Below are 72089 nucleotides of genomic sequence, written 5' to 3' on the forward strand. Positions count from 1 at the left end.
TTGAAATCCTAATGGACTTCAATCAAATCCTAGACAAATTCTACATCCTAAATCAAACGTTAAGGTAGTTTAGAACCATAATACCTTTTGATTAAACTGCTGATTTTGTTTAAAATTTTATACACCTACCAATCTTTTAGTTATAAATAAGTACAACAAATTTGAAGCCAGTCACACTTACCAAATGGAAGAAAAATCTTAAAATTTTCTTGGATGTTGGTCAGCCTCCTTCTCCAATCTTAATATTGGTCTTCTAGTGCTAACATCTCTCTTTTGAATTGTTTAATTGACCTAAAAATTCTTTTATACATAAGAAAATAAGTCTACTATCTATATATAAATTTCACTTCAATCCAACTAGTAGATTATAAGAAATCTTAGAAACCCTCATTAGACCTAAAATTCTATTTTTTGAGACCTTGATCCATTTAAACCTCAATAATCTTGAATTCAACTATTAGATCAAGCTAAAATTTATAATACATATTAAATACGATTATAACCATTAACTTAAAAAATTTCACTTATAGATCTACTACAAAACTCTTGAAATTGTCTAAAATATCAATCCTATTTTATTTGACAAAAATCCGAGTCATCTAAAATAATCTTGAATTTGTAAAGCTCTTATAAAGTCATTACTAATTCAAATCAAACAAAACCAATGCTTATAGAAACCTTATCTAGTCTGCTTTCAAATCTCTCCTTTGATTTACAAAAGAACCCTAAAATCACTGTAGGTGTACAATTTTGTGCCTCGAGGTCTGATTATGATCCTAGTTAACAACTAGTCTTCTTTAGGTATTAATGCTTGGCTTCTTGAGGTAAATTTTGCTGAAATCTACTCTTAACTCTCTCTTATACATATTTGTATCATTTAATTTTTGAATTTATTTATTTTTGTTTTATTTAAGGTCCTACAAAAATAAATAGAAGTCCATTTTATAAAAGGTAATATTAGTACTTTTTAATTTTACTACTCTTTTAACTAATATTTATATTTCTAAGATAATTTGCTATAATATTTTGAACTAAAATATTCTATAATATAATAATTTTTACATTCTTTCACCTATTAATCATATTGTATCACAACAGCATAAAAAAATATCCATAGACTTTTGTACGGATTTTCTTAAATTCTTGATCTATCCAACCTACTTATCACTTTAATGTACTTAAATACTCTCCAAAATCTTTCTATTCATCTATATATAAATCTCTTAAAACTATTTCTAATAATATATTCAAACATATACCTTCTTCTTTTGATAATACATTAATATGAAATTTTGTATCCATATCATCTTCCAAATCAATCATCTCTTCTTCATCATAATACCTTCCTCTTCATAACATATCTCCAACCAAATTTTTATTCTCTGCAATGTATTTAAATTCTGAATTCATAGATTTGATATATGCTATCTATCTTAATATAGCAATATCAGGAGTTGAACAACTTGTAATCATACCTAATAAAGATAAATAATATATTTCTATAACTACTGATATTCTAATCAAATACTCTTTTTCATTTTTCATAGCTATTACTACACTTCATAATTCTCTTTTGATTTGTGGATATGCTCTTTGCCTAGTATTCAAAACCTTTGTTCTAAAACTTACTACATATCTATTTTCTTATTCATCATCTTATCCAACTACTCAACTTATTCTAATTGGAGCTGCATTAATTATTAATACTATTGACCTTCCACCTTCATAATTTACTTTCTTCAAAGTTGGAGGTGAAAAAAGAAGTTCTTTTAATTTTTTTATAGCTTTCCTTTGTTCTTCTTTTCATTGGAATTTTTATTCTTTCTTAATAATTCATACAATGGATCTGCTATATGTGCAAAATGAGATATCCATATATGATAGAAAATACATGCTCCTAAAAATCTTCTTACTTCTATTGTATTTGCTCATTCTTTCATCCCATCTTGATTTCTTATTCTTGCATAGGCTGAGCCATCATCTATTACCTTTGTTTGCATTTGTATGGGAGTAGTATATAATTGTTCCGATATTATAGGATATATAGACATATCTTGTACAAAGAAATTTTGTTTAAGAATAACATCTTCTAACGTCACTTTGATATTTGGACAAGTTCCATACAAATCTCCATTTGAATTGTTTGCTATTCTTATCATCTACCCATGTTCAGTATTAGTAGGCCATTTTCTTTTGTAATACAATTCTTTTGATATCAAATTGATTTTAAAACCATGATCAATTAATGCTACAATTAGTTCTTTTAAATCTCCCAATTTTATCAAATTTTTTATAGTAGCCCTTGTCTAATGACTTCTAGAATAATAATTAAAAGCTTGAATGATATTATCATTTTTTGTAAATCTTACTTACAAGACATCTCCAAAATTTTACATTTCATCTTCTTCATCTTTATTGCTTTCTATTGTTCTTGTTTCTTATGCATTTGTTATAATAGTAACTCTTAGAAATTTTTATTTTCTCTTTATTGTATCAATAATAATTTCATGAAATTCACACTTTGCAATTCTTAGAATTTCACCATTTGTGAATTCAATCTTTCTACTTAAAATCTGCTCCTCCAATACCTTCTTTAAATCTGTAGCAACTTCAATATCTTATTGTAATTTATAAGAATGAGTTTTTTTTTTTTTTTTTTTTTTTTTTTTTTCTAATTTTTCTTTCTTTTGTAGAAATATTCTCTATTATCTCTTCATATATAGGATTCTTTTGTTGTCATGATTTTTCTCCCCTTATAATTTTTTTTGAAGATCCTTCATTATTTTCATCTCTCTTTCATTTTTCTTCTATTAATGTTTTATGTTGACTCCTTGCAATGTGAGTATGCACAAATAATCCATCTACTAGATCATCCTACCGAGTAATTTGTTGAATGTTACTACCAACATGTTTTAAATCATCTCTAGTAAATTTTTTTCTTTCAACATAAGTCATTGCACTTGTCTACAAAAAACTAGATTCTTCTGAAAACTCAAGATTTATACTTAAACATTTACTAGGATTTGCTTCCACCTAATATATTGATGCTTCACTGCTTGAGATTGTATGCACTTTAAAATCATCTTCCACAAATACCTTCATTCTTCATTTACCAAAATTTTTCTTCAATTTTTTTTCATTTTTTTTAAGTGTATCATACCATCTTTAAAAAAAAAAAAAAAAAAAAAAAAAAAAAAAACTCCTTTACATAGCACCTCTGTAAAATCCTCACATTCCTTTCTTGAATGATTTGTGTTATCACACCACATGCACTTATGTACTACATCTTCTATTAGTGCTAATCTTTGTCTTGTTGATACTCTTGATGATTGACCCTTTTCTTCAAGTTTTCCAAATTTTATTTGCAAATCTCTCATCTCCCATATGATTTCATTGATGCCCATTTCTTCTTTCTTTGATGTAGCCATTGAAGGTTGTGTCAAAGATGTAGAATGGATAGTAGACATTTTTACTTTAGACACTTATAATGGTCTTTGAATTTCCACCCTATCTTTTCTCTTTTCCCTTTTTGCCAACAATCCTATTGCTTCTTCTTCTTTTCAAATTTGGTGTCAATCCTTCATCTTCTTTTTCATCTTCAAGAAAGATTTCTAACTTCTCTTGCAACTCTCCATCAACCGCTTGAAGAAAGAGCTCCACTTTAGTTGGATCCAATAATTGCCTTTCCTTCTTTGATAAAGAAGAATATTACTTTTCAAACTCTCTTAATAATTCTATTGCTAGAAGATCCTTCTCTAGTCTTTCAACCCATTCAAAAAATGATTTCTTTGTAACTTGATTACTATCTTCCAAAAAAATTCATCCTTCAATACTTGAGATAATTTTTCCTATGAACCTTTAGAATGTCCTATAATAGACCTTACATGATTTCTTATTTCTATTGCAGTAGCTAGTTCAAATAATTGAACCATCTTTCTTTTTGGAACATGCTTTAATTCTATTTCTTTTACATAGTACATTAAATACTTTGTAATGTCCTTCTCTATACATTGATCAATCTTATCTACAACTGCTTGTAATGCTTTATTTGCCATATCTTGTTTGCGCTCTTTAACTTGTTGTCCTTGCATGAATAAGGCAAAAGCCTCAAATATGTTTGTAGAATTGGGATCAAAGTACATACCTTGTCCTCTACTAATACTTCCACTTGTAGCTCTAGTCAAAACACTATCTATAGCCTTTCCTTCAACTCTCTTCTCTTTCTTTTCTATAATTGAAATAATCCAAGAAATATTTCCAAATACCTTCTATCTCAAGCTTTTCAAGTCAAGTTCACCAAATATGTCATATTACATGAAGTTTTGCTGGAGAGTGCATCAGGCACTTGGCTATGGAAGGTAGGATGGAAATTGCAATAACAAAATCTTAATTCTAATAGAATATTAAATAAATTATAATTAAACCTTAAAATAAATATTTATAAAAAAGCTTTAATAAAATTCAAAAGAAACCTTAAAGAAATTACAAATAAAACAATCAAAAATCTTAAAAGAGTTGAAAGATAATCTACAATAAACCTTAAAAGAGTCCTTAAGAAGCACTAAAAAATATTAAAATAATCACAATATATCTTAAATAAATTTCAACCAAGTTCTAATTTAATCCTAATTGAAACCCTAATAGACTTCAATCAAATCCTAAACAAACCTTAAACTCTAAACCAAATCCTACACAAAACCTAAATCCTAAAGCCAATCCTAATCAAATCTTAAACCAAACCTTAGATAAATCCCAAAGTGTAAACAAATTCTAATCAAATCCTAAATCCTAAACCAAACTCTAGACAAATCCTAAACCCTAAACCAAAACGTTTTGGCACTAGTTATCAACAACCTTGATCTTGGCTTGGTTTCCATACTATACGTCGATATTGCATGGATTGTTGCTGGATCTACACATAGGCTGTAATCTGGTCATCAAACAGCATCGTGTGTTCTCTACTTGCTGTCGAGGGAAGGATTGCTGCAAGGCTGTTACACAATTCCTTCTTGTCTTGGAATCGCTTGTGCGGTGTTGCTTGGGTTCGAAGAGGAGATCAGGAGTCCTTGTTTTTGTCTTCCCCTTCGATGTTCCTGTGGTCGGTGGCTACAAAGGCTGCAGCAACTAGAACGGAGGTTGGTAATGAAGGAATCTCATGAGCCACCTATGTCGACGTTGAAGTTGACAGCTTAATGCTAGGTCTTGTTTTTTAATAGAACACTGAATACTACTCTGTCGCAGAATGCACCTATCGTTTTAACAAAACATAACCGAGGTTCAAGGAATGGACAGCCTGGGTATCAAGTAATTAGCCCCGAATTGAATAGTGTTAGAAGTGATTGCTTGTGCATTGAATAGAGTGAATTGTGATTCAGGATTGATTTATTCATAGTTGAATTTTGGTTGATTCAACTTCTATATCGTCGCGTCTGGTTGTTCGTAGATCAAATCTACTTCCTAGCATACTATCAGTCTTTGACGAGTGGGCCTCAAGCCTCTCTACACGGAGCATGATCGAAGATTCTGATTATCAGAGTGGGATCTGCCAAAGTGGTCTTCAAATCGTTAGCAGATCAAGCGGAGAGGATTCCTCAACTGATGGGAGCTTCTTGGAGATGCATAGTAGGGGTCGAATATCTGTGGTTCTAATTACAAATTAACTTCCTACCGACCTCTAGAATTCTGCACAGGTGTGTAATGGTTGAAACTTACATGAATCTGAGCGACTACTCTGTCATTTAGTTGCAACAGCTTACATGTGTAAAGATATGGGCCAGTTGGTCAGGTGCCATTCTTCACAAGTAAGAGAAGGTGTGCAGAATGTGGGAGGACGATAATTTCAGCGTATGTGATCTCAATCAAGGACAGTATAGGAATCCTTGTATCGCATTGAAATTTATCTACAAAAATTTGTTTTACTCTTTTCGAGAAGTTGCCCTGAAGGTTTTTGTGGCCTCTCTCTAAACTCCAGAGTGAAGAAATTCAGATCGAACACCGCCATTCTTGTGACTTGCATGTAGACGGAAGAATTTGAGGACCACCAAAGGTCCAGAGACACCAACTGGAGTCGAGGAATTCCCATCTGGAACAGAGTAGGAGTAGCAGCAGCCGAAGTGAAGGGAGCACGCTGTGGAAGCAAGCTCTTTTACAATCGTGATTGGCAGTAGAAGATTGCAATCAAGGTGAACTCAAGATTCATAGAAGGATTCTAGGTTAAGAAGGAATCAACTAGGGTTAGGGTTGAATCAGATTAGTATAATATAAGATTTTATTAATATTATATAATATTGAAAAATAAATAAATAAAACTAAAAGAAGGAATTTTTTTTATGGCATTAAATTGTTGAGTGATGTAATATTGTAAATATAAATTAGTGGTAGAATTTTGGCTTGATTTCTTAGATCTTTTAAGAAGAATAAAGAGTAATTTGATTAGAATTTAATTAATGACTGAAACTACTAAAATCTACAAAGTTAATTCACTTATTGTGAACTAAAATAAACTTCCGACTAGTGGAGGTTTATTTTAGTTCACAGGGTGTTGCCATCTGATAGAGTGCTCCTGTTGAAGGGGTGTTGCTATCTGGTAGAGTACTACTATAAAAAGGATATTGCCATGAAAGAGGTTGCCAGAGAATACAATAGAACCATCATTATCAAATTGGAGGTGATATACTAAGAATAGAGGTCTTGTCAATTTTAATTCTTCAATAAGTTGTGATCTAGAAGTCAAGCTCAACATCAAGAATTAGGCAAGATCTATTAAGATTATATTGCTGAGATTTTAATTAATTAAAATAAAATAGACAAATAAAAAATTAAATTTAGAGTTAAGAAAAGAATTTTTTTTAATATGTATTTTGTGAATAATTTTCTATTATACATGAATTAATGGTAGAGGTTTTGATTAATGACTTAGATATTTTAATAAGATTGAAGGATGATTTAATTAGAATTTAAATAAGAGCTATAATTTATTAAACTTACATACTTAATTTTCTTGTTGTGAACTAGAGTAGACTTTCAATCAGTAGAGGTTTATTTATTCCATACTTGGTGATTTAAGTAGGTTAAGAGAGAATTGATTAAAATTTAAATAAGAACTAAAATTTATTAGATTTTTATAGCTAATTCATTTATTATGAATGAATAAACTTCTAATTAGTGGAGGTTTATTTTAATTCACAACCATCTATTACTTTTACATGCATAAATTTGGTTTTTTTAATTAAAGATATTTCTTTTTTTTTGACAAAGTCTTTATCTATTAAATATGTTGAGGCTCCTTAATCTAACAAAATTAAGTCTTCGTGATTTTTTGGTCCTAAATGTTTTTTTTTATTATAAAACAAGGTAAAGGCTTTGAAGAGAAGATTAAACCTTTATAAGGTATTGCACAAGATTTTAGCCACATAGTCCATATTTTAGTTTGAAAAACTTGTTTTTTGATACATTATCTTCTTTGGCAATCATGCTTTTCATTTTGTGGTTGCATTGCTTTTTTGGACAATTTTAAGTAGTGTGTTTAGATTCCTCATAATATTAGCACAATTCTTTTTGACAACATTAAGTCTTTTCTTGCTTAGTACAAAGTTTAAAATGTATCATGTCAATTTGCAAAGGTTCTAGTTTGGATGAATGAGCTTCTGAGAACTTAGAAGCTGTCACCATGACTTGACTTGTACATCTCCAATCAAATCTTTGTTCTTGGTGTCTTTTAAAGAATTAAATGTTGCATGCAATGGTTTAGGCAATAAATTACTCCAATGGATCTACTCTTGGCATTGTCAATAATAAAGTTTTGATGTTATTTTTTAAATCATGTTAAAATTGATTGATAAAGGCTTTGTCATTCCAATCCAAGTTGCAAGTAAGGTTTTGGAAGTCAATAGCATATATGGTGGTTAAACATGACCCTTATTGTAAAGATATAATTTTGGTCTCTTCTACCATTTCTTAATCACTTTCTTTAAATATGGCCATGAAGACTTCTAAGAATGAATTTAAATCATGGACTAGATATAAATCCTTTTTCATTAAAGATGCAAATCAAGAAAGAGCACTTCCAAAGAAAAGTGCACTTATAAATCTAACTTAAGTAAATCTATTAAGGTATTGAGAAGGATGCAATCTTTGATAGAACTTTATTTGTTGTAGAAATCCTCAAAACTTCAATCTTGTTCCATCAAACTTCTTGAGCATACTTATCCTTACTTCCTTTATACTTGTAGTAGCAAGACTTTTTGGATTTAATTGTAAATTTGATCTACTTGCTTCTCTTAATTATACAACTTCTTGCTATAGACTTTAAACTTTATTATTGACTTCTTCTATTAATATTGAAATATTATTTCTATGGTTGATGTTAGAGATATGTGAGATTTCTACCCTGAGAGTATTGACAAGCTCGTAAAGATCTGCAATGGTTGGAAATCTATTCTCACTTATGTTGAGAGTAGTATGTAAAAAATTTCCTTCTATAGATCTATTATTTATATATTTTTAAAGTTGTATTGACAATTCAAAATAAATCTATAAGTTAAATTAGAAGAGAGTAATTTGCAACCTCTAATATCAAATAAAAAATTCTACAAAAAAAGATGGTCTATTTTTTTTAAGACAAAAATCACTATTAAGGAATTTAAATATTAGATTAAAGGTATATAGTCTACAACCTTTAAAACAAAATAGTAGAAGTAAGGTAGTTCACTTACTTCTAAAAATAAGACAAGAATAAGAATTAGCTTTTGAATTAAATTGTCAAAGACATAGATCTCAAAGAAGGAAAATCTCAACATATTCTTATGTCACTCAAAAAGACTAAAAAATCACTTAAAGATAGTAATATATTGAAATAGAATAGCTATTGCCAAAGACAAGAAGATTAAAAAGTCTTGAAATAAGACTAAAGATTAGAAAGACATTGTTAAGAGTGAAGAAAGCTTCTTTCTTGCATCTATATATACTATCTAATTAAAAGCTATATAGCAATGTTCTATGGGACCTTCGACATATGTCTAATTTGCAAGAAATGTGTCTTAACTTGCATGGCAAGTTTCTTATATATGCCCCACATTATTAGCTTATACTACAAGTTATCAACACAAGCAACACATGGTTAACTTGTTAGCAAAGTTTCTAATCTATCAATCACCTATAGATACATATAAAGGTAGAACTACGTCTATAAAGCTTCTAAGAAGCTTCATTATAAGATATAATTAAATTAATCTACTTTTATTTATTCATAATATCTAAGTAACTATTGGAGTAAATATATATATCTATAATAAGATTTTAAAAATGAATCAAATGCCACTTTTTTTTACAGAAGTAGATAATAATCAAGAGTTTGAAATAGAAGAGGTTTTATACTCTAGATGGTGCCAATTTAGGTTGAAATACATTATTTATTGGCATAGATATGATATTACTAAATGTACATATGAGTCAATCAATAATCTTGTAAATGCAACAAAGAAGATAAAAAAAAATTTATCAACAACATCTAAGATTCAATAAAGATTTCATTCTATTCTCTATTCTTAATTGTGATATTTTTTTAGATTGCTAAAGATATGAAGAATCACCAGCCAATAAATTCAATTCAAATAACATATTCTTCTTCAAATACATAGTAAAATATAATGCATTTAGTATTATAATATTAGAAGAGACTTCCAATGTTTGGTGATACTATTGGATGTAGAAATAATTTTTGATAATATTACAAGTATTTTATTTGAAAGAAGTTATAAAAACCTTAATAATAATCTAATATCAAGGTAGTATTCTCACCTTGATATATAACACTATTGATGGTTGAAAAGATCTATTTACTACCTTCAAATGAAAAAAATATCTAAATATGTGGCAAATATAATTTATCACGTTGTCGTATTATATGTTGTCTTGCTCAAGAATGCATCGGGCACCTAACTGTGGAAGGTGAGATTGTGTTTTCCAAGTAGCCAAGAAACCCTAATAGGTTTCACTCATATAAAAAGAATATAATCTGAATTTCAATTGAATAGTGCTAAAAAAACTCTTCTTAGTAGTCTTAACTATACAGAAATCCCAATTATCTTGTTACTTTCATATTTAAGCAATTTAGATTTTTCTTGTAAGCCCCAATCCTAATCAGTGAGCCTTAACAAGCTGTTACATCCAATTCGACCGTCCACTTAATGAGGAATTATGCATATTATTTTTAATGTAAGTCTTATATATGCTCAAGAATTTTTAGCCCAATCTAACTTACAAATTGTGAAAAAACCTCCAAAAATTGCATTGATGTCACTCAGCTGCCAACTTGAAAAGTGAAGCAAAAATCCTAGCAATGATTTCTCTCTTTTCAACTATTAACTTTGTCTCAAAATTGGTGTGTAGCTTGATATTCAAGTCTTTTAACACCATGTCAATTTTTACCTTAATCCGATTGATAGATCTTTAGATATAATAGAAATCCTACTCAACCTCAAACTACCAACTTCCAAAATCCTCTTGTGCTAAAAACTAGATATCTCTAAACTACGCCATTAGATTATCACAAAATTTTGTATACACTTAGTACATCCAATAATCTGAAGAGTTTCAAATTTTCAATTGTAGATGTAACACCAATTGCACGAACTTGCCAAAATTGCTAGCCCTAATTATATTATATAAAATCCAAATCACTGATACAAACCTTGACTTTGAAAAATAATTGCTAAGTCCTCCAAAACCTTCTAAAAACAATTCTTATGTCTCTGGAAAGAAATTCAAGCTAGCTCTCAAATCCTAATCTTTGATCTTCAAATGCCTCCCTAACTTATCCTTGGTGGTTGTTTTAGTGACCAGAGATCTGATTTCAACCTTGCCTCACAAATGGTCAACCCTTGGATATCAATCTAACTTATCCTAAGGATTTTTTAGCCCAATTCTATCCTTAACTTGACCCTAGTATCAACCATACCAACCATTTACTTCTTCTATCCTGATTTTATCAATTTATGGTCTTTCTAAGGTAGTAGAAGAGTCTCTACAACCTAGAAGGTAAAATTACTAACTAACCTTTAATCTACTAACTATTAAGATAAGAAAATAACCTAAGAGGCTTTTATAAAATCTATTTTTAGATGCCTCAAATTATAATTGAACTAAGTTAATTAGATATTAATTAGAAATTTAATTTTTATTATAATTTTACTATATAGTTGTATTACATCACGACAACATTTAAGACTTCTTCAACTTATGATCATCGCTTCTTAAGGAATTTATCTTTAAAAAATGAAGTAATGTTATAAGCAAATATATTTATTTTAATAATTACTTGGACTATATGAATAAGTAGATGTAGATAAAAGTAGATAAATTTGATAATATCTTATAGACAAGCTTTTTAGCAACTTCATGGATATGACTTTGTCTTTATACATATCTATAGCCAATTGATAGGATGAAAACTAATACAATAAATTGGCCATATATTACACAAGTTGGTGACTTATGGTACAAAGTAGACATATGGCGCATATATAGGAAACTCATCTCCCAAGTTAAATATGTGTCTTGCAAGTTGGACACATTATTGTGTTATAATACAACCATTTAGTAAAAGATTAAAAAAAAGATTATATTATTAAAGAATTTAAATAAAAATATTATAATAAATTATCTTTAAAATATAGATAATAGACAAGATAATAAAAATTAATAAGTATTGATGTCGCCTTTTTATAAAAAAAACTTCTACTTATTTTAAAGGACTATAAATAACATAAATCAAAGCTGATAAGAAAATAATTAATATAGATATTTTTGGAAGGAATTAAGATTAGTTTTTAGAAAGTAAAAAAAAATAAATCAAGAATTGATACATTAAGAAGACAAGTTGTAAACAAGAGTTAAAATCAGACCTTGAGGTACAAAACTATGCACCTATGGTAATTCTAGGATTCTTTAGTTGATTAAAGAGTGAAATTTGATAATAGACAAGAGAAAGCTTCTTAGTATTAAATTTGAATAAATTGAGTTTTCAATGACTTTGTAAAGGCTTTACAAAATTAAGGTTTTTTTGGAATTACTTAAAATTTTGAGAAATATAAAAATTTTATAATTTAAAGAATTTTGTAAGATATATAAATAATTTATTAGTTAAATTTTTTAATTGTGTGATTAATATTATTTTAAATAATTAGTATAAATTTAAGCTTGATCTAATAATTTATTCCAAGATTATTAAAATTCAAACCGATTAGGATCTTGGAAATTAGAGTTTAGAAAACTAATGAAAATTTCTATGATCTACAATAATTTATTGGTTGAATTGAATTAAAATTTTACACAATAATATTTGACTACATTCTAAAAAATACTACAAAATTTGAAAGCAATTGAATAGTGAAATTTAGAGATATTAATGGTAGGAGATTAGAATCAAGATTGGAATCAAGATTGGAAAAAGAGGCCAATCTACATCAAAGTGGATTTTAGAATTTATCTTTTATTTAATAAGTTATATCTTTTTTAAATTAATTATACTTGTTGCTAACTTATTAATTGAAAAGCATGCAAATTTTGAGTTGAAATCTATAATTAAATTATTAATACTTGAGGTTTTAATCTATTATCGGATTAGAAAAGAATTTGTTTAAGATTTAAGGTTTGATTTAGGATTTTTTTAGAGTTATATTAAAATTTAATTAAGATTCATTTAAAATTTATATTTTTAATATTAATTTAATATTTCTTTAAGATTTATATTTTATTATTATTTTAGAATTATTATATATATATATATATATATATATATATATATATTTCTTTGAGATTAATTTATGATTATTTTAAGTTTTTTTTGGAATTTCATTAAGACTTCTTTTGGATTTTATTAGAATTTAATTAGAATTATTAAAGCTTAATTAGAGTTTAATTTGGATTCTATTAGAATTATTAGAACTTTGTTGTTATTATACATTATGCAGCTAGGTGCCGCATCCATTTTGAAGAAAATTTTATATAATACAGCAACATGTTGGAGGTTCTATAGATCATTGCCATGTAACTCCTACTTAGATAGTGTTTATAGAAGCAAGAATAATACCTTCTTCATTCTTGTCAATTCTTTTCTTCTTTCTAGTCTAGTTTGTCAAGCATAAGAACTTAATGAAAATAAATAATCAAGTGAGTCTTTTTTTAAAAAATTATGATAAAATAGAAGTAAAAAAATATGTATATTAAAAAAAATTGAAATGGCTATTATCAAAAGATAGAAAAACTAAAGATTCTCAAATCTAAATTAAAGCAAAAAAGGAATTAATAAGACAAAAGAAGGCTTTATTCTTGCCTGTATATATACTTTCCACCTAAGAGCTATATAGCGACATTCTATAGGACTTCCAACATGTGTTGACTTTACAAGCCATATATCTTAACTTACGAGGAAAGTTTTTTTATAAGTGCATCATATTGTTAGCTTATTCTATAAGCTATCTACATGTATGATATGTGGCTAACTTATCAATCAAGTTTCTAATTTAAAAGTCAATTATAAATACATATGAAGTCAAAACCATATCTATGAAGCTTCTAGGAAGCTTATTTAGAAGATATTATGAAATAAATCTATTTTTATTTATTTTTATTTATTTCTACCTGATCATATAAGTAATTACAAGATTAAGTATGTATATCCATGACAATATATCCATGACATTATCTTCTTTCTAAAAAAAGGTTTCATGAGGTGTAGTCATCATATGTTGAAGAAATTTAAGATGCAACAAATTGTGTTTGCTACATATTTTGAATTTTATTTTCTTTGAAGATGGTTGATAGGTCCTCTTAGTCATTGATAATGTCCTATATTAGGGCAAAAAAACCACCATATTCTTTGATCATTTCTTGAAGCCTTCATAACTTCTTTCAAATAAAACATTTGAAATATTATTAGGAATTATTCGTACCTCTAATAAAATCGCCAAACAACATGAATTTCTTCAAAGGTTGTGATATCAAACATGTTATATTTCGCCATTTATTTAAGAAAGAACATGTTGTTCATCTGGATTATATTGTCTTAAAGTTGAAATAAGCATAATGTCTTATCCAAGAAATCAAAAAAGATAGCTTTTGAATTGAATCAATTGATTGTTGATTTTTCATCTCTTTAGTACCACAATATATATAAAAGCTACAAACAAAGATAGAAGATAGAATATTATCTTTTCTTAATTTTTTTTCTTTTATAGCAAAGATTTGCTATTCTTTATGTAAGTTTTCATAGATGTCATTGATAAAAAGCCTCCACTTTCTTTGCTGTATTTACAAGATTCTTTACTCACTTCCATGTGTATTTATTAATATTATATCCATATCAATGAATAAGATATTTCAACCTATTTTGATATTGCTTTGAATTTAAGACTTTTTTTGCCTCAAATTCTTCATTATTGTCCAGTTATATAGAAAGAGGTAGCACTTGTTTTCTTCTTAGTATGTTTATAGTCTTGTATGATTCAAGAAGAGATATAAAGAATACAAGATAGATCTTTATTGATTCCAATAAGTATAATTAATAAGCAATTAGATTGATTTATTCACAAATAAAAAAAGATCCAATGAAACAAGACTAGACTATTTCAAAAATCCAAGATCTTTTAAATCCACAACATCATAAAATCTCTTCTTAAAATAGGACAAAATAGATGAGAATAAAACTAAACAAATTTAAACAGAATAAAACATGAAAGATAAAACTGAGCAAATAAAAATAGAATAGAACAAATCTGAACAAAAAGATGTAGAACCAAACTTTACCAAGAAAAAGGCATTGAAGCCATACCTGACTAGATGACCTAAAAGGCCTTAGCCAGTCTGGTTTATACTTTATCCTACTATCTTAGACTTTCTAGTATATTCTTAGATATCCGATTCCTTCTAAATAATCACCTTAAGTCTTTTTTAGAATGTTCCTAGGTAATGGGTCACTCCTAGATAACTATCTTAAGTCTTTTCTAGAAGGTTCCATGATAGGCTCTACCTAAATAAGCGCCATAAATTCTTTCTAGAATGTTCCATGGTGGATCCTACTTGATTTACTAATCTAACTCCAATTCTAGAAACTTCCATGATTTTAACTATCTATACAATTATCTTATCTATACCTTGTTATAATTAATCTCCCTCTACTAATGCGGAACGTCTTCATTTTACTTTGGATGGTATCTCCAAATCATCTTTTGGCATTGGATGAGATTTTGTGTAGGTTTCTAAGTTACATTGTGAATGAGATAACCTTTCTAAAGAACTTTGTATTGAAGTTGTAGATGTCTACTGCCACGATGAAGGTAGCGATGTTACAAAATGTTGTCCACTTCATATTCTCCTTGGTCATCAACTACAACTAGTGGTCGTGGTGGTGGTTGATATTGATCTGAAAAGTATTTTGGCTCGATATGAAATTCCTTTAGTTGTGAAACATGAAAAACTGGATGGATCCTAATATGTGGCAGAAGCTTGAGGTGGTATACAACATCAGATATCACTACACAAATGTAGAAAGGTCCAAGCGATTGAAGTACTAGTTTATAGATTTGAATTGATGTAGCAAGTGGGAAGTTGACATTAGAGAGTAACACTTCATTATCCTCTCAAAAGGTCTTGTGTTGTCGATAGTTATCCGCATACTGCTTCTATTAATTTTGTGTAGTAAAGAGGCAATGTCGTATCTCTTGTAAGGCAGTTGTAAGCCATTGTATAAATTCTTCTATTGTTAGATTGTTGATGTCGATGGAATAAAATAGAGTTGTTGGGATAATTGAATGTTGATTGGTATTAAAGAAAAATAGTAAATGATCAATACTTGCTTGAATACTATCATTATAAATAAATTCCAATGACATCAAGTATTCATCCCAATCATTAAAATGAATTGTCACAAATGCCTATAACATATCTTCCATGGTCTAATTTATACGCTCTGTTTATCCAGCTGTTTAGAAATGAAAGATTGTAAAAATCACAAGTTGTGTACTTAATAGCTTGAAGAACACTTGCCAAAAACTTCCTATGAAGCTTGGATCGTGATTTAAAATGATAATACGAGATAATATATGGTGACAAAAGACAATATCAAAGAAGACTCGTACAAGCATTGAAGCATGAATATCTAAGTGCATTACAGCCAAGTGAAGTTACTTTGTGATTTGATCCACAAAGATAGCAACTGAGGATGTGATTACGAGACTTCTACAGCAAATATGAAATAAGATCCATAGTCTCTTGCTCTCAATATGCTATAGGTAGCAAAATTGGTTGCAATAGTCTAGGAGATGCTACATTTTGTGCTTTGTTATATTAATATGACTCATAGGAGCATACAAAGGCTCAAACATCACAATCCAAATCTGCCCAAAACTATGTCCTTGAGATCCATTCTAGGATCTTTTCTTGTTCCAAATGTCCAGCTATTGGAATGTCATGTCCCTCCTGAAGTATGCACCTCTGGAATTTAGCATTCTTGGATATATAAATTTGCTTCTTGAAATAGATCAAGACATCACTAACAATAAAATCTTCATATTACATATTACTTATTTTCAATCGATTGCTAACCATCTTCAAATAAGCATCCTATTGTGTAGCTTCTTTATATTTTGTCTCTTTGATAAGATCTAAAATTACACTACTAATAGTAGCGACTTCTACCTTACCTCCCAATTTGTCTTCCAAGTTTGGTCTTACTATGTTGTCGCCCTTACTTGTACTCAAGCTAGATATCAAAAAGCTGCAACTGTTCTCCCTAATGATATTTCAACAATTTTATGTTTTCTAAATGCAAATCATATAGTAAGGATCAATGGTCAGTTTAAACAACCATTGGCAATAGATACTGTCGCCACACCTTTGTGGCATGCACAATCACTAATTGTTTTCAATCATGTATAGAATAATTGTACTTTGTCCTTCTAAGCTTACATCATTTATATGCCACAAGTTGAAAGCCCCTACCAAAGTCTTATTGAAGGACCGCTCCAATAGTAAAGTCAAAAGTATCAATGTCAAGCGTATAAGGAAGATTAGGATCATATAGTTGCAATATTGAAGCAGTAATAACTACCTCTTTCAACTTATCAAAGGCATTTTGCTGCTCTAGTTTTCATTCAAATCGGGCACCTTTTTCCAATAGATTTGTCAATGAGGTAGCAATGTAAGCAAATTACTAAAAAAAATAATAATAGTATCTAGCAAGGCCTAAAAATGAGCAAACTTCACAAGCATCCTTGGCGGTTGGTCAATCCTCTATTGCTTTCATTTCATCTTGCTCCATATTCATGGCTTTGGAAGACACCACATGTCCTAAAAAAGTGACTTCTGACTTCCAAAGTTCATATTTTAATTGCTTGTAATTGAAGCAACTATCTTGTAGCCAACATAGTACTTCTCGTAGGTGTTACTCATGATCTTCAAGAATTTTACTATATATAAGGATATCAAATATTTTACTACATACTTGTCCAAAAGATCTCAAAAAAACTTGTTCATTCGACCCATGAAAGAGGTTGAAGCATTGATAAGGCCAAAGGATAAAACGAGCCATTCAAAATGTCCATAGCATGTATAAAATGTTCTCTTTTTTACATCCTCTCTTGCAATAGGTATTTTCAAATAGCCCCTCATAAGATCCAATTTAGTAAAGATGGTCACATCTCAAAGTTGGTCAAGAAGTTCATCCATGCATGGAAGTGAATATGTATTTTTAATAGTCTGTTTTTGAGGCCTTGATAGTCGACTCAAAGGCAAAGTCTTCCATCTTTTTTGGATGCAAAGAGTATAGGTGCTCTCTATAGTGATGTACTTTTTCAATTGAAGCATTTTTCAAAGAATTCATCTAATGTCTTGCGCAGTTCTTCAAGTTCTTTTCATGCTAGGCAATAAATTGGTTGATTTGCTAATTTGGTTGTAAGTAATAGTTCTATTTGAAAGAAGGCATTTAAATCAAGAAATATACTACTAGGTAAGTCGATTAGAAAGATATTTTGATATTCTCGTATAAATTATAAAACCCATTCTATTCTTTTGGCTCTCCTTTCCATCACTGATGCAAGATTAGGAACTACCATATTTATTGGTTGCTCATGCTGTATTTGCTTCTTCATGAAGGTCGTCTCTATGAACAAGTCTTTGGTTTCAGATTATCTTTTTTCTTTACTTGACATGGAAGTGCGAAGAGCCACTTTGTGTCTTCCATCTTTAAAAGAGATTATCCTTGCTACCCAATCAACTTACTTATTTTCCATTTCTATCCATAGCATACTAAAGATAACATCATAGCTTAGCTTTGTCACCTTAAATTTCTCTCTTAAGATGTAGGCGTTGTCATACTGTAAAAGCTTACAGTATGTAAAAATTAGTTAAAATATATTATATGTTAATAAATCTAGATGTATGTTAGAATGGTTAATAGATTAATTTAAAGAGAGTGGATTTAAGAAACTTTATTTTGAGTTTATCTTTTTAAATATTGCATTTCAAAAAAGAATTATAGAACCTAAATGTTCAATATGGAGCCTTGAGAGGAGATTAGAGCCTAAAGAAGAAATTCTTAACTAGTAGGAGGCTTATTGGATGGGATGAAAGCAAGGCATGTTTGGATGAAGGCAAGGAATAGAAAACATTCCTATTGATCAAAGGCCATGCCCAATGGGCTTCAAGGAGGCTGTCCGAGGCCTTATTAGGGATTAGGGTTTTTCTTTTGAAGTCATTTGAGCTTTAGAGGCTAGGATCAGCAAGTTCAGGGTTTTGGGTATAATTTAGGTGAAGAATTCGTATGATTTCAAGTTTTTGTGAAGGAGATACAGGTATTCAAAGTTAAGGTATCAAATTTGTACCTACTGTCACTCTTTGAAGCATAACATATGCGTACGGAAAGTAATGAAAGATCGGCAACTGGAATTGGAGAGAAAACTTTCTTGGCTATACTTTATATATAATGTTTGATGAATTCCAAGTCTAGATGAAGGAGTTATAGGGCATCGAAGATAGCACATGTAATTCAAAGGTAGTAAGTGAATCATTTTGTTGATAGTAATGGTTGGAGCCATATCTTGAGTTCTTAGATGAATCTTTGGCTCAAAATTTCTATAAGTATGAATTATTAAATTAAAAAGCTATAGATCAAAGTTTCACGGTATTTGAGTACTTATTTTATGAGATATGAAGAAATTAGCACACGGGTGTATGTAAGCTAGGGTTTAAAGCTACTGATAGGATTTTGGTGATATCTCAAGATCCGTAATAAATTTGTAATTGAATTTTTTTGTGGTAGTTTTTGAAAGAATATTAGTACTTTATGTAAAATTTAGAATTGTTTGGACGGTCCAATCCTGAGATATGAGCTGTTGTAGTTCAGAAAACATTTCTCATAAGGATATATAAGATTTTAAGATACTTTATCATACATTTGGGTATTTTCTTAGTACTTCGGCTTATGTTTTGATGTAATTGCTCGAAAAGGGAAAAAATTATATATATAAACTTAGTACTTTTATATCTTAGACTTGATTGAGTATTTAGTAGTAGCCAGAAGTCCAACACTTTCTTGAGGCAAACTCTCTCTACCTTGCCAACATTTGTCAATCTTAAGATTTCTTCTTCATATGTCTCACTCAATACGTTCTTTCAATCATCTACAAGGTATATATTTCTTGCCTTCATTACTTTAGTTTTAATTTGAAGTCGATTAATAATTTTAGTTGAAATGTAATTTTTTGTAGAACCACAAATTCTTAACATAGTTGTTCTTTTAGTAGTCCTATTAGATGCATTAGTCGGTTCTTTTTATAGTTGTTCAAGGCCATGTCATTTGTCTCTAAGAGACAGTAGCTATCCTCAATACTGGCCCTTGATGCCTTTACTAGAGAGCTTCATTTTTCTGCTCTGACTCATTATCGACTTGGTGAATTTCAAGACTGTAAACCTTCCTTGTCTTGCTGCTGCTTGAATTTTGATGTTTTCGACAACCTCCAATGTGATGGCCTCGCTCCCAATCAAAAAATACAATCCCTTTTGTACCAATATTTATTATCTTTGTAGTATTAATGATCCTTGTAGGGCATCAATCTCCATTGGCATTGATTGTTGTGCCATAGTATTAGATAGCGGCATAGGACTTTGTACTATAAGTCGTTCTCGATGATTTTTGAAATCTACAACATAGATCCTCTCTGTAATCCAAATTAACTCTTTGAATATTTATAGATTCTTTAGTTCCACCTCTTGTTGGACCTTAAGTTTCAAACCTTATAGAAATCGACTTATTATCTCCGCCTCTAAAATATTGCCAATTTTGAGATATAAGAACTTGAATTGGGAGACATAATCTTGCATCTACCTAACTTATTTAAGAGTTCCAAACTAATTGTGTATTATCTTCTTCACATTAATGGGCCAAAATTGATTCCTAAACTCAGCCTCAAACTCCTCTTAGTTACAAAATCCACCTTGAGTTCCATAGCTTTAAACTCGATGTTGCCACCAAATGGCTACCGCAACTCTCAAATAGCTAGCTGCATATATAATTCCTTCATTGATATTTACTCTAAATAATTGGAGATATTGTTGCATGTTAAAGAACCATTGACATACATCTTCTTGTCTTAAAGTTCTAAAGTATGTATTGGGCTTTTTCAATTTCAATCTAAAAAATATTGATTCTCTTATCCTCGAGGCTTCTATTTGTCCTTACAAAGTAGCTATTTAGTCCAAGAGGTATTGTATTTGAGTCTCCATTTGGGTTTATTTTGCTATATCTCACATATTGTACTTTCTCTTCTAGAATCTACTATTATAATGCTTTTTTACTTTCTAATTGTCTTTTTAAGAGTAGCTTATGGTAGCTTCAATACAACACCTAATGTGCCTACAACAATTGACCTTAGAGTAGATGATAACTATTGACATGCTACCAAAAGTAAATAGTCTAACACTCAATCTAATACCAATGAAACATGACTAGATTATCTCAAAATCCAAGATCCTTCAAATCCACAATAACATAAAGCCTCATCACAAAATAGAAAAAAATAGACTTGAACAAAACTAAAAAAAACTAAACAAAATAGGACATGAAAGATAAAATTAAGAAAACACAAAAAGAACAAAACAGATTTAAATAAAAAGATGTAGAACAAAATTTTATTAAAAAAAATGATTCAAAGCCATACTTGATCATATGCACCAAAAGGCCATGGCCAGTTCTACTTATACCTTATCCTATCATCCTGGACTTTCTAAAATATTCCTAGGTGGTAGACTCCACCTAAATAATCACCTTAAATTCTTTTTGTAGAAGATTTTATGGTGGGCCTTTCATAGATAACCTCCCTAAGTCTTTTTTAGAAGGTTCTATGATAAGTCCCACTTAAATAACTAGCATAAACTCTTTCTAGAATGTTCCACGGTGGATCTTACTTGGTCCACTAATCTAACTTCATTTCTAAAAACTTCCATGATTCTAACTATCTATATATTTATCTTATTTATACCTTATTACATCGAAGCTTAAAATAGTCCAAGTTATTACAAAGACAAGTAGTTTTGATATTACAATGAAATAACTATATATTGTCAATCATGTTGAATTGTGGTTGTTTCTTACAATAGGAATCAATGCTTATTTTTTGTCGTTCTTGAGGTTTTTTTAATTGAGCCTTTATTGTTGCATGTAGCTTTGATAAAAAAATTGTTAAATCTTCTACATTAAGATTATTAATTCTTAAAAAGTCAAAAGCATCAAGTTTTAGATGATAACGATAATTAGCAAAAAAAAATATTTTCATGAATAGAAGAGTGTAACATGTTATTATAGGCAAACTCTATCAATGGCAAAAGAGTCATCCATTCATCTTCTTGATAGTTGATAGTATACCTCAAATACTACTCCAAAATTTTATTAAGATGCTCCATTTGTCCATTAATTTTATCCATCAGTTTTGTTCTGGTCTATTTTGTCCTATTTTGTGAAGAGACCTTATATTGTTGTGGATTAGAAGGATCTTGGGTTACTAAGATAGTCTAATCTTGTTTCATCTACCTAATTATATAGGTAATTATTAAAATAAATATATATGTCCATGACAATATGTCTGTAACAATTTCAAGGGTCTCTAGTTTTCTTGTCTTTTGGCAATAGTTACTCTAGTTTCTTTTTGAATATACATACTTTCTTATTTCTATTTTGTCATCTTTCTTTGAAAAATGTTTCATTTATTTATTTTCATTCATCAAGTTCTTCTTTTTGATAGACAAAGAGCTTGGAATGGAGAATATATGCTAAAAAGAAGAAGAAAGTACATGATCTAAAAACAAGAAAAGAGGATAGGAAGATTGGAATTTGAGACATGGGCTATAAATAGAAATGAAGGATGAGAAGATTAAGCTAGAGAACAAGGAAATTAGAAATGGATAATGCAAGATGCAATGTTAGTTATGATGGGTGGATCAAATTAATGGCTAGTAGGATTGATTTAGCATCTTCCTACACACATATATATATATATATATATATATATATCATGTTATTCATGCAATTATTTTTAAAAGTTATAGTCTATATATCATTAAAAACTTATATACTTTATGTTATGTTTATTTTATTCATCTCCTTGATAATAGCATTTGTGATAATCCTAGCCTCTCTTTAAATAACTTTATTTTCAACATGTGGTAACAATAACATTTGCAGCCCTCCATTGGCTATTAGCTAATTTTGGGCAAGGGTAATCTTTCATCATTCTATCATCTCCATTAATGTCCAGGTATGAAGCACCTTTGTGGTGTGCCTGGATGACAACATGTCCAGCATTTAATCTTCTATCTCTCTTGATGACTGCACTGTGCAACATTCTATGCCCCCCCCCCCTTTTGAATTATAACATGTGGATCATTGCTAGTCTCTTTCTCATGATGCATTTGACAGCACAATGGATGGCCATTTCTGGTGGGTGCTTAGATACAGGAACAAGGGAGGGAGGGGGGGGATAAAACACAAGGTGTAGAAAAGGATAGGATATGAGGGAGAGGAGGGAGTGAGGGACAGAGGGCAGTGCCAGTGGCCTGGACACAGCATTGAAGTCTCCCAGAGAGGCCTTTTGTGGAGTCAGAAAGGCATAAGTGGTGATGATAAAGGGGCTTCCGTTCATTCATCCATTACTTCATTCATCCATCTCTGCTGCTGCTGCTCAGATGCTGCACACAGAGTGCTGCCCTTCCGCTCACTGGCTGCTTTTGGACAGTGCCATCACAACCCACATATCTCTCTAATATTCTCTCTCTCTCTCTCTCTCTCATAAAAGTTTGCTTTCTACCTGTCCTCTCGAAGAAAAATGACAAAAACGAAAAGGTGAAAAAGGTGAAAAAGGTGAAAAAGAATGCAAAAACTACGAAACAAACATAAAGAGAGAGTGGAGATTTCACAAAACAAAAATTGGAATGCTTCACAGACACAAAAATATCAAAAAATCAAAAAAAAAAAAAAAAAAAAAACATGGTGGATACTTCTCATACTGTTTTCTTTCTACTTATTTCATCAACTTTTTCTTTCTTTGTATATATATGTATATATATACATAATTTGATTTCAAGAGTATTTTATTCATGGCACCATTCAATGAACAACTTCAAAATGGACATGCACAACCTCTGGCTTCAGGTGGTGAACACAGAAAAGGCATCACTGGCAGAAGGCTGGATGTGCAAACAAAACAAAAGTACTTCCAATTAGACAAATGAACACATGCAAGGGCGTAATGCAACTATGTTGGGATCAATGTGTAAAATTAATCACATGATGTGTGTGTGTGTAATTTACACTTGGGAAAATTATTCAATAGATTCATGAGAAAAATAGGTGAGATGGAATGTATTTGTTTTCTACACATCACAAATAATATTTTCCTCCTAAATTTGTGTTGGATTATCCTCAAGAGCGATTTTATACAGAAAATTTAATGTTGAAAAAAATGTCTATTTAAGATTTGAAAAAAAAATGTATAGTTTTTTTTATATTATTGTCACAATTAAAGTATGATGTGACATATTTAAAATCACACGTAATTTGGCTCATGTTATTGCCTCCTCTACTTTGTTCTATTTACAAATAAAAAGGAAGTGTAAAACAAATAAAGTTAGAGGAGGCAATCACATGAGCCAAATTATTCTAAGGAAGTGGTTTTGAAACCACAAATTTTCTTCTCCAAATGAGAAACCTATTTTCACTTCATACAATCTTCAAAAACCAAGACTTTCAAAGAACCATTTCTTTTTTCCTCCAAATAGGGGAACTTCATTGTACTTCTAGATCATAGTCTTTCAAAATATGCTTCTAGATATAAAACCCCAAATTGTTCACGTAAGCTCCACATACATACATGCACATTAGATTAATATAAGCTAAGTGACGTGGTCACCAATTAATTAAAAATAAAATAAAATAAAATAATCACAATATCTATTGTTTAAATTTCACTGAAAAACATACTTGAATTTTCACTGGTTGTACTAAAATTTTCAGTTGACATAATGTGTGCTAGTTTTTTGCAGTGATCTAACTTTATCAAAATACTTGGAGAAATTTGCAGTAAATTATATTTAAGTTACAAAGTTTTGGCAATGGTTTCTATCATTTTTCCTGTGTAGTGATAAAAATTCTTGTTTATTTGAAACTTCAGACAAATTTCTATAGAATGACTACTTTATTTTTTTTTACTTTCTTACTTGACAGATAACATCCTCTTCAAGAAATGTCAAGGTATTATTTTTATCTCTTTGATATAAATAAGGATATTACGATTTATTATTAAAAAGATATTATACATTTATTATTATATCATCAAAATTTAAGAATCAATGCATGCATTTCAAAAAACTCATCTTCAATATTTGCAAAGAATATTGGAACTATGTATGCTGAATTCCTTGTGTAATTGCTTTCTAGCAAGTTGTGTAATCAGAGACTAATATTATTTTAACTGTTGTGGTTCAACTCTTAAAAGTATTTTTCAAAAAAACTTTAAATTTGCAAAACAAATCTTCATATATAATTCTTCTTGAAAGGATTTAAAGGTTTTGGAAATTCTATTTTAATTTTTTATCTTATTTTGATTAGGCTCCAGTAAATATTGGTTTTGAATATGTTTTAGAATTTCAGATATTTTAGTAACTCAATTTTATTCTTATTTTTAAAACTAATAATATATATGTATAGATATGATTTTGAAAATCACTCTTTATTTCACTTAATTTTTGGTGTAAAAATTATTAAAAAACACTATATTCAAATAATATGTATATTATATATCGAATACAATAGAAAAAATAACAATTGCCTACAACATTTTATTTATTTATCTATTTACTTCTAAAAAAAAATCAACTAAAATCACAATGATTATATATATAACTCTTGATTAAGAGGCTTGTTTGATTTTTTTTAAAAAGAAGAAAAGAGTTTATAATATTTACTTCAAAGTGTCTTCCTTGCCTTTTAGCTTTCTAAAATTTAATCCAAACAAAACTGCAGGTTTATACAATTTTCCACAAACTTTAATAGAAACATAATTTTTTTCTTAGGATTTCATTGTATTTTTATAATATTATTAAAGAAATTACAACACTTATTGCAGTTCAAAATGTGATTCAAAGTAGATGGGAAAATACCTACCTCATGCAGTATGTGGTTGCTTTTGTGGTATTTTTATTATAGAACGTTTTTACAGAACACTTTCTAAAAAAATTGCTTCTACTTTTGATAAAATTCAAAATTGTCTTTGGTTTTTAATAAGATTATTTGCCAACTTTTTTTTTTCCATCAAAAATACCTAGGATACTAAAGAACAAGTGACTGCACAGTTTTTCTTTTGCATAATTTTACTTGTAATAAAAGCATGATTTGGTTTAATTGATGGATTGTTCTTCCTATATGTTATATTCAATGACCAAAGCTTCTAAAAAATAGTTTTACTTTACTAAGAAAAAGAATTTGATTGATGCTTTTAAACCATAGCCTTTCAAACAAGACTTCTGGATATAAAAATCCCCTCATATCAATAATTACAATGCTTTTAGAATTTCTTTATAAAAAAAGTATAAAAAAATTTAAAATTTTGTTTTACTAGTTATTTTAATAAAATTTTAAAAATAATATTGAGAACTTATATCTTAAATTTTAAATATTTTATTTTAAAAGTCTATATTTAAAGGTATGTTCAATCAAAACCAAATTACCTCATTAGAAACAAGGATCAAACTTATATGACAAAATAAGCAGAATAATATTGCATTATTAATTTTTCCAGAAAAACATTGTAATTTTCTTCATTGTCATAATTCTTTTTTTGAGTGGTTTTTATTTCTATTTCATGGATTTTCGTACAATCACTTGTTGCCTTCATTCACCTGTAATGAAATTGTTTATTACCCAGAATATCTGATGCTTTTTTATTTTATTTTAAAAGAATATCTAAATTGCTACAATCTTCTAGCTACCAATTCAATTTGTCATACCTTCATTAAGCAATATAATCCAAGAAGTTTTCAAAGTAATTAAAGACACATGCAAAATTTTGAAAAAAATGCAAAATCAAAGCCATGTATTTTATTTAGTTTTTCATAATGTGATTTTTAAAATACAAAAAAATAAGGAACTTGTCATGTACATTCAAGCAGAACAACAGGTCTGTCACATACTTCATGGACTATTTAGTGGTAATACCTGCACGCCAGGGTAAAAGTGCAACCCTGCATTGAAGAGCAGCGAGGAAATGCTCTGCCCTACACTCAATTGGTAGTTGGAGCTGAAACATAATCTGCATGGCTCAGTCAGGATTGGTGAGTACAAAAATAAAACAACAAAAAAAGAAAAAAAGAAAGTGAGAGAGAGTGTGAGAGAGAAAAGAAAAGAAAAGAAAAGGGTAACAGGCATAGGAACAGGCACTGCACTGCACGGGGTGCAGTTAGTTACAGGGGCTGTAAGATACATGAAAGCTGTTGCAGAGGGTGCCCAGAAAACTCTCAACTGGATCTCATGCAAGGGGCCAGAATAGTAAGCTACGTGCACCCAAGTACCAGATCACATGAGAGTAGTAACTTAGTACGTTTAGAGAGGCCTCCTTGCCTGCATGAACGGGCTCATGAGGGAGGGAGGGACATTGTGTGTATTGTGCATGGTGCAGATCATGGCCCCCCTGAGATTAGATTCCAGTCGTGGGGACCCAGACAAACGCATCGCCCCACACTTCATAACTCCAGCTTCTTTTGATGGAGATCACCAGTACTTCATTACAGGATCAAAACCCCCCGCTAATAATGAGCACCAGTCAGGGAGATTAATGGGCTCCACCAATGCCCTCATGAACGCAATGAAGCTTGTCTGCCTGGACTCCGCATATCCTGCGCTACTACTACTACTCTCCTCCATCTGGGGTGGGTCGTGGGTTTGAGCTGCCTGTTGCCTGCTTCGAAACTATGAAAGTCCTCTGCCCTCGGCAATCCTCACCACCGCTGCCTGGGTGTGCCGTGCTGTAGCTCCGCCTCGGGTATCCAGGCCTCAGTTCCCCACTGGCGGTGTCGTCCCCTTCGGATCTAGTCGATCAAGTGGAGGTTTTTGGCTCACTCGTAGGTACGATACTGCATTCGCACTGGGGTGATCAGTTCGTGTTTATCCGACATGGATGCATCAATGTTCCTGGTCTGGGTATCAACATGTTCTACCGTGTTTTATGGGATCATGGGATTTCGCTGTTTCGTTTGTAGTTCCTGCTCTAAGTTTGTCAGCTTGCATTGTTTTTCCACAGTACTCGGGTGGTCTCTTCGTCCCGGACTAGCTGGTTCAGGTGGAGGAAGGTAACATGGTTGATCACATCAATAAGAGCTGCCGAAATGACCAAGTCCATCTAGATGATCATGATAGCAATGACGTCAAGGGACCCGCCATGAAACCTTCGTCTGCATTGCTGGGGCCAGCGTACATACATTTCAAGACAAAGGCCATGTTCCCGGTGATTTTGGTGGTAGCTGCGCAGGCATTCTTCAGTCTCTACGACAAGGTACATGCTCAAGCAATGCGCTACTTCATCGAAACCATGAGTATACCATCCACCATGGATACTTATACCATCTTTCTGAGCTTGGTGGCTGCGACATTGACATTGGTCGCCTGCTACTTCGTTTTTGTCCCTGGTCCGACTCTTCTATTGGATTTCGCTTGCTTGAAACCTGACGACTCTACTAAGGTTTCCAAAAAGATGTACATGGAAAAGGCGAGAAAGACTGGGTTCTTTACTGAAAAAAGCTTAGATTTCATGGAAAAAGTCTTGTATCTGTCCGGCCTTGGGGACGAGACATACGCTCCTCCTTCCACACTTAGTGAGCCAGTAGACCGGTCCTTCAATGCATGCCACATGGAGGCTCAGGCTACCATCTTCGGTGTCACCGACGAGTTATTTGCCAAAGGGACAGTAAAGCCCCAGGAAGTGGACATCTTGATAGTGAACTGCAGCATGTACAGCCCCGTTCCCTCCCTGGCAGCCATTGTAATCAATCATTACAAAATGAGGAAGGACATCCAGGTTTTCAACTTGGGTGGAATGGGGTGCAGCGCTGGATTGATTGCTATTGACTTGGCCGACAAGATGTTGAAGCTCAAACGAAACGCTTACGCCCTTGTGGTGTCAACGGAGGTCCTCAGTGCCATGCTAGGTTACGCCGGCAACAGCCGCTTCATGATGGTAGGCAATACTCTTTTCCGGAATGGAGCTGCCGCGGTGCTCCTCTCCAATCGCAGAGGTAATCTAACGTCGAAACTTTTTTTTTAATTGCCTACATACTTGCTGTTGATAGGCCTACGCAATGTACACATGGTGCATGGTATACTCATGTATCCATGGTGGATGGTATACTCATGGTTTGATCCTGTTCGTCCCCCTGCAGCGGACAGATGGAGAGCCAAGTACGAGCTGCAACATCTGGTGCGCACCCACTACGGAGCAGACGATGCGAGCTTCAAGTGTGTGCACTCAACCCAGGACGACCAGGGACACATCGGGATATCCCTCTCCAAGGACCTCATGAAGGTGGCTGGTCATGTTCTGAAGGATAACATCACCACTCTGGCACCCAAAATTCTGCCCTGGAGTGAGAAGATCAAGTTCGCAATCAACTTCGTTCATATCAAGCTGAATTCAAGTCAAAAGCCGCCCATCAAGCCCTACGTGCCTAACTTGAAGAAGGCGGTGTCTCACTTCGCTTTTCATCCCGGAGGCAGGGCGTTGCTGGACAGTGTTGCCGAGAATCTTGGTCTGAACGATTGGCACATGGAACCTTCTCGCATGACTCTGCACCGCTTCGGCAACACCTCCAGCAGCAGCGTGTGGTATGTCCTGGCGTACTTGGAGGCCAAAAACCGTGTTAAACACGGCGACCGGGTGTGGCAGATCGCCCTAGGATCAGGATTCAAGTGCAACAGCGCCATTTGGAGGTCTCTCAGACCCTCGCAGGAAGGTCCTTCAACCAACTGCTGGTCTGAGTTTATTGACAAGTATCCCATGGAAATTGTTACCACTCTTCCGACGCATCTAACAAAAGTCGAATCTGCCAATTAATTTACACCATTTTGGCGTAGCCGCCTAATTCAACCTTTGGTCTCGCAATTTTTCCTTGTATTGATTGGTGCTTCAATGCATCATTTTCACTCTGGAACGAGGCTCATGATTGGGTTGAATAATTTATACTGGCCGTCACCTACAAAAAAAAAGAAGCAAACGAGCACACTAGAGGAAACGAAATAGAGTTTTGGCTGGATCCCAAAAAAGAAGAAAAAAAACACTTGATTATTGAACTTAAGTGTATGACTGTCACTTCCGGATTCATTACGTATCAGGACTAGGAGTAATACACATTCTTCTTATGTTGGCATCATTGTTGAAATCATTTAAGTAACTTGGGATAAGGTTCTCATGGAACACCAAAGCTCCGCGCATCATGACAATCTGGCAAGGGTGCACAAATTATACACAACACTTCGTCAACAAATTCCAATGTATGAAAGTTTTCAACGCACTAGATCTTTTCTTTATCAAACCTGACATTTTTTATCACCTGTTCGAGAGAGTATACACTTTCCATAACACAATAACGCCCAGTATCAGTATCGCCTGTGGCTACCATCACGCCTATTTTCCACAACATAATTGATGGAAACTGAGATTTGTCAATGGAATTTAAATTGATGATACTAGTTGGGTCCGTTCAGCACGTCGTTGCAGTGCATCATTCTTTCTGCCGCCACATATGCAATTCATTGAAACACTTTCATGTCTCGGAGAGTTAACACTTAATCCATGGTGATTTTATAGTGTCACAAGTCACATGTTTATACCTGAAGCCCATATTCGTGCCAAGACCATTATTATTGAAGTTAATCTAGTTGCCGAATGAAAACGTAAAAATAGAGATTTGAGGTCCTATAACAGCACTTTAGTAATATAGGTAATTTGTTATGCCAAAGAAATTTGGAGCATTAAGATTCATCTAAAGTATGTGGTCAATTTTGAGCATTTTTTTAGCCTGTATAGATTGCTAATTAGTATATGATTTTTTATAGCCTTCAATTTGTAGTCTTAATACATACTTCCGTGCATAGTTTTGAATACATATTTTAAGTCCATAAGCTTGATACCTACTGTAAGTTTATATATGAGCAATGTTGGGCCTCAATAGATTGAGCCTTAAAAGTGATTTACAACATATCAAAAAGATAAAGGCAACTAATGCTTGCTGATGTGATATGTAAAAGTGAGTTGAAGTAAGAATTTTAAACTTAAATGCAACATAACATTAAAAAAACTCCACCTAATAATTTTACATCAAATTTAACTTAAGATGATATTATTTTTTTAAAATATCTATTTATATATTTAAATTAAATTGACTAGTTAATAATTAAACTTACATAAAATTAATAAGATTTGGTATAGGCAAATATCAAATTTGGTCTTGAAAGTTGATATTTTTTTTAAAGATATATTTTTTTAAGATAAGGAGCAATATAATGTAAAAAACTAAAGATAAGTAATATACATGAATTAGTACATCTATTAGAAATAACATAGTGATAAAAAAAGTTGTAGAAATTAGGAAAAACAAGAAAAATTAATAGAAAAACAATACTAACATTAATAAAAGTAACAAGAATAGAGCTAAAAAGATAAATAAATTTTAGAAAAAGAAAGAATAAAAGGAATTTATTATTAAAAAATATAATAAAAATAAAAATATGAAAAAAAGAGAAAATATTTAAAGTTTTTTTAGAAAAATAAATTTAACAGCAAACATGGTGATAAGAAAAAAGTTATGATGATAAATTTTTTAAAGAAGAGCTAATAAGAAAAGAAATTAATATTAAGGTAAATAATTAAAATAGAACTAGAAATATATGTAAAATTTTAAAAAATAAGAGAGCTTTTTTAAAATGGTATAAATAGAGATTTTTTCATATAACAAATTGAGTACCAAAAATTATTATTAAGTATGCAATCAAAACCAAATAAGAATACACAAATAACACATTTTAAAGAAAAGATAAAAATCTAAATATAACTTAGTGAAGTTATTTTTTACACTAAAAAGAAAAAATCTAAGAGTTCAATTGTGTAGAAAAAGGTTTAAACTTTACTTAACAACTAAATCACTATAGCTAAGCACAATCTTAGAACCATGAGTTTTTTTTCTTAATAATACCAATAAGACTTGATTTGATAAGAATGTCAGGTCAAAGATATTTTCCTACCTAAATCCTCAAACCTCACTTGATATTAATAAGGCTAACTAATATAAAATACTAAATAGATGAAAACTTATTAAATTATAGTACATTACATCTAATCAATATGATTGGCACTCAATGCCATATTACGTGACTACTTTTGTATGAATAAAGATTGTCATATACAATAGATTCATGCCAAAAATCATCATTAGGTATGCAATCAAAAACCAAATAAGAATGCATAAGCAACACACTTTTAAATCATCTCCTATCTAATTAAGAACCTTACCAATCAATTTGAATGACAATATAGATATAATCAAAGATGAATGCCACAATGAAGTTTTTACAAAAATTGTATACAATTAAGTCAATATTATAGCAATTAGACTTCAAAAACATATAGCAAACCTGAAAAAAAAATAATCCTTTTTAATAGATAATGGATTACTAAATACTTCTTCAAATAATTAAAAATCTAAGTTCTTAAAAAAATAATTGAAAGAAGTGGTGTCAAGCATGCTATACACTACTTATGTTGGCATTGATTATATGATAGCATGGTAGCAACTTCTTTTTTCTTACCACATACAAAACAATAGATGCCATTTGGTATATTTGTCAATTTAAGATGTACAAAATTATCAATAGAAAGATCATAAGGAGTACAATTTTTTAAATATTCTCAACACTTATGTCCATCTTTACCTTCAAGCAACAAAATACCATTAAACAAAACATCCTTCACATAAAGGATTATAGACTCAACTTTAACATCAAGTGTATTGGATATCTCACATTGCAAATAGACATAATCTTCCCTAAAAGATCTCTACAACCAAGGTTGATAAGCTCTACTAAGAATGCAAGCATATTGTACAACATCACAATATCGAGTAATAGATAAGTTCTCTATAGCTATGGGCATTGCCTTCTTGAAGATATCTACTCACTTATATAGACATTGAATCTAAATATTAAAGTTATTTAAGTCAACAATTGGAATTAGCTCTTCACATACTCAATTTGGTAAACTTGGCTCTTATCCATACAACAACTTGTAAAGACTATAAGATGTCAAAGATGCCTATCTATTAAAAAAACAATCCAGCATAATCCATTGCAACACTAAGTCTTAATCAAAATAATTGCTATAATGTAATCTATACTTTTGAAAATCATGCTTAATAGTCTAAACAACCCGTTTAGCTAAGCCATTCATTTGAAAATGATTTCTAGAGATGGTACAATGATCTCTCAAATTTTTTGTACACAAGGCCTCAAAAGCTCTAGGAGTCACACAATTGACTCATTTAAGTTGTTAGTACAAAATTTTACTTAGGGTGCTTAAAATTGCCAATCTAGTGAATTAATGTAGGGATTTTGAGATAAATAGAAAAAAATAGGATTTCAATACAAGATTGGATCTCTTATAGTTTAATTAGTTGAGAGCTAAAATGGAATCACTAATTCAAATCAATCCAAAAAAAAGAAAAAGAAAAGGAAGTCAAAGAAGGAGGAAAAGAAAGAAGGGGAGAAAGAAAAAGGAAAAGAAAAAAAAATAAAAGAAAGATGGATTGGGGGGCAAGAGGCTGCCCCCGAATTCCGGGAGCCTCCCTACGGACATGGGTCCAGGCCGCCCCCGACCAAAACTCTCTTCTTCTCTTGTTTGGTTTTTTATTTCTTGGGTTTTCACGAGCTCCGGGCGCTCAGGAATTTCCTTTTCCTCCTTTTTTTGTTTTTATTTTCTCCGAGTGCTCTGGAGCCTCCTCCTTGTTGTTTATTTTTTGCTCTGTTAAAGTGTTGCGGTGCAGCACTTCCTTGCTCTCTTTTTCTTTTTTCTTCCTTCGATATTTTGGAGCTCCGAAAACCACGGTAGTGTCGGCTGGTCAAAGGAGAGAGACAGTGTCGTTCGTTTTTTTCTTTCCGCTGGTGTTTTGCGCTCCTCTCATCCTGTTACTGCTCTTCAACGGGGCTAGGTTTGCTGTGGCCTTGTGTTTTTTTCTTCTTGTCCTTGTGGAGGTGCGGCGTGGTGTACGCTGCGGCTTGCGGAGCTGGACGTCTACGGAGCAGCCATGTTCTCCGTTCTAGTCGTGGATTTCCTTGGGCAATAGTGGTTCTTGGTTGTATGCCATTGCACTGCCGCTAGCTCAGAGATTCATTTGATTCTGTCGTAGTGGGTATTCTTTTGTTCTTCTTCTGTTTTTGGTCACAACGAGTTGCCAAGTCAGCTGCAATTGGTCATCTTTTGTATGTTGAGATTCATAACAATGTGTTAGAGGTTGCAACTCAAGGAAAGAGATTAGTCGATTGTGTTTTGAAATTATGAATCCTTCGGTGCAATTTTGAATGTGTAAGTGACATGGGTGGGTGTGAATTTACTGGTTCCATCTACTTCCTATGAGCTGCGGAGATCCCGGAGGATCGCCGCATACACTGGGTTCAGTGAGCAAAATAACTCATGGCGATAATTATTCGTGACTAGTTCTACCACTGGTGATTACTCGATTATGCGATTGATAGTTTCGTGAAGAACCCAAAGTACAAAAACTTTTTCTTGATGCAACACGAGCCTTTCGAGTGGGTCCAGAGATTCACTATCGACGTCGTCAATCCTTCAACTGCAAGTCGTGGACAGGCTGTTCTAGAGCTTAAGAAATCTGGAAATTACAATTTTCCACGGAAGTTCAGTGTTGGGCTACACTTGAGTAGCGTTGGACTAATAGGATAATGTTGTATTAGGTAGATGTAGTCGTAGAGGCTAGTAGCTCGCGTGGTTGTTGCAAACTGCTCAGGTGTTCTTTTTTTCATAATCAGGGTCCGATCATGAATTACTCTGGACTGCAGCTATTGTTGAGCTTAGACTCTGATTTCTATAATGAGTTCCGAGAGCGTTGCATTGGCACATAGGAGCACACTTCATCAAACTAGGATAGGCTGTATGCTCATCACCGGACAAGCGGCTCCTACAATCGGTCATTATTTCCTCACCACTAAAAGGGGTCGTCCATTTGAAAACTGATCAAGAAGAAAGGCGACTTCTTCATAAGAAGCTGTGGCAATTCCGACAAGTTCCAGTTGAAGGAGAACCAGCATCCAAGCAGAGAAGTATCAGGTGGATCTAGGATTGGTGTTCCTTACGAGCACCCCCTCTGTGGACGTGCGTCTCTCCACCAGCACAAGCAACACGTCGGTTTAAGGCGGAAAACTACCATCGGACACTAATATTGTCTATGAAGGAGAAGTGAAGAACTGGAGCTGCAAATTGGGATGGTGTGAGTTTTCCTGATGTACACATTGATCCATTTCCTGAAGGCATCTTAGCTAGCAGATGAAAATAGAAATAAAATATAATAAACAATTTAGATATAATTTAAGATTAACAAGAGTTGATTTGAACTTAGTATATGAATTAGGTTTAATTTGGATGAATTAGGATTGAATTAGGTTTAAATTAGATGAACAAAATCTTGTAGATGAATGTTAGTTAAAAGTAGATGAATGATCATTTGTAGATGAAAAGTCATTCATAGATGGAAACTTATCTTGGATGAATTTTTAATTTAGATGATAATTAATGTTAGAAAAAAAAAAAAAAAAAAGATATATATATATCAGATAGACTTAAATTAAATCATATAAAAAAAATTCCTTTTAAGTGTGTCTTGTTGTGAGTTATTTGAGTGCCTTGTATTGGTTTTGTGAGTTGTTTAAGTGGTTTTGTTGTGAATTGTTTAAATTGTGATATTGTTGTTTATAGTTGGTTGATTGTGAATTTAATTGAGTAGAAACTTAAGTTCTTTGTGAAGAATTAGGAAGAAATTTCATATAACCAACTCATATCTTAATTAATAGTGGTAAGCTAAAATAAGTCACATATTAAAGAGATTTATCTTACCTCACATTTGGAAGGTTAGAGGACTTTTAGACACTTAATCAAAAGTTAATAGGAATTTATTAGAAACTTAAGATAATCAAAATTGTTATGAACTAGGATAGACTTCCAATTAGAGGAGGTTTATTTTATTTCACAAGCTCTAAAGAATTTCTTCCCTTGGTTTATTAAGACTTTAGTAAGTACTCTAAAGCATGCCAATATACAATTAGAATAAGCTATAGTTGCCAACTTTGAAAAAATTTATAGAAAAGCCATAAGATCAATACACTTGCTAAAATACTCTACTAAGACCAATATATATTTAATTCCATGTGACGTAACAACAAGTAGTCAAGCAAAGTCCGAAGACCAATCGTGGTTGAAATTTATGATAGATAAAGACTTCAATTGAAGCAATAAAGTGTTAAAACTTGATCTAACTTGATTGTATATTTAACACCAAAAACAAATATACGAAAACTTGTTGATAAATGTTAGTTTGTCAATATTAATTGCTTAATATAAAATATATCCTACATATTTCAAAACATTCCAATTCTTTTTGTATTTATTGTAATAAAAAAATTCTTTGATTTAGCCTTAAAATTATATGTCCACCTCTATTAAACTTCATATAAATTAATAAATTATTCTCTGAATAGAACTTTAATACTTCATGGCTAATCTTATGTCATTCTCTAGCAAAGATGACTAAAAAAAAAAAAAAAATGTTCCTTATTGAAGCTTATACAAAATTATAAGGCCTTTTAACACATTTTTAACTACTTGTCATGGATATACATATGTATTTTAGTAAATATCTATATGATTAGATAGAAGTAGGTAAAAGTAGATAAAAGTAGGTTAATTTTATAATGTCTTCTAAAAAAACTTTCTAAAAACTTCATACATGTTGCTTTGATTTTACATGTATTTATAGTTCATTGGTAGGTTAGAAACTTGGTCAATAAGTTAACTACGTGTTGATAATTTGTAGAACAAGCTAACTATATGACATACATATAGAATACTTAAGTTGCAAGTTAAGATGCGTGTCTTGTAAAATAAACACGTTTTAGAGGTTCTATAAGACATTACCACGTTGTCATATTATAATTGCTTATAGTATGTAAAAATTAATTAGAAAATATAATATGTTCATAAGTCTTGGTATATGTTAGAATGGTTAATAGATTAATTTAAAGAGAGTAGATTTAAGAAACATTATTTTGAGTTTTATCTTTTTTAATTATAGCATTTAAAAAAATTATAAGACCAAAATGTTTAGTATGAAGCCTTGAGAGGAGATTAGAACCTAAAGATGAAAATCTTAACTAAAAGGAGGCTTATTAGGAGGGATGAAAGCAAGGCATGGTCGGATAAAAGCAAGGAATTGGAATCTTCATTCCTATTGGTCAAAGGCCATGCCCAATGGGCTTCAAGGAGGCTGTCCGAAGTCTTATTAGGGATTAGGATTTTCTTTTGAAGTAATTCGAGCTTTGGAAGCTAGGATCATCACGTTTAGATTTTTGGATATGGATTGGATGCAAATTTTGTGTGATTTGGAGTTTTTATGAAGGAGTTATTGGCACTCAAAGTTAAGGTGTCAATTTCATATCTACTATCACTCTTTGGAGCATAACATATGTTTATAGAGAGCAACAAAAGTTCACTGACTAGAATTGAAGAGGGCACTTTCTTGACTACACTTTTCATATATTGTTTGATGAATTTGGAATTTAAATGAAGAAGTTATAGAGGATTGGAGTCAGTGCATCCAAATCAAAGGCAGTAAGTAAGTGATTTTATTCATAGTAATGGTTTGAGCTATATCTTAAGTTTTTGGATGAATTTTTAGCTAAAATCTTTCGAAAAAGATAGATAATTGTATTAAAAAACTATAAATACAAATTTTGTGGCATTTGGGTGTTTAATTTGTGAGATATGAAGAAAATTGCATGCGAGTGTATAAAAACTAGGGTTTGAAGCTACTGTTAGGATTTTGGTGATATCTCAAGATCCACAATGAATTTATAGTTGAAATTTGTTGTGGTAGTTTTTAGAAGTATATAAATATATTATATAAATTTTAAGTGTGTTTTAATAGTCAGATTGGAGGATATGAGTTTTTGAAGTTCTAAAATAATATTCTATAAGGATATTAAAGGATTTAGAGGTTTTATCATATTTTGAGTGTTTTTGGGAACTTAAGACATATATTTGGTGTAATAGCACCTAAAAGTGTTATATATATATATATATATATATATAGAAACTTGGTCTTCTTCATCTCAAGACTTGATTGAACAATTAGTGGTAGCTAGGAGCTCAGTACTTTCTTGGGGCAAACTCTGTCTACCCCGACAACGTAGTTCCTAATTAAGAGTATATATGGAAGGAAGAGTGAAGCCTTCTTTACTCTTGTCAATGCCTTTCTAGTCCTTAATCTTATTTCAAGACTTTCTAGTCTTCTTATTTTTGGCAGTAGTCATTCTAGTTCAATATTATATCTTTGAAGTGACTTTTTAGTTCTTTTCAGTGACACAAGAGTATATTGAAGATTTCTTTCTTTGAATTTGCATATATTAAAACTTACCTTACAAGTTGGATACATATTAGATGTCTTATAAAATATTGTTACGTAGCTTTTAATGAGATAGTATATAAATAGAAGCAAGAATGAGGTTTTTTTTACTTCTATTGATATTTTTATGTTTCTAATTTTGCTTTAAAAATCTTTAATCTTTTTATCTTTAGCAATATCTAGTATATATGTAATATTATATAATATTTAAAGAAGTATCTATTCTTTTTTAATGATACAAGAATATATTGATTCTTTGATTGTTTATAATTTGTAACTTTAAATTCTTTTAAAAAATAATAATTATTTATTTTTATTTTATTTTAAAAGTGAGAGTCAAGGACATGACCCTCAAAGAATTGAAATATCAATATAGTCTTGTGTCACTTGAAAAGACCAAAAAATCATTCAAAGATAATATAATAATAAATTCAAATGGCTATTGCCAAATACAAGAAGACCAGAAAGTCTTGAAACAAGACTAAATACTATAAAGGCATTGGTAAGAGTGAAGAAGGCTTCATTCTTGCCTCATTATATACTCTTAAATAAGAGCTATGTAGCAATGTCCTATATGACCTTCAAAACATTGTCGTAATGTAACACAATTAATAGGTGAATGGAGTGAAGAATATATTATATTATAAAAGGCCTTACTTCAAATATTATAGCAAATTATCTTAGAAAATATACAACAATCCAAAAGAAAGTAGAATTAAAGGTTTAAATGCTACATTTTACAAAGTAGCCTTCTACTTACTTTGTAAGGCCATAAATAAGGCAAAATAAGGCAAATTAGAAAAATAAAGAATATGAGCATATTTAGGAAAAAGTTAGGAGTTGATTGAAACAAAAATTAATTCAAAAGATCAAAATTTTGTATCCAAAGAGAATTGATTATCAATTTGGATTGAAATCAGATCCCAAGGCACAAAATTGAGCACCTACAAAAATTTGAGGGATCTTTGGCAAATTAGAGAGTAAGATTTGATAGAAAACTTAATAGGATTTTTTTAAGCATTGATTTTGAAGGAATTGAATATATAAAAACTTTGCAAGAGCTTTACAAAGTCACAATTGTTTTAGGTGATTTTGGAATTTGTAAAATATAAAAGGTGATACGTTTTGGAGAATTTTGTGAGTTTGGTAGTAGATATATTGTTCAAATTTTGATGGATTATGAAATTAGTTTTCTAAAATGTATGCTATAAGTCTGAGCTTGATCAAAAAACTGAATTGAAGGCTATTGAATTTCAAGTAGGTTGAGGTCTTGAAAATTGGACTTTGAAAGGTAGTTAAGGTTTCTAAGTTCTTTAGCAATCTACTACTTGGATTAGATATAAATTTGTGTTTGAAGATAATAGACTTGATTTACTACACACATGTAAAATTTGAAAATAATTGAATGGTTCAATAAGGAGATATTGGCACTTGAAGTTAAATATTTAGATTGGAATAAGAGGCTATCCAACACCCGAGCATATTTTAGGATTTTTCTTCCATTTGGTAGGTGCAATTATCTTCAAATTTTGTATGCTTGTTGCAAACTTAGTTTTTGAGAAGTGTGCAAATTTTTAGGCAAAACTAATAATTTAATTGATAGATATTGAAGTTCTAAATAGTATTAGGGTTAGATTGAGTTGGTTAGGATTTGGTTTACGATTAGGGTTTGGTCTAAGGTTTGATTTAAGATTTAGGATTAGTCTAGGATTTGGTTTAGGATTTAGGATTTGGATTTGGTATAGGATTTGATTTAGGATTTAGAATTTGTCTAAGGTTTAATTTAGGTTTTAGAATTTGTTTAAGATTTGATTTAGGATTTGTTTAGGATTTGATTTAGGATTTGTTTTAGGATTTATGATTTGTCTATGGTTTGATTTAGGATTTTTTTTAGGATTTAGATTTTGTCTTTGGTTTGATTTAGGATTTGAGTAAGGATTTAGGGTTTGAGTAAAGATCTAAGATTTGATCTAGGATTAGATTTAAAATTTAGGAATTATGATTTATTTAGGATTTGATTTAGAATTTAATTTAAGATTTAGAATTTGTCTATGGTTTTATTTAGAGTTTGATTTAGGATCTAATGTTTGATCTAGGATTTAGTTTAGGATTTAGAGTTTGTCTAGAATTTGATTGAGGTCTATTAGGATTTCAAATAGGATTAAATTAGAACTTGATTGAGATTATTTAAGATATATTTGTAATTATTCTAATATTTTTTAGGACTTCTTAAGGATTCTTTTAAGGTTTATTTTTTTATTTTCTTTCAATTTTTTTAAGATTTTTTATTATTTCTTTTATAATTTTTTAATGGTTTTTTTTGAATTTGAATTAAAGTTTATTTTATCATTGTTAAGATTTAATTAGAGTTTATTTAAAATTCTATTAGAATTAAAATTTTGTTGTTATAATTTCTATTCTACCTTCCACAGCCAAGTGCTCGATGCACTCTTGAATAAGACTTCATATAATACGACAACGTGTTGACTTTGCAAGACTTTGCAACACGTATCTTAACTTGGAAGGCAAGTGTTCCATATGTGCACCACATGATTAACTTATTTTGCAAGCTTCCAACATGTGGTAAACTTATTGACCAAGTTTTTAATCTATCAATCAACTACAAATACATGTAAAGTCAGAGCATTGTTTATGAAGCTTTTTTAGAAAGTATTATGAAATAAATCTACTTTTACCTACTTTTACTAAATCATATAGGAAAGTTTTAAAATAAATATATATTTCATAACATTATTCTTTCCTTCTAAGGACAAGTTCCACAAGGAGTGGTCATCATATGTTGAAGAAATCTAAGATGTGAAAAATTATATTAGTCACATATTTTGATCTTTGTTCTCTTCAAAGATGGTTGATAGGTCTTTTCAGCCATTGATACTATTCCATATAAGGCAAAAAAAACCACCTTATTGTTATATTGTTGTTTAGGCCTTCATAATTCCTTTCAAATAAAATATTTGGAACTTTGTCAAGAATTGTTCCTACATCTAATAAAATCACTAAATATTAAAAGTCTCTTCCAAGGTAGTGATATCAAATATAGTTGTATTACATGAAGTGTTATTAGAAAGTACACTAGACACTTAGCTGTGGAAGATAGAATGGAAATTATAATAAAAAAATCATAATTTTAATAGAATACTAAATAAACTCTAATTTAATCTTAATAATGCTAAACAAGATTTAATCAAATTCAAAAGAAACCTTAAATAAATTAAAAATGAAACAATAAAAAATCTTAAAAGAATTGAAAGATAATCTACAATAAACCTTGAAAGAATCCTTAAAAAGACCTAAAAAATATTAAAATAATTACAACATGTCTTAAATAAATTTCAATCAAGTTCTACTTTAATCTTAGTTAAAATCTTAATAGACTTTAGTCAAATTCTAAACAAATTCTAAAACCTAAACCAAATTCTAGACAAACCCTAAATTCTAAACCAAATTCTAGACAAGTCTTAAATCCTAAATCCAAATCTAATCAAATTCTAAACCTTAAATCAAATCTTAGACAAATTTTAAATCTTAAATTAAATCCTAACCAAATCCTAAAAAAATTCCAAATCCTAACCAAACTCTAACCAAATCCTAAATCCTAAACCAAATTCTAGAAAAATTCTAAATCCTATTCCAAATCCTAGCCAAACCTTAAATTTTAAATCAAATCCTAGACAAACCTTAAATCCTAAACCAAATTCTAACCAAATTCTAAATCTTAAATCAAATCTTAATCAAATCTTAATTCTAAATCTTAAATCAAATCTTAAATCAAATCTTAAATCCTAAATCAAACCCTAAACAAATCCTAAATCCTAAATCAAACCCTAATTATATTCTAAATCCTAAATTAAATCCTAAGGTAGTTTAGAACCTCAATATCTTTTGATTAACTTATTGATCTTGTTTAAAATTTTACACACCTCTCAATTTCTTAGTTACAAATAAGTACAATGAATTTGAAGACAATCACACTTACCAAATGGAAGAAAAATCCTAAAATCTACTTGGATATTAGCCAGTATCCTTCTCCAACCTAAATGTTGATCTTCTAGTTCTAATGTCTCTCTTTTTCACCATTCAATTGATTTCAAAATTACCATATATATAGAAAAATAAGTCTACTATTTATGCACATAGTTTTTACTCTAATCCAATTGGTAGATTGCAAGAAATCTTAGAAACCCTCACTAGACCTAAAATTTTACTTTTTGAGAATTTGACCCACTTAAACCTCAATAATCCTCAATTCAACTATTAAATCAAGCTAAAATTCACAATACATATTAAGCACAACTATAACCATTAATCTACAAAATTTCACTTATAAATCCACTAAAAAACTTTTGAAATTGTCAAATATGTCAACCCAATTTTATTTTCCCAAAAAACCAAGTCATCTGAAATAATCTTAACTTTGTAAAGCTCTTACAAAGTCATTACAAATCCAAATCATACAAAACTAACAGTCATAGAAATATTATCAAGTTTGTTATGAAATCTCTTTTTCCAATCTTCAAAAGAATCCCATAGTCATTGTAGGTATGTGATTTTATACCTTAAGGTTTGATTTTGATCCAGGTCAACAACGGGTCATCTTTAGATATCAATTCTTGGCTTCTTGAGGTAAATTTTGCTAAAATCTACTCTTAATTTCTTCTTACTTATGCCTATATAATTTATTTTTTTAATTTATTTTTTTTTGCCTTATTTATGGCCTTACAAAATAAATAGAAGTTTATTTTGTAAAAGGCAATATTAGTAGTTTTTAATTTTATTATCTTTTTGACTATTATCTATATTTCTAAGAAAATTTGCTATAATATTTTGAACTAAGATCTTTTATAATATAATAATTTCTACACTTTTTTACCTATTAGCCATGTTATATCATGACAATGTTGTATCTTACCATCTATTTTAAAGAAATATATGTTATTCATGACAATCTTTATTTTTATTACATCATCTTGAAGGTTGTAACAATTACAATATCTCATCCAATAAGTTAGCAAGTGATAGTTTTTGAGTTAAATTTGCTGATTATTGATTCTTCATCTATTTAGTGTCATAAATACACAAAGTTAAAAACAAGAATAAAAGATAGAATGTTATCTTCTTTAGATCTTGTTTCTTTAATAGCAAAGATTTGTTATTCTTCATCTTGGTTTTGATAGATGTTCTCAATAAAAAGCCTCAACCTTCTTTGTTGCATTTAGAAGATTCTTTGTTCGCTTGTATGTTTGTTCATTAATATCATATCCACGCCAATGAACGAGATATTCTAATCTATTTTGACGCCACCTTAAATCTAAAACTTCTTCCACTTTGAATTCTTGATTATTATCCACTTCTATGCGAGGTGGAATTTATCTTTTTTTCAAAATATTCACTATCTTATATGGCTTAAGAAAAGACATGTAGAATATGAGATGAATCTTAATAGACTTTGATAGATATAATCCATAATCAACAGGATTGACTTGTTCATAAATAAAAATAGGTCTAGGTCTATAATTGTCCAACTTATCACAAGGATGAATAGTCTAAATATTATGACAAAATAAACATACCTTTTCATCTATGTTGAATTATGATTGTTCTTTGCAATAAGCATCTGTATTGTTCTTTTGGTGTTTTTGAGCTTCCTTTAATTGTACCTCTATTGTTGCATGTAGCTGTCACAAATGATTTGCCAAATCTTTTGTTATAAGATTATTAACTTTTGAAAAGTCAAAAGTATCAAGTTGAGGATAATAGCCATAATTGGAAAAATTGACATTATCAATAAGAAATCTTTGATATTGTCAATAATAAATCTTTGACATTATCCTTCAATCCATATCAAAATTGATTGATAAAGACTTTATCATTCCAGCTTAACATTGCAAGCGAGGTTTTGGAATTCAACAACATAAATAGTATCTGACTGTTGTCATGATGTAACATGATTAATAGATGAAAGGAGTGAAGAAATTATTATATTATAGAAGATCTTACTTCAAATATTGTAGTAAATTATCTTAGAAAATAGACAATAGTCCAAAAGAAAATAAAACTAAAGTTATAAATACTATTTTTTTACACAATAGGCTTCTACTTACTTTGTAAGGCCATAAATAAGACAAAATAAGATATATTAGAAAAAATAATATAAACATATGTAGGAAGAAGTTAAGAATTGATTTTAACAAAAATTAAATCAAGAGGACAAAATTTAATATCTAAAACTGACCAGTTATCAACCTGGATCAAAATCAGACCTTGAGACATAAAACTAGGAGCATATAATAATTTCGGGGTTCTTTGGTGAATTAGAAAGTGAGATTTGAAAGTAAATTTAATAGAGTTTTTTTAGGCATTGATTTTGAGTGATTTGAATTTGTAGTGACTTTAAAAAAGCTTTGCAAAGTCATAGTTGTTTTGAATGATTCTAGAATTTGTGAAATAAAAAGAGTATTATATTTTAGAAAATTTTATAAGTTAAGCAATAGATCTATATTTCAAATTTTAAAGACTTATGTGAATAGTTATTTGAAGTATATGCTGTAAATTCGAAATTGATTAAATGGTTAAATTGAAGGTTATTGAATTTCAAGTAGGTTGAGATCTCAAAAATTAGACTTTGAAGGGCAGTTAGGATTTTTAAGATCTTCACCAATCTACTAATTAGATTAGAGTAAAATTTACATGTAAAAATAATAGACTTGATTTGTTATATATATGTGAAATTTAAAAATAATTGAATAGTTTGAAAAAGAGATAATAGTATTGGAAATTTAGTATTTAGATTGGAGTAAGAGGCAAGCCAACATCCGAGCAAATTTTAGGATTTTTCTTCTATTTGGTAAGTGCGATTATATTCAAATCTTATGTACTTGTTGTTAATATAGTTTTTGAGAAGTATGTAATATTTTAAGCAAGATCAATGGTTTAATTGATAGATATTGAAGTTCTAAATTATACTAAGCTTAGATTGAGTTGGTTAGATTTTGATTAGGATTTGATTTAGGATTAGGGTTGGATTAGGATTTAGGATTTGATTAAGGTTTGATTAGGATTTAGGATTGGACTAGAGTTTAAGGTTTGATTTAGGATTTTTTTAGAATTTAGGGTTTAATTTAGGATTTGATTAAAATTCATTAGGATTTTGATTTGGTTTAAAATAGGACTTAATTGAGATTTATTTAAGATAAATTTGTGATTATTCTAGTATTTCTTTAAGATTTCTTAGGAATTCTTTTAAGATTTATTTTAAATTTCTTTTTAATTTCTTTAAGATTTTTTATTATTTCTTTTGTAATTTCTTTAAGATTTCTTTTTAATTTGATTAAAGCTTGTTTAGTATTGTTGAGATTTAATTAGAATTTATTTAATATTTTATTAGAATTGAGATTTTGTTGTTGCAATTTCTATTCTACTTTCTACAACTAAGTGACTAGTGCATTTTTAAGAAGGACTTTACGTAATATGATATTATGATCTTTGTTATAAAGATAAGAGCTTGGTTTTTGCTATTCTTTCTTAGTGGTCATAAATAGTGGCCGTAAACACTTCTAAGAATGAATTCAAATTATAAAGAAGTTGTAAATCTTTTTCTATCAAAGGTACAAACTAAAAGAGAATACTTCCAAATAGAAGTGTGCTTATGAATCTAACTTGAGTAAATCCATTAAGATATTGAAAGGGATGCAACATTAGGTAAAGCTTGATTTATTGCAGAAATCCTTGAAATTTTGATCTTATTCCATCAAACTTCTTGGGCATATTAATTCTTATCCTTGTTATATTTGTAAATGCAAAACTTCCTAGATTTGGTTGTGAAGTCAATCTACTTTCTTCCCTCAATTGTACAACTTCTTCACATTGACTTTGAACTTCTTCTATAGGCATAGAATTAGTATTTCCTTCATTGACATTGATAGTGCGTGAAATTTCCATCCTAAGAATGTTGATAAGTTTATGAAGATTTGCAATAGTTATAAATTTATCTTCACTTTTGCCAAGTATAGCATCTATAATTTTTCCTTCCATTTTAAATAACTTGATAAATTCACAAATCAAATTAGAAGAGGATAATCCACAACTTCTAATATCAAATGAAAATTTCTACAAAGAAGAGTAATTTACTCTCTTTAAGAAATAAAATCAGTATTAGAAAATTAAATAGTTTGTTTAAAGGTAGATAATTGGCAACCTTCAAAATACAACAATAGAAGAGAATTAATCCATCCACTTTTAAGATAAGATGAAAACAATGAGTTAAGAATCTTGTCAATACAGTCTTGTGTCATTGAAAAGACTAGAAATCACTCAAAGGTGATATAATATTAAACTAGAATGGCTATTGCTAAAAACAAGAAAACTAGAAAGTCTTGAAACAAGACTAAAGATTAAAAAAGCATTGACAAGAATGAAGAAGGCTTCACTCTTGCTTCCATATATACTCTTAATTAAGAGCTACATGGCAATGTCCTATAGGACCTCTCAAACATGTTGACTTTGCAAGACACATATCTTAACTTTTAGACTAATTTTTTTTGTAACATTGATTCATTTTTTAAAGAAAGTAGACTATCTTTCATTGTAAAAAAAATTATTTAATATTAGAGGTTGCAATTATCTTCTTTTTATTTAATTTATTAATTTGTTAAAGTTTTTTATTATAGAGATGGAAGAAAAAAATATAGATGCTATATTTTGTAATAATGAGAATAAATTTGTAACTATTATAAATATTTATAAACTTGTTAACTATCTTAGAAAAAAAAATTCATATATTACAAATATCAACCACAAAAGTACCTTTCTTGTACCTATGGAAGAAGTCAACAATGAGGTCTAATATTTAACCTAATAAGTTGTGCAATTAAAAGAAGCAAGTAGATCAACCTCATCATTGAATCCAAAAAATCTTACTATTGTGAGTATAAAAGAAGCAAAGACCAAAGAAATTTGATAGAAAAAGACTAAAAATTTAAAGATTAATATTAAAAAAATAAATAAAAAAAAAAAAATCACGTCTTATTTAAAGTTGCATCCTTCTCAACATTTTGTTGTATTTATTCAAGTTGGATTTATAAGCACACTTCTATGTAAAAGTGTTCTTTCTTAGTTCTTACTTTTGTTTGAAAAGAATTCACAACTCTTATACAATCAAAATTTACTCTTATAAGTATTAATGATCATATATAAAAAAAGTGATTGAAAAAAGATATTAGAGACAAAACTTCTTTCTTTACAACAAAGATCAAAATTAACTACAATCTATATTGCCAAATTCCAAAATCTTATTTATGACATAGATTGGAATTACAAAGCCTTTATCTATTAATTTTGATACACGTTAAAAAGATATTATTATAGATTTGTTGTTAACAATGCTCAAAGAAAACATCTTATTTCAAAATATAGTAGCATAAAGACAAATATCTAGAATGTAGAAACTTGAGTTTTTTTGATCTTGAAAAATCTACATATTGTATTAAAGCAAATTTTTGAATCCAAATTGTTAAAATAATTTTTAATAATTTTACTAATTTTAAAGCTCTTATTTAAAATTCTAAAGATGAGACACAAGATGCTCTTAAAAAAATATGTTAAATAGAAAATAAATTCTCCTTCTACAAAAAAATATAAAACTACATCATATTATATTATATTATTCATATTTGATATCTAAGAATCATTATCCTAAGACCCATTTGCTTCTTAATGCATGCCATAGGTAGATATTAACTTTTCTAACTAACTCAAATCAATTCAATAGAGTTGGAACAAGAAAGACTTCAATAAATTGAATATAATCATCTTATAAACATTTGTATATATTAGTCTTGTTAAATTGTCAAAGATATTGTCAAGGACAAAAACTTGAAGAATATAAATAAATAAGTGAGATTTTTTTTTTTTTAATGAAAAGATGATAAAAATATATATATATATATATATATATATATATATATATATATATATAAGAAGAAATTAGAATTGCTATTATCAAAAACCAAGAAACTAAAAACTCTTGAAACTAGACTAGATACAAGAAAAGAATTGACAAGAGTGAAGACTTCTTTCTAGCCTCCATATGTACTATCTAAATAAGAGCTAGATGGCAATGTTTTATAGGACCTCTGACATGTGTCTAACTTGCAAGATATGTGTCTAACACATTGATAAGAGTGAAGATGGTTTTAATCTTACATTTATTTTTACTAAATAATAAAAATGTCACTTCAAACTAATCTATGTTTTAATTCTCATTTTTACTAAGCAAGCTTAGATACAATTCAAAGCTTTATTATAGTATCAATATGCAATTTAAAAGATACTACGGTCTACTATTAAAAAATAATTTTTTTCTAACAACAAGATTATTAATAAAACAATATTACTATTATTTTCACTTTTATCTTTGCATAAAATCTAAGATCACAATACATAAAATCATTTGCACATTTTTCTAATACAGTACCAATTATATAAAAATTTAAAAATTAATTTGACAAAATATATTAGAAATATTATTTAATGCATTCTAAGTAGAAATTTCAGAACTATGCAACTAAAAACAATATTTTTAAAAATCTTGGTTATACTATTTAAATATACGGTAAATACTTTTTAAATACATGATTTTAGTATGGTTTTGGCATATAAATAAAAATAATCATTTTTTTGTAATAATTTTCATATTAAATTTTGATTAGAATAAATTATTCTCAAAACTTCCACCAACATTGAAATTTCTAACAAATTGTTTTGGTTACTACAATAGCAATATTTATTTAGTAGATAATAAGAGATAACTAGAAAAAAATATATGCAATTACAACACTTTAAAGAAAAAAATTAGATCACTTCATCAATCAGAATAATAATACAGTTTTTTTAATTTAATACATTATAGAAGATTATACATTATACATTATTGAAGAACAAACTTATATAACTTAAATAAATATATCTTTAAATTATTTGTTTTGAAATATTTTTGTTGAGTTTAAGTAGATTTTTACTTTAAAATGTCCAACTATAATAATACGTCTTATTTAAAAGAATCTAAATAATAAATCCTATTAGAAAAACAGATTTGTTATTCAAAAGTTACTTGGTTATATTGGAGTTTATTTAAAATTTTCAAATGAGTAGCATAAGTAGATATGATTTTTGAAATTATTGTAGGAGAGACCATTAATAATTTATAATTTATCAACTAATATTCTAATCTATTATTAAGCTTGAAAACAAGGATAGGAAAAAAAAAAATTCAAGACAAATTCGTGTATATGGGTCTAATAAAATGAAAGGGTTTTAAAAAAAACTAATTATGGTAAAACTAAAATTTAATATGCCATTATTTTAGGACACAAATCTAGTTTTAAACCATAAAATGATAATTTCATCTAACATTCAATCTTTCAAGTCTATTTCATAATTGTTCATATGTCACGAAGTTGCAAAAATTGGTAAAACAATTTTAGCTGTTATTAAAGAAATTTGTAAACTTGGAATTACTTCTAAGTTGAAATCTTTTGTTTTGAAAATTAAATATTATTGGTTTGCACTGACTTTAGACTACTAAAGATAACTAATTTCAATAAGAAAAAATTATTAGAAAAATAGTAAAAGGCACTTGTTCTGTGTAGGCAAAGTACTAGAAACTTGCTAGTAAACTTAAATGCCCTGGTTAAACCTCAAATACATCTTCAAAAATAAATTCTAGCAATAACTTATCCGTACCTTCAACGTCTTGAGAAGAAATAGCTTAGATACTTAACTACAAATTAAACTAGACGGAGTAAAAACGAAAAAAAACTGACACTAAGGTGTTCTAATTAATTAAAAAATAAAAATAAATAAAAAAAGTCTATATTACATATTTTAAGCAATACACCTCGCTTCTTGTTTTGTAGGATAAGCACTAAACCAATTAGTCTGCATTCTCTACACTTCCCGCAGACATCTCTGCAATTTAATGCATTATCCCTACAGGACGAATTGGCTTCGCAACTAAAAGTTGGACTGTCAAAAATTCAAAATGTAACATGCATTATAATTCAAGACCAACCATTCCCATATCGTGACATGGTGGCCTACTGCACAAGTCACTCGCCAGGCCTTACCACAATCTATTTGCGATATAGAAATGTAGTACTTGAGAAAAATGATCGATCTATTCCTAAGATACACACCCTTTTGAAACGAAAATTTGAAATTATTCTCTATCGTAGAAGATTGAAAGCTTGGGCTTCAGAGCAGGAACACGAACTTGTATATAAGTCAGCAATAAGCAAACTTATCCTCTTGACAATTCTACAAGAGTTACTTTGATTTATGAAGGGAAATGGCATTCGTTGAAGTAGCTTTTTATACAATTACATACGCCTGTGTTGTCCAATGCCTATGTTGACTCAATGCTTACAGAAAAGCAGGTAGATTCAAATTCCTAACTAGTTCTGAAAAGAGCCCAGTGTCCTATGCTCTTACCCATACAGAGCTGCTCCATATCATGAAGCTTTTTTCCCAGCTTTATCTTGCCGCAATGTATCAATGATGGCTTTCAAAACCTGAATCTCTTCGTTCTTCTTTCCCACCTCTTCCTGTTTTGCCCTTAGCTCCTCTGCGTGCAGCTTGAAAACTACTGCAATCACATGTACCCACATGCATATGTCATCACGATTGCACTCAGATAGGGCAATGTCCACGCGCAAACTTGGAACTTAAAAAAAGAGAGACAGTTGTGTCCTTTCAGATTCATACGAGTCCGCTCCCTGCCAACAAATTATTATGAACAAATTGAAGCGGTTGTCGATAAAAAGATCTTCAATTATAAGGAAAGGTCTGGCAATGCAGAACAGAGTCAGCAACAACCATGAGCCCGTTTTCTCAATAGCTTCATCAAAGTTGAGGGAGTGTACGATCCAACTCTGCAACGACAGGAACCTCTCCTATTAAGGGAGTTGAATTTACCAGCTGTATTTTCTAGTTCCCGTAAAACCTCTTGTACACGCGCTTCAGCTGCGCGTTGGCCAGCTTCAGCTTGTTTCTTCTCGGCCCGCGCATGACCAGCAGCTGCGATGGCCGCGTCTAACTCCCTTTCAAGCGCTTTTATTCTCCGCTCCTGTGCCTGGATATTCCAAAATCAAACTAGTCAACTCCAAAGAACTCTGAGAAGCACAAGAAGGATCACCATTTTGAAATATTTTTCAATAATTTCAGAACATGCTTTAGATGCTCGTCCTCAGCTGGATATATTACCTTCAACGTCCGAGACTGATTAGAGACTGCAGATGCATTCGCAAAGACGTCCTCATCTAGGTAAACCGCCTTTCTGAGCATTGACTGCAAGGATTCTAGTGATTGTCCCATGTCATTCACATTTGCTAAAGCTGCTGCAAATCGATCCGAAGCCAAACTTTCGCCCCTAGCAGGCGGGAGCCTCGCGGGTCCATCTACTGTCGCCATCTTCGTCGTCGTTGCAGGGAGATCCTTTTAATACAGATGCTAAGAAAGACAACTGCAAAAGCAAGCTCAGGAAAGAAACCACGTCAGCAATTCAATTCGTCTATTCGAGAAACACAAACCGAACTATCTGCAACCCTAACCCCGAAACCCTAACACAACATACACAAGCCATAGCTGTAACTCTCTAAATTAATCCGAACACCTTCAATAGGCTACAGTGCCCCAAAACTTCAAGCCCTGAGTCATCAACTAAGGTGCATAATTCGGAAGAAACAAAAATCTCGGGAGGAATGAGTAATTGCTCTGGTGAAATTGCCTGGAGAACTATTACTTAGGACACGCGACCTATGTCTTTTTAAGTGAACGTAATACACATACCAGTCTCGCAGGTGAAGAAATTGCTGAATACAGTGGGCGAAGAGGAACGCAAATAAAAATGGCGGAAACAGGGAGGAAGAATGAGAAAGGCGTTGAGAAAGTACAACGATGAAGGATGGGTCATCAACGATGGCCCCAATTGAGCAACGAGCCTCTCTTCAACGATTCATAAACCCCGTCAGGGTTTGTTCACCTCTTAAGCTCCTTGGGCTCGTCCACAATGCCTTCCCCTTCCCCTCACGCCTCAGTCCAGAATGCGGATTTCTATCACCCGAAATGAGCTTCGACGAGAAAATGCACGTCCAAGAGCATCAATTTAACTTGTCCAAGCTCTGCCCCACCGCTGATGTAGCAGAGCTTGCTCGGGGATCAAAACGTCCGTCCCTCGATCTCGATCTTTCTCTCTCTCGCTCTCTCGCTCGCTCGTTGTGTGTGTGGCTTGTTATGCGTGGAGCCTCCACAGCTTGACTGAGGAACAGACTCTAGTATCAATCAGAACACAGACCCAACCTGAACAGAGAGATGGGAACTCGTCATTCATCCATTTTGGATGAAACTGAAGTCCACATTTGGACGACACGCACAGTAATCACATGTTTTCTTCCATTTAGTTGTTCTTACTTCCCTGGTTACATGTTTGTTGCGTAATACTGCACACAGTAAAACCCCGAACAAAACTAATAATCTTTCTTCGAGAACCATCTTATACTTCCGGCTTTTAGTTGAGTTTAAATAAGTATAAGATAATTATTTGATTGTGAAATTTTAATCCAAAAGAAGTAAAAGAAATGTTTTATACCACTTTCTATTACTTTCTCATAGAATAATTACAACATTTACCCTTGTATTAAAATTTTCAGTGATTCCTTTTTTTTTTTTTTTTCTCTCTCTCCAAAAGACAACAATCTTTACTTTATAAAATTTAATTGTCACTTAATGATTATTTATTTAAAAAAATCCTAGAAGAAGCCTACTATCCAATTGTTCAAACTTATGTATCATATATACATAAAATATATAGGATATTTAATTATTATTTCATAAATTATTTATTATTAATTATTTTATATTTTAAAAAATTATTAATATTTATTTAGTATAATCTTAATATAGATACATAATAGTATTGTATCAAGGACAAAAATCATTACAAAACTCTAAAGAAGCAATGCACTCTTGTGACATTCAAAAAGAGAAAATGAGCAAATCAAAGATAGTTATAAGATAGAAGTAAAAATGGTTATTGATAAATACAAAGAGATTAGAGATTTTTGAACTAAGACAAGAACACAAGAAAGGTATTGATAAGAATAAAGAAGGCCTCATTCTTTCTTCTATATATACTATCTAAGTAATTATATGACAATGTTCTATAAGTCATCAAATGTATATCTAACTTGTTGAATATATCCCCAACTTGCAAAACAAGTTTCTAACATGTGTACTACATGGCTAACTTTTATGACAAGTGATCAACATGTATACTGCATGGCTAACTTTTATGTAAAAATATTTTTATATATTCTTGAAATTATATCTCTTTTAGAAATAAGTTTTATACAGAGCAGTGATCACATGTTGAAGAAGTCCAACATACAAAACATTATATTTGTTACATTCTTTAATCTTTATTCCCTTTGAAGGTAGATGATAGATCTTGCCAACTATCAATAGTATCCTATATTAGGACAAGAAAACTACTCTGTCATTTAATCATTATTGAGGCTTTCATATCTTCCTTTACAAAAATATATTTAAAATTCTAAATCTATTTTTATAAGATTATAAACTTTTGAAAAGTCAAAAGTATCAAATTGTGATTGATAACCATAATTAGCTTAAAAAGGTGATTATTGAGTAAAAAAATGTATTATGTACAAAATTTATCAATGGCAAAAAAATTGTCCAATCATTTTCATGGTAGTTGATAGTATTTATGTTTGTATTTAATATCTTAAAAAGAATTCTTCACAATCTAAGTATAAATTGAGTCCTTTTATCTCATATATTATCATTTGACACTTTATGATAGCAATAAATATTATCAAGAAAAAATATAATTATTTCTTCACTTGTGATAGTTTTTGTACATAGTACAAAATGCACAATTTTAGTGAAAAAATCTACTATCACAAATCTAAAGTCATAAGAATTTGAGATTGCAAGATCCTTGATAAAATTCATAAAAAAAAATGATAATATTTGTTTTAATATATATAATAGCTGAAAAATCTATAAGTTCAATGATAAGAAATTTTTAATCTTCAACAAACATAACATGATTGTACTAAGTCTTTAATTCCCTTCTATATTTGAAGCTACCAAAAATTGTTTGAGATTGATTCCAAAGTTTTATCATATCAAAAATATCTTATAGCTAGAAAATTATAATAAATTTGAAGAACATATAATTATGTTTTATCTTTTAAATAATACAAGCATATTTATAAATAAATAAAAAATTGTCCTTAATTTCATATTTAAAAATATGATAAATTTAAAAGAATTATTTTTAATATCATCTATAAAAAGATATAAAATATATATTTAATTTAATGTGATTAAAAAAATTAAATCAATAGTCAATATTAATTTTATTGCTTTAAGTTAAAATTTCTTTAGCTTCAAAATAATTATTTTTTGTTGATTAAAAGTTTCATCTTTCTCTTTTGCTATAAGATAAGAAATTCTAAAGATAAAATTTAACAAATCTTTTTGATTTTTTGCTCCATATATAATATTGAAGTCAAAACTTAATAAAAGCATATTCTAATAAGCTTAGGAAAAATTCAAATTGAATATTGATATAAAAAACTTGAGATTCTTGTGATTTATATAAATAATCATTAAAATAAAAATACTTCTAAAATAATAGTGCAATTTTTAGAATGAATCCTCAATTATAAGAAATTCTTTTTTGTTGATCTTATAATTAATCTTAGTTATTTGAAAAAATGAATAAAAAGCTACTAGGTGAATTATGCCATTAAGTCTTCTTTCTCACAACACTACATCTAAGACAAAGTCATATGTGTAAGTTTTTATAAAAAAATGCCTTAAAAAAGTCAATGCAATATAAAATTGGAGTTACACTGAAAGTTATTTTTAAAGCTTTAAAGGCTACTTAAGCTTCTTTGTTCCACTTAAGTTTGTTTTTACATATTAAACCAGTTTGTAGAACTATGATTAGAAAATTTATTTTTATAAAAATCTATTAATAATTGACTAATTACAAAAAATATTGCACATCTATCATTGTTTTTAGAATCTTCTAATCTATGATAAAATAAATTTTCTTAATATTTATTATAAAAGCCATAATTTAGCCATCATTTGAAATGTTATATTCTACGAAAACAACTTGAATTGTGTGAAATATATACTTCTCCATCTTGATATATAATCTTACGTCTATATTTTTTTTGTAAAATATAAAAAATAAAAAAATAAAAATTGTATTCTTTTATATTTAAGAGTGGATTAAAATACTATTGAAATGAAAATAAAAAATCATCTAAATAAAATTAAGAAATATCATTTATTAGAAGTTAAAAATCACTTAAAAAACTCTTGAAATCAAAAGGCATGACACTAAATTTAAAATATCTAAACCTAACTCAAAATAAAGTCTTTTGTTTATCTTTTTTATGTATTATTATGTTCTAACAAAGCTAAAAGAAAAAAAAATAAAAGAAAAAAAAACAACATCATATTATATTATAAAATATTTGACTTTAAAATATAATAGCAAACTATCTTATGTATATATATTAGTTACTGAGGTAGTAAAATTAATAAGGGTTAATACTACATTTTTATAAAAAAAAACTTCTACTTATCATATAGGATCATAAATAAGATAAAATAATATAAATTAAAAAAATTAATTCATGGACATCTTAAATAAAATTAAATAATATCTTCTAACAAAGATTACATAAAAAAAAACTAGATGTTGATATCGATAGAAGATCCCTTATGAACATAGGTTAAAATCAAATTCTAAAGCACAAGATGTCATGGGCATACACATATAAGTCAACAATTACTTATATAAATAGATAGAAGTAATTAAAAGTAAGTAGAAGTATATAAAAGTAAATTAATTCTATAATATCTTCTATAGTAGCATCTTAGAAGCTTCATAGATGTTGCTTTGACTTTATAGATGTCTATAATTGACTTTTTGGATTAAAAACGTGGTCGACAAGTTGGCCATGTACCATACATGTTGTTAGCTTAAAGACCAAGCTAACTATGTGGCCCACATATAAAAAAAACTTACCTTATAAGTCAAGGTAAGTGTCCTACAAAGTCAACACATATTTGAGGTCCTATAGAACATTGCCACGTAGTCTTTAGTTCGATAGTATATATAGAGACAAGAGTGAAGCCTCTTCATTCTTATCAACTCTTTTCTTGCTTCTAATCTAGTTTCAAGAGTCTCAAGTTTTCTTATCTTTTGGCAATAAGCCATTTCAATTTCTTTTATATATATATATATATATATATATATTTTAATTTTTTCACTCTTTCTTTGATATGGATTTCATTGATTTATGCATCATCTTTTAGTTCATATCCTTGATAGATTGATAAGAATACACTCACAATATTAGAGCTTTATCTTGTATTGATTAAGAGTGGATTATCCCATTTTCATGGTAAGATATAACCCTATTAGAAGTTACAGATTACCCTCTTCTAAATTGATATTTTTCTTAGTATTTTCTTTGTCTTCAAGTCTTTTCTTCTACTTGTCTTGATTGGTATTAGATATTTTTTTAAGTATTATTATAGTAGAGCTTATTGAAATGAAGAGTGCAATGGCACAAATACAAGAGTAATTGAAGGAGTTGATGCTTGCAATGCATCAACTTACCTTACCACCAAAAGGATGAACAAGAATGGTAAGAAGTGAGGATATAGAGATGATTAGAATTGCTTCAATATTTGCACCAAATTATGTCCTTCCATACACAATGGAACATCCTTCAAGTATTAGAAAATGAAGAATTCTCATGTATTGGAAGTTTGATAGTATAAGATCCAAATTTTGAAGATTTATCAATCAAGTATAACTTGTGATTGAACTTCAACCTCAAAGCTATCCAATTCCAGGATTACAAGTTAGATTCATTGGTACACTTCTTTTAGGTTTAGCATTATCGTGGTTTTCATCTTTTCTTGAACGACAAGATCCAATACTGAATAATTTGGAAGCAATTTTGGTGGAATTCTGGTCCATGTAAAAAAAACATGATGCAACTCATGTTGCAACTAACAAGATCAGTATTTTATGACAAAGCAATCGATTTGTAATATTATATGCTTCCTATTTTTGTCAACATATAACTGATATCAAGTCAGATGATGTTGCATTTATAAGCCAAGTTTTTTATAGATTACTATATGAAGTAAAGAAATTGATGTTCAACTTACCTAACCCTATAACATTGAATCAAACAATTGACTTTGCTGTGAAGTACAACAATCCACTTTTTGAATTTCAATCTAAGAGTCACTTAAGTAGGCCTCAATGTTACTACAATTCAATGGCAACACCAACACCTCCTCAACACATACATTCAAAAGTAGAAGATATGCAAATTGATGTTATATATTTTAGACCTCTTACCAAGCAAAAAAAAGATCCGTCGCCATTAAGAAGGATAGTGCTTGTATTATGGAGAACATAAATATACTACTCAATATTGTCCAAAGAAGCAGCAAAATCACAAAATGGGGAGTACATTTGTTAAAGAAGATAATGTGTCAAAAAACGAATTTGTCCAACTACAATAGGGACCGTGTGGCTAAAATCTTGTACAATTTCTAATGAAGGTCCTATCTTCTACTGAGAACCTTCTCCTTGTTTTATAATAGATATGCATTTAGGACCTAATAATTATAAAGCCTCTATCTTGATAGATTCAGGAGCCTTAGCTTGTTTTTTAGACGTACAATTTTTTAAAAGACATAAAATATCGTTAGTACAAAAAAACTAAATCTATTCATGTAGAAGTCATAGATGGTCATCCGTTGTCTTCTAAGGATGTTACTCATAAAACACTTTCTATAGATGTAGCAATAAATGGTCATAATAGTTGCATAATCTTTAATATAATTAGATCTCTCTCTAATCTAGTCATTTTAGGTTTATCATGGTTAAAAAAGTATAATCCTTACATAGATTACATTTTTTATATCCTTGACTTTTCTAAAAGCATAATTAAGAGTGAAATTAATCAAATAGAAAGTCATAAGTTTAATACAATTAAACCTATGTTTGTAGGTGCAAGAACTTTCTTGCATGTTGGAAAAGAAAGATCACCATGTGTCATTTATGCCACACATGTTTCTAAAGATGCAAAGACTTCAAGTAGAATTTCTAGCTAATATCAAGAATTTCAAGATGTATTTGAGAAGAAGAATGTAGAGACTCTTCTAGAACATCGTCCCTATGATTGTTCAATTGACCTTCAAGAAGGAACACAATTGCCATTTGGACCAATCTATAATTAATCACAAAATGAATTGGCTGAACTCAAAGAGCATAATGAAGAGAAATTGGCTAAGAATTTTATACACCATTTCAAAATACCAACAAGAGCTTCAATCTTATTAGTGAAGAAGAAAGATGGATCATTGCAGATGTGTGTTGATTATTGAGGACTCAAGAAGATCACCATCAAGAATAGGTATCCTATACTTTTGATATCCGAGCTTCTCAATCAACTAAATCAAGCTAAGATCTTTACAAAAATAGATCTATGAAGAGCATACAATCTAATACATATTAAAGAAGGAGATGAATGAAAGACTTCATTTTGAACTAGGTATGGTGTAGAATAGATATTAGTTCATTTTTGTAAGATATTGATAAAATAGATTAATAATCCATAGAATAGTCAGTTTAGGAGGATGGATGATTGATTCAATTATTAAAAGTAGTTATTATAGGATTACGATTAGAATCTGGAAATCAGTAGCAATTATATAGAAGTTGTAGAAGTTTGTTAGGAGGCCAGACTATGATAGTCATGAGTCGGGGTTAAGCTTGATGCTTCCTCTTTATTTTCTTTGTTTTCTTTGTTGTTGAAGAGTAATGGATAGTTTCTGAATACTGAAAAGTGAGTCTGTGGAATAAATCAGAGATTGGTTTATAAGTTATTGATTATGTAATTGGAGTACTGTATGATTGAATTATATGAGAAGTTATTAGAAGATTGATTATGGATGAAAGATTATGATTTTTGTTTATTGAGACTTGTGTGTGTGTATTTCGACAGAGGAAGTCTTTGATTACAAGAATTTTGTAAATTCAGATTGGTTGGAATGAAGTCTGTTATTCCCGGTGTTGGATGGAATTTATTGAGTTATGAGCGGTCTTTTGAGAGTGCAAGATTGTACATTGTGGTTATCAGTTGATGAAGGAGTATTGTTACTGGGAGGAAGCATTGTAGTATTTCTTAGTGTTTTAATGGTTCGGAATATAATTATTTGTGTAACCCTAATAAATGAAACTCATCCGCTTAGTCTTTCTTTGTGTTCGAATTCTCCTATATAGGTTTATTCTGGAAGGAATTGTAGAATAAGTAAAACAATAATCACATTTTAGCGCCGCTACCGGAGAATGATAATAGCATTTAGTGTTAGGAATTAACTGCCGAATGAGTAGTTGAGAAATAGTAAGTAAATTCAGTAGTATATAATAAAAGATTATAGTTATTAAAAATGAGAACATTGCAGTAAAGAAAATACACCAGTCGAAAGAAAGATAAGAGAGAGTGCAAGCAAGAGAATCGTTGCAAAACGAATAAGAATGCAAGTTAAAAATGAAGCATCGACAAAGTTAGATTAAGCCATGGTTGTATGCCTGTCGGCATATCCGAGCATACCTAGAAGCTGACTGATCTCTAATATTTCATACATATATACTATAATAAAAAATGCCAAAAGCACTCATAGGAAATTTCATCAACATCCTAGTGTATTTCTTGAGCTCATTAACTGCAAGTGGAAGAAACACAAAAGAATTGGGTACTCCGTTGGGTACCTTCTTAATAGCTAAAACTGTCGATTCTACAAAAATTGATTCCGTTGTCGTGTTGTAACACAAGTATACCGTAAAAATATAAAGAAAGGGGACTTTTATTAATGTTCAGTTACCTCGAATATTGGAAGCAACGACCAATTCCAGTGCAAATACTGAGAGGCCACGGTCAGTCACCCCATTATAGTCAGCCGGGGCATACTGAAATGCTCTGTTCAATTCTAATAACGGGAGTCAACAGAAAGGGAAAGGACAAATTTAACGACAGGTGAGCCTGGTTCAAAGAGCCAATTGGATCCAATTTCAAGACATCCAATTCGGATCCTCTTATCCAATATGAGACTTGATTTGGTCGGGCAATCCAATTACGGAAACATCCAAGTCTTACTATGGACCTCTTACCCTATATGAGACCTGAATTGATCGAGTGACTCAATGTGGTCCCGATTACGGGGCTCCGATTCCGTTTCAGGCTGTTCCGTCCTTTGTGCCATTTCGGGAACGTCTTTTTGGTAAAAGGATCTCTTATAGGTAAAAATGGAGGAAAAAGCTCTGACGTCGGGAGCCAATTTTAGATCAAAGACGAAAGATTGAAGAAATTCAGAGGCTAGGGTTTGAGAGAGGGGAGAATTAGGATTAAAGGGGAGGATAGGTTAAGAAATGAAGGAGAGAGAATAAGGTTTTGGGGAGAGAAGGGTCGGAGAGCTAGCTTCATGCTTTGGAGCGGGGAAAAAAGACAGAGAATTGGATTTTTTTTCTTTATTGGATTTTGGGAAGACTGAGGCAATTGTTACTGAAGTCAGTGTTGTACTGGTGAATCGGAATTTTAATGAAGTGAGTGTGATTACTCTTAACTGTTTTGTGAAATCGATGTTACGTCTGTGATGAAGAATTAAAAGGGTGTCTATAGGATTGAGTATGCGGAGTAAATGAAATTTATTGGGTTAATCTAACGAGATAGTCAGTGGTTACAAGATCGTGAGTATAAAGTGGTATCGAAAATTAGCAGTTTGGGTTGTTCGGGGTTCTCGATAACGTCTAGAGACCTACCGGCTGGAGCAAAAAGGATTTCGGCAAGCAGTCGAAGGACATCCGTATAGATTTATAGTATATTCTTGCAGTTGTATATATTCTAACAGTCAAAAACTAATAAACTGCTTGAATATTAGCGAATCTCCATACTATCTTTTACAGCCAGACATCCGGCGTCTTCTTGAGCAGAAAAGCACGTTGTCGTATTACGTGCTTTCCTGCTCGAGAACGCGTCGGACGTCTGGCTGTAGAAGGTAGTATGGAGATTCGCCGATAGTCAAGCAGTCTATCAGTTTTTGACTGCTAGAATATAAACGACTGCAACAATGTACCGTAAATCTATACGGATGTTCTTCGACTACTTGTCGAAGTCTTTTTTTTTTTTGCCCCAGCCGATAGGTCTCTAGACGTTACAGAGAACCCCAAACAACCCAAACTGTTAATCTTCAATACCCCTTTGTACTTACGATCTTGTATCCACTGACTGTCCCGTTAGATTAATCCAATAAATTTCATTCACTCTGCATACTCAATCCTATAGACACCCCTTTAATCCTTCAATCACAGACGTAACTCGATTTTACAAAATAGTCAAGAGTATTCAAACCCACTTCATTTAAAAATCCCGATTCACCATTACAACACTGACTTCAGCAGCGATTGCCTCAGTCTTCCCAAAACTCTACGAAGAAGAAAAATCCAAATTCTATGTCTTTCCTTCCTCGACCCAAAGCATGGAGCTCCTCTCTCTAATTCCTTTGATCTCCAAAACCCTCCAATGAGAACCGAACTAGTAACCTTGAAAAGAGCTTGAAGCTAGCTCCTTGATCCAAAAAATCCCCCGATTCTCCAAAAAAAAAAACCTCCCCCCTCAAAACTATATCCCACCTAACCTTATCCTCTGAATTTCTTCAATCTTCCATCTTAGATCCGGAATTGGCTCCCACCTCAAGCTTGGATCCGAAATTGGCTCTCGCCGTCAAGCTTTCTCCTCCGTTTTTACCTTTAAGAAATCCATTTACTGAAAACAACGTTCCCTCAAACGGCACAGAGAACAAGACAGCCTGAAACAGAATCGAATCCCGTAATCGGGCCCACATTGAGTCGCCCGACCAATTCAGGTCCTATATTGGGAAAGATGCCCGTAGTAACCTGGATGTTCCCGTAATTGGGTCAAATTGGTCCTCGCGTCAGATTGACTAAGACCCGTAGTAAGACCTCGATTTCCCGTAATTAGACCACATTGAGTCGCCCGACCAATTCAGGTCCTATATTGGGAAAGATGCCCGTAGTAACCTGGATGTTCCCGTAATTGGGTCAAATTGGTCCTCGCGTCAGATTGGCTAAGACCCGTAGTAAGACCTGGATTCCAAGTAATTAGACTGCATTGGATTGACCGGCCAATTCAGGTCTCATATTGGATAAGAGGACCCGGATTGGATTATTGAAATTGGATCCAATTGGCTCCTCGAACCCGTCGTGTGAATTGGTCCTTCTCTTCCTGCTGACTCCCATTATTGGAATCGAATGGAGCATTTCAGTATGCCCCGGCTGACTGTAATGGAGTAACTGAACCTGACCACTCAGTATTTGTACTGGAGTTGGTTGATGCTCTCAATATTCGAGGTAACTGAATATTAATAAAATTCCCCTTTCTTTTTATTTTCACTGTATACTCGTGTTACAACACGACATCCACCCCCTCTGAACCTGTGCATCCTCCGGTGTGCACCTATTTACCCAATTGCTGTTTGATTCAGAATATATCACCTACGTCTTTGTCCAGTTCGTCTTCGTCACCTTCATTATCCATATCACTTTCATCTTCTTGCTCCAGTATCTCTGTACCTTCATTAAGGTCTTCCATATTCATCTCTGCGTGTCTTTGTTTAAATATTTTTACTCGCTTCCCTGCAATTGGTATTTTCAATTTTGTACCATCTAACTCCCGTAATGAGTAAGTCACATTATCATGAACAGTTGTTACAACATATGGTCCAAACCAACGTTTTGAAAATTTCCACAAAGTACTATGTTGATTATCCAGACTATTATCATAAACAAGTACCCAGTCACCTTCCTCGATTGCTTTTGGTCTCAATCAATGTTGCTTATCGAATCGCGCCTTGTTTTGTAACCTTGCTCTTTTTAACCTTTCCAATGCTATCTGGACATCTTCCGTTCTTTGCTCCAATTGTCGAATCCTAATAGCCAGAAGTTCTTCTCTTGTCAATCCATCTTCCCATGGTAGCATACTCCAAGTAAGTACCTTTTCTTCAATCGGCATAATTGGTTTTTGACCTGTCATAAGTTCTACTGGCATATATCCTGTCACCGAACTATGTGTTGTTCGATCAGCCCATAATGCAAATGACAAAAGCCGTGGCCACTCTTTAACCTTCCCATTGCAAGCTTTAACCAATGCTTTCACAATCGGCGGGTGACCGCGTTCGCTTTTCGCATTCCCTTCCGGATTATAAGCAGTAGTCAGTGATAGTTTAACTCCACATTTTTCAAAGAACTTACGAGCTTCTTGTGCATTTAATTCTCCACGATCTGCAGTGATTTTTCCTACGCACCCGTAACGGCAAATGACATCTTCAAGCAAAAACCTACAAATCCCCTCTGTAGATTTTGTCCTCAATGCTCTTCCTTCTACTAGATTTGATAAATCTTCACGAGCTAAAACCAAATATCTCATCTGCCACAACCCAACCGGCATAATAACCAAATCAACAACCCATTTAAAATGAATAGCCAGAGGATACGTAGGATGAAGACCATCTCGATGTCGGATATTAGAATACGATTGACAGATTTCACATGACTTTACAAATGAGAGCACATCTCGATACATATTTTTCCACCAATATCGTTCCTTGAGTTTAGCAAAAGTAGCCCAGATTCCTCTATGCCCTGTCCATAAACTATCATGAAACTCCTTTAATAATTTTAGTTTTTCTTCCCTTTTGCCTATCACTCGTTGTGGCATCCCAATTCCTTTCTTCGGTCTCTTCCATAAGAATCCATCTCGAAGTAAAAATCCATATGCTTTTTTTCTTATTTTTTTGAATTTTTCTGTAGACCAATTCCCCTGCTTAGACAAGGTATTCAAATAATGACCAATATCCAATAATTCTCCTTCATAAGATTCTTCAAGAAATAGCTTGTCTTCTCTGTTGAGATTCGATATTGAATAGAATTTCAATCCGACATCATCAATGTCTTCAACCATTTCGTCCTCCCTCTCGTATCTTGCTCGAGATAGCATGTCTGCTACTAAATTGTCCTTTCCAGTGATATGCTTAAATTCTGGATTTAGTGACTTAATATAAGCAATCCATCTCAACATTGCAATATCTGGCATTGAACAGTTAATAATCATTCCAAGCAATGGCAAGCAATCTGTTTCAATTACTACTACTGCCCCAATCAAATAGTCCTTTTCAGCTTTCATAGCCGAAACGACTCCCCAAAGTTCTCTTTTGACTTGCGAATATGCACGCTGACGAATACTTAAAACTTTAGCCCCAAATCGAACTGCAAATCTACTCCCATTCGAATCATCTTGACCCACCGCCCATCCAACGGCAATTGGACTAGCGTCTACAGTAAGAATCACTGGTCTATTGCACTTATAATCAACCTTCCTCAATATTGGAGGTGACATCAATAATTTCTTCAATCTTTGCATTGCCTGAATATGCCTTTCTTTCCATTCAAATCAGTAACCCTTGCGTAACAGTTCATATAATGGATCCGCTATGTGAGCAAAATGAGGGATCCAGATTCGATAAAATACACATGCACCCAAAAACCTGCGAACCTCTGTTAAAGAACCACAATCCTCTTTCATCCTTCCAATTGCATCAACTTTAGTCGGATCTGGTTTTCTTCCGTAAGATCCGCATAAATGTCCAATAATTACAACCTCTCGCACTCCAAATACGGACTTCATACCCGATAATGTAAGATGAACTTCTCCAAGCCGAGTTAAAATCTTTTCACAATCTTGTATATGATCAACAACATATCTGCGACACCCCCTCGTATCTAAAGTTTCATCCTTGTCTCCTTCTCTGCACTCTTTTATAGGAACATCATCCAGAAAAGGCATAGTCTTTTTCAGAATAAAATCTCTCAATACCTTATTCATCCCATTCATCATATGCGCAACCGAGTTGGTCGCGCCTTGAGGAAGAGCGCACATTCTAACCAATCCAAGTGGTGTCCTCATCGTTGTCATATCTCTACTTCCTTCGGCAAGTTGAAATTGATCATAACCTGAATACAAATCACCCATTGAATAGATCGCCCTTCCAGCAAACGCCTCAGCAATTTCATCCACAATAGGTCCAATTCCTGCATTCTTGACAGTTACAGCATTCACCGGCTGCATATCTTGAATAAACCGTAGTGACCCATTCTTCTTAGGTACCGTAAACCATCGACTAGAATACGGCGCAAATGAAGGTTCTAATATTTTCATCTTTATCTTTTCTTTCAATAGTTCCACCAATTTAGGTAAATGTGCCCTCGGTACTGGAATCGGTCTTAGATTCCAAGGTACATGCGGTACAGTGAAGATAACCATAGGTGTTATAATATTTGGATCCACACACCCAATTTCATGAGATTCGAAGGCAAACGATCTACCTTGTTTAGCCAACATCTTTTTGAAGCAAGTAATTTCCTCCGGTAATAAAGAACCATCAAAACCAATCTTCAATTCTTCAAAAGTCTCTTCAATAAACTGATGTCCAATACTCATTGGATCTCTTAAACTTGCTTCTTTTGATGCTTCTTCCATTTGTTCTTTAGAATCCTCTGGTAATGGTCCGGCAACAGGCTTTACCTTCTTATCTGCCGTTTTATATCTCGTTTCTACTGTGACTTCTGGTGCTTGAAAAGATTCAAGCATGGTATAAACCTCTCTCGAATGAATCTCAACAATCTTATCATTATCCTCTAACCCAATAGATGTAATCAATTCCAATGAATCTTCCAGCCCATTTTCTTCATAAACACCCAAAATCCTCTCATCATCTTGCAATGTACCTATCTTGCGTAACTGTCCTTCAATATCATATAATCTTTTTCTTTCTTTTCTTTTAAAATCATCAACTTTCTTATACATAATATTTCCATTCTCCAATATACCAATAAAACTCGCATCAAAGGCACCTTCATCTCGCGAGAGTACCTCCTCTTTTGTACCTCCATAATCTCGTTTTACAGTGGTACCTCCCCAAAATTCCTAAATCCTTCAACAATCTTTGGCAATGGTTTCTCCCTCAACCTATCTCGATTCCGTTCATGGTTAGGAGGTATTGTTAGAAATTGTACAGCTTTCCTCCCATCTTCGCTCCGTACCCTTGCATAAGCAGAACCATCGTCAAGTACCTTTGTTTCCATCCGTGTTGCCGTGATATAAGATTGTCCTAAAATCAACGGATAAGACGTTGTATCTTGAACAAAGAAATGTTGCTCCGTCGCAACATCCCCAATCCGAATTTTGACATCTGGACAAGCTCCATATAATTCGCCTCGTGTGTTATTAGCTGCTCGTATAGCCCATCCATGTTCAATATCAATTGGCCATTTTTGCTTCTTATAAAGATCTTTAGACATGAAATTTATTTCAGAACCATGGTCCACCAAGGCAACTATTGGTTCTTCTATATCTCCTACCTTCACCAATACCTCAGTAGTTGCCCTTGCCCAATGCTTTCGAGTATAATGGCTCAAAGTTTCCATTTCTTTGTCACTAAAATCTTCGAAATGTACTCGCTGATTATACCCATTCTTTTCATTTGTTGGTTGCTTGTAACCAATATCAACCTCTTCTTCATCTCTACATATTCTTGCATCAATAGCATGACTCATTCCAGTTTCGCTCATTAATTGCCTCTTTCGCTTAATGCTGTCAATGATAACATCATGAAACTCCTTCTTTGCAATTCCCAAGACTTCTTTCAATGTGAATTCCACCTTAGCGTTTAATATACGTTCTTCCAACACCCCTTTCAAATTTGTTGCCGCTTCAATGTCAGAAAGTAGCTTATAAGCAATTGATTTGCCCTTATCTTTTGTCTCCGTTGTTTTTTCTCCCAATGATGCTGAGGTATCCTTTACAGGCAATTCTTGTGAAGCTGCCTCCCGAGCCTTGTTTCCTCGAGTTTGCCTCTTAAAAGAATTTCCTTCTCTAGTATCATCAAAATTTCCTCGTCTTTTTTCTTCCATCAAAGCTTCATGTTGGCTCTTAGCAATATATGCATGAACTGAAAGAGACTCAACAGGATCCTCCCAACCTGTTCTTCCTCGTATTGTAGCTGCAGTTCTCAATAACGCTTCTCGAGGTAATTTCCCTTCTTGCATTGTAGAAACGGCAGAAGCCCAAAACTCACTAGTTTCCGTACTTCCACCAATTTCATCATCTACTCTAGCACCATAACTTGCACTTTCTCGTACTACTGTTTCATGCTCTTTTAAGTAATCTTGAACCAATGCTCTCATTCCTCCCTTGCCAAAATTGGTTTGAAGAAGATCCTTCCTATCTTTCAATGCTATCTTCCCATCTTTCCAGCAAATAATTCCCTGTCGTATCATATTATTAAATTCATTGCAATCTTTTCTAGTGTGTGAAGCATCATCACACCAAATGCATCTTTGTACATATCCTTGTTTTGAAACATTCTTCGAATTATTTATAGAAGTATTCTCTTCAAGTCTTGTCAATTTGATTTGAAGATCTCACATTCCTCGTATAATTTCTTCCATACCCATATCTGCTTTCTTTGACAAGGATGTCGAAGGTTGAACTGTAGGCATTGTCGGTGGTGTTGTACGTACTGGAGCTTTGGGTGCTTGTACTGTTTTCGGAATATTGCTCCTATCCTTCCTCCTTTCTTTTTTTGTAAGCAACCCCACCGCATCTTCAACGTTCTTCCACTTCGTTGTCAATCCTTCATCTTCTTCTTTGTCTTCAAGAAGGGGTTCTAATTTCTCTTGCAATTCTCCATCAGCAGCTTGAAGAAATAGATCAACTTTGTTCGGCTCCAATGTCAATTTTTCTACCTTCGATAATTGAGAGTACTGCCTCTCAAATTCCCTTAGTAGCTCTGTTTTTTGCAAATTCTTATTGGGCCGTTCAATCCATCCCAGAAACAGCTTCTTAGTAACGCGATTAGCATCTTCCAAGAAATATTCGTCTTTCAATGCATGTGAAAAATCCTCCCATGAATTCCCACAACGATCCGTAATCGATGTAATGTGGTCCCTTATCTCCGATATTGTGGCAAGTCCAAATAGTGCAACCATTTTTTTCTGAGAAATCTGATTTAATTCCATTTCACGAATATAACATCTTAAATACCTTGAAATATTCCTCCCATCAAATTGATCAATTTTATTGACCACTGCTTGCAATGCTTTGGTTGCCAAAGCTTCCTTTCGATCATTGCTTTGCTGTTGCTGCATTGACAATGAGAAGGCTTGAAACAAACTAGCAATAGACGGATCCATGTGCATACCTTGTCCTTTAGAAGACTCCCCACCAAAAACTTCTCCCAAAAATCCTTTAAAATTTTTATTTTCGTTTTTCATAAAAATAAAGATAAAATCAACCGAAATCCAATACCTTCTACCTCAAGCTTTCACGTCGGGTTCACCACTTATGTCGTATTACGTGCTTTCCTGCTCGAGAACGCGCCGGGCGTCTGGCTGTAGAAGGTAGTATGGAGATTCGCCGATAGTCAAGCAGTCTATCAGTTTTTACTGCTGGAATATAAATGACTCCAAGAATACACCGTAAATCTTTACTGATGCCCTTCGACTGCTTGTCGAAGTCCTTTTTTTGCGCCAGCCAGTAGGTCTCTAGACGTTACAGAGAACCCCAAACAACCCAAACTGTTAATCTTCAATACCCCTTTGTACTTACGATCTTGTATCCATTGACTGTCCTGTTAGATTAACCCAATAAATTTCATTCACTCCGCATACTCAATCCTATAGACACCCCTTTAATCCTTCAATCACAGACGTAACTTGATTTTATAAAACAGTCAAGAGTATTCAAACCCACTTCATTTAAAAATCCCGATTCACCATTACAACACTGACTTCAGCAGCGATTGCCTCAGTCGTCCCAAAACTCTACGAAGAAGAAAAATCCAAATTCTATGTCTTTCCTTCCTCGACCCGAAGCATGAAGCTCCTCTCTCTAATTTCCTTGATCTTCCAAAAACCTCCAATGAAAACCGAACTGGTAACCTTGCAAAAGCTTGAAAACTCGCTCCCTCCCCTGATTCCCCCCGAAAAAAAACCTTCCCTCCCTAACCTTATCCTCTGAATTTCTTCAATCTTCCGTCTTAGATCCGGAATTGGCTCCCACCTCAAGCTTGGATCCGAAATTGGCTCTCGCCGTCAAGCTTTCTCCTCCGTTTTTACCTTTAAGAAATCCATTTACCGAAAACAACGTTCCCTGAAACGGCACAGAGAACAGGACAGCCTGAAACAGAATCGAACCCCGTAATCGGGACCACATTGAGTCGCCCGACCAATTCAGGTCCTATATTGGGAAAGATGCCCGTAGTAACCTGGATGTTCCCGTAATTGGGTCAAATTGGTCCTCGCGTCAGATTGGCTAAGACCCGTAGTAAGACCAGAATTTCCCGTAATTAGACCACATTGAGTCGCCTGACCAATTCAGGTTCTATATTGGGAAAGATGCCCGTAGTAACCTGGGTGTTCCCGTAATTGGATCAAATTGGTGCTCACGTCAGATTGGCTAAGACCCGTTGTAAGACCTGGATTCCCCGTAATTAGGCTGCATTGGGTTGACCTGCCAATTCAGGTCTCATATTGGATAAGAGGACCCGGATTGGATTATCGAAATTGGATCCTATTGGCTCCTCGAACCCGTCGTGTGAATTGGTCCTTCTCTTCCTGCTGACTTCCGTTATTGGAATCGAATGGAGCATTTCAGTATGCCCCGGCTGACTGTAATGGAGTGACTGAACCTGACCACTCAGTATTTGTACTGGAGTTGGTTGATGCTCTCAATATTCGAGGTAACTGAATATTAATAAAATTTCCCTTTACACTATATACTCGTGTTACAACACGACAATGTAATGCGACAACAAGTGGTGAACCCGACGTGAAATCTTGGGGTAGAAGGTATTGGATTTTGTTTGATTTTATTTTTATTTTTATAGAAAATAAAAATAAAAATTTTGAAGGATCTTTGGGAGAAGTTTCTGGTGGAGGTCCTTCTAAAGAACAAGGTATGCACATAGATCCGTCTATTGCTAGTATGTTTCAAGCCTTCTCATTATCAATGCAGCAATAGCAAAGCAATGATCGAAAGGAAGCTTTGGCAACCAAAGCATTGCAAGCAGTGGTCAATAAAATTGATCAATTTGATGGAAGGAATATTTCAAGGTATTTAAGATGTTATATTCGTGAAATGGAATTAAATCAGATTTCTCAGAAAAAAATGGTTGCACTATTTGGACTTGCCACAATACCGGAGATAAGGGACCACATTACATCGATTACGGATCGTTGTGGGAATTCATGGGAGGATTTTTCACATGCATTGAAAGACGAATATTTCTTGGAAGATGCTAATCGCGTTACTAAGAAGCTGTTTCTGGGATGGATTGAACGGCCCAATAAGAATTTGCAAGCAACAGAGCTACTAAAGGAATTTGAGAGGCAGTACTCTCAATTATCGAAGGTAGAAAAATTGATATTGGAGCCGAACAAAGTTGATCTATTTCTTCAAGCTGCTGATGGAGAATTGCAAGAGAAATTAGAACCCCTTCTTGAAGACAAAGAAGAAGATGAAGGATTGACAACGAAGTGGAAGAACGTTGAAGATGCGGTGGGGTTGCTTACAAAAAAAGAAAGGAGGAAGGATAGGAGCAATATTCCGAAAACAGTACAAGCACCCAAAGCTCCAGTACGTACAACACCACCGACAATGCCTACAGTTCAACCTTCGACATCCTTGTCAAAGAAAGCAGATATGGGTATGGAAGAAATTATACGAGGAATGTGAGATCTTCAAATCAAATTGACAAGACTTGAAGAGAATACTTCTATAAATAATTCGAAGAATGTTTCAAAACAAGGATATGTACAAAGATGCATTTGGTGTGATGATGCTTCACACACTAGAAAAGATTGCAATGAATTTAATAATATGATACGATAGGGAATTATTTGCTGGAAAGATGGGAAGATAGCATTGAAAGATAGGAAGGATCTTCTTCAAACCAATTTTGGCAAGGGAGGAATGAGAGCATTGGTTCAAGATTACTTAAAAGAGCATGAAACAGTAGTACGAGAAAGTGCAAGTTATGGTGCTAGAGTAGATGATGAAATTGGTGGAAGTACGGAAACTAGTGAGTTTTGGGCTTCTGCCGTTTCTACAATGCAAGAAGGGAAATTACCTCGAGAAGCGTTATTGAGAACTGCAGCTACAATACGAGGAAGAACAGGTTGGGAGGATCCTGTTGAGTCTCTTTCAGTTCATGCATATATTGCTAAGAGCCAACATGAAGCTTTGATGGAAGAAAAAAGACGAGGAAATTTTGATGATACTAGAGAAGGAAATTCTTTTAAGAGGCAAACTCGAGGAAACAAGGCTCGGGAGGCAGCTTCACAAGAATTGCCTGTAAAGGATACCTCAGCATCATTGGGAGAAAAAACAACGGAGACAAAAGATAAGGGCAAATCAATTGCTTATAAGCTACTTTCTGACATTGAAGCGGCAACAAATTTGAAAGGGGTGTTGGAAGAACGTATATTAAACGCTAAGGTGGAATTCACATTGAAAGAAGTCTTGGGAATTGCAAAG

At 31.7% G+C, this 72089-nt stretch overlaps 2 protein-coding genes across 5 annotated transcripts; one reads left to right on the forward strand and one right to left on the reverse strand.

Moving 5' to 3' along the window:
• Nucleotides 1-27551: 27551 nt before the first annotated feature.
• LOC112276381 (3-ketoacyl-CoA synthase 13) lies at nt 27552-29961 on the forward strand. Its single transcript, XM_024507654.3, has 3 exons — nt 27552-27664; nt 27840-28830; nt 28975-29961. The coding sequence occupies exons 2-3, from the start codon at nt 27894-27896 to the stop codon at nt 29643-29645; spliced, it is 1608 nt and encodes a 535-aa protein (XP_024363422.1). The 5' UTR covers nt 27552-27664; nt 27840-27893; the 3' UTR covers nt 29646-29961.
• A 20599-nt stretch (nt 29962-50560) lies between these two features.
• Nucleotides 50561-52578, reverse strand: LOC112276400 (uncharacterized). Of its 4 annotated transcripts, none has more exons than XM_073531144.2 (4): nt 52239-52578; nt 51550-51808; nt 51262-51418; nt 50561-50929 (listed from the first exon to the last, which is right to left on the reverse strand). In XM_073531144.2, the coding sequence occupies exons 2-4, from the start codon at nt 51754-51756 to the stop codon at nt 50799-50801; spliced, it is 495 nt and encodes a 164-aa protein (XP_073387245.1). In that variant the 5' UTR covers nt 51757-51808; nt 52239-52578; the 3' UTR covers nt 50561-50798. The 4 variants fall into 4 exon arrangements, with proteins under 4 accessions (XP_073387245.1, XP_024363449.1, XP_090103178.1 ...); XM_024507681.3 differs by having other exon boundaries at nt 50561-50932; XM_090247052.1 differs by having other exon boundaries at nt 52135-52578.
• Between the last annotated feature and the right edge of the window lie 19511 nt (nt 52579-72089).

This window comes from Physcomitrium patens, chromosome 24, assembly GCF_059467195.1.
Source record: "Physcomitrium patens ecotype Gransden chromosome 24, ASM5946719v1, whole genome shotgun sequence".
NCBI lineage: Eukaryota > Viridiplantae > Streptophyta > Bryopsida > Funariales > Funariaceae > Physcomitrium > Physcomitrium patens.

What these genes read in the sequence shown, in the direction of transcription:
- LOC112276381 (XM_024507654.3), top strand. Translation starts at nt 27,894, where the DNA reads ATGGTTGATCACATCAATAAGAGCTGCCGAAATGACCAAGTCCATCTA. An exon ending in GCTCCTCTCCAATCGCAGAG is followed by an intron (nt 28,831 to 28,974) that starts GTAATCTAACGT and finishes GTCCCCCTGCAG; the next exon opens with CGGACAGATGGAGAGCCAAG.
- LOC112276400 (XM_024507681.3), bottom strand. Translation starts at nt 51,756, where the DNA reads ATGGCGACAGTAGATGGACCCGCGAGGCTCCCGCCTGCTAGGGGCGAA. An exon ending in ATCAGTCTCGGACGTTGAAG is followed by an intron (nt 51,419 to 51,549) that starts GTAATATATCCA and finishes TGGAATATCCAG; the next exon opens with GCACAGGAGCGGAGAATAAA. An exon ending in GGAACTAGAAAATACAGCTG is followed by an intron (nt 50,933 to 51,261) that starts GTAAATTCAACT and finishes ATGTGATTGCAG; the next exon opens with TAGTTTTCAAGCTGCACGCA.